This window comes from Vipera ursinii (assembly GCF_947247035.1).
Source record: "Vipera ursinii genome assembly, chromosome: 1".
Taxonomy (NCBI): domain Eukaryota; kingdom Metazoa; phylum Chordata; class Lepidosauria; order Squamata; family Viperidae; genus Vipera; species Vipera ursinii.
In genome coordinates, this window is record NC_139512.1 from 198134454 (window position 1) to 198206542 (window position 72089).

At 39.7% G+C, this 72089-nt stretch overlaps 1 long non-coding RNA gene across 1 annotated transcript; it reads left to right on the top strand.

Annotated features, from left to right (window-relative positions):
- The first annotated feature begins 28544 nt into the window (after nt 1-28544).
- On the top strand, nt 28545-54260 carry LOC310644771. The gene is made up of 3 exons (XR_014493380.1): nt 28545-28609; nt 52811-52966; nt 54205-54260. It is a non-coding gene; the product is annotated as an uncharacterized lncRNA (long non-coding RNA).
- The last annotated feature ends 17829 nt before the right edge of the window (nt 54261-72089 follow it).

The window sequence follows — 72089 nt, forward strand, 5'->3', positions numbered from 1 at the left end:
TTGCAGACAGAATAATTTAGTTCCTACTTAACAGGCGGTTGCCTTCCGTGTGATTTCATTGCCTAAAAGTGGACCTGGAGCAACCTCTGCCTTTGGCTGCATTCCTCCCCCTGCTTACTCATCAGCCACCTCGCTGGAGAGCTCAGAATCTTCCTTAAGGCCCTCTTGGGATGCCATTTCCAAGGCAGTCTGAGACATCCAACAGCCTCTCCGCCCCGATGCCATGTTCAGACCTCCCCAGCTATCTCGCTTCCTTTGTGATGCACATATTGCAATTACGTGAAGCACGCTGACCTTTCTGCAGCGGGGAAATATAAGCTTATAAATATTGCACACAGACCAATAAGACTAGAATGGAGCAATTAGAGGAAGCAGCACATCTCACATATGTTATCATGTGGCAAGGCCAGTGCTTATTAGCATAATAACGGTATGTTCAGCTAGCAATGGCATTCAAAGAAAGGAAAATGTGTTAACAGAGGCTAGCCAGCCAGACAACAGTTGGCTTTGGTAATTAGCAAAACCATGGCCACTTTGAGAGCTCTTTTTGGGGGGCCACAGGAGAATTCCAGGCTCCAGGCCAGCATTGCTGCAATGTGTACTAGTAGCAGCAGGTGAATGCTAATATGTGAAGGATAATTTCTAGCCCCCCCCCCACACACAAAAAACACAGAGAGTTAAACACCTCTGTTTTACAAGGAAGAGTTGCTCTAAGAGAAAATATCTAGACAGTTTACCAACTCAATATTTTTGAGCATAGCACATAATCTGCATCAGATACCAGACTTTACTTGTGCCTCTTTTATTTTTTCACACAAAGGGAAAAAAATTCTTAGGCACCTCCAGCCTGTTTGACTTTTATAATCCCACTTAATCACAGTCTTTTTTGCTTCAATTTGCAGACATATTAGACTTTCCCAAGGAATGCTCTTGGCTGTTGCGATATGCTTGAGTGAATGTTGCAGTTAGCTTAAGACAACATCTTGAAAAAGACTATCTTAGAGTTAATAGCCACAACAATTCCAAATGCTTCTATTGGGACCAGATATTTAGAGATCAACTACAAATTGGTCAAGATTGCAACGTAGTAATAAACCAAAATAAAACGGGATCTATCCTGGCTAGGTTGATGAAGCTGATTTTTTTTTATTCTTATTTAAAGTTGTTTGGATTAAAGCAAATATTTTTAAATGCAACATAGATCATTTTCCCACTAGCAGGTTGGGCTATGTTTCCTCTTGCTGAGTGTTTTCCTTGTGAAGATGACAGGCTGCAATGATAGCCACCTGATCTACAAACGCTTCACATTATATCAGTAGCAAAATCAGGTCATCAGCAATGGATGGGATCACAGTGATGGTTATTGGCCATTTCAGACTATGGCAAGAATACTCCCCACCACCACCTGGGCCCTGTTCATCCCTGTGAGTCAGCCCTGTTCTGTTATTGCCTCCCTAGAGAATGTAACATAAGACTCCTCAGCTGGCAGAGTTTTAACTCTATGCCCCTTATATGTTTAGCCTGGGGCTGAAATAGCATTGTTGTGGAATGAAGTGGTTAATGCTTCCATTACCATTGTGAAGAGCCCAGAAAATCTGAAAAGCTCAGAAAATCTGAAAATCTACATATGTTGCCTATATGAAGATAGGAATGGAAGAAGGGAGAAATCCTTGGTAGAAGTGCTAATTATGACTCGGCTTCCTTTGTAAAAACAATAGCACTTAGGTTTATATACCACTTTACAGCCCTCTCTAAGCAGTTTACAGAGTCAGCATATTGCCCCCAACAATCTGGGTCCTCATTTTACCTACCTCGGAAGGATGGAAGGCTGAGTCAATCTTGAGTCCTGTCAGGATCAAACTCCTAGCAGTCGGCAGAATTAGCCTGCAATACTGCATTCTAACCACTACACCATCATGGTCCTCTTGTAATTCCAGTTCATCCAACCATCCAGGCCTCTATCCATCTATCTGCTTTAGAAACAGCTCAAAGTAGTTGCATTCCCACAGGTGTCTGCCCCTTACTGACTGGCTGTAGGTGGGTTGTGACAAGGTTTTTATTCTGATGTGTGTTTAGTTTGTTTATTTAGTAGTACTTACATCCCATCCCAATCACAGATACACATTCTATATACTATGTTAAACAACAATTTTTGCTGCCAGTTTAAACAGTTAATAGTTTGGAGCTGGGTGGGATTGTCATCCGGTAATATGTTCTAGAATGTTCTAAGTCTCTCCAGATTGACTACAGAACACTGGGGTCAAAAGGCCCGTAACAGTAATGGAAAGGCATTATACCCATGATCCTGGTGAAGGAGAGGAAAAGAAGGTGGTGACCTTCATCCTGGTCTATCCTGGTTTGTAGAGGCAAACCCAGGGGTGAGAGGGAGCTTATCATAGCCAGTGAGATACATACATAGAGACAGACGCTCATTTTATAATTGTTGTTTTGCACACATACAGCTAATGGTGCTTATCCCTAAAGAAATGTGTTTTTAGCATCAGGTCAGCAAAAGCCAATTCCATTTTGACATGATTCGTATTGACATATTCCTATTTGACACAGTTTCAGTTTGAAACTGTTCGTGGACTGAAATAAAAAGTTGGCTAGCTCTCATACAAACGAAAAGTTGTTTTGCTTTCATGCCCCAGAAAACTAGAAACATTTCTATAATCAATGGATTGAGAGGAAATTAAAGAGTTCTTAAGGCTGTCTGAGGCATGAAAGCCAGCTGGGTGACTTTGGGGCCAGTCACCCAACTCACCCACAAGGGTTGTTTTTGTAGAAAAATAGGAAGCTTCCCCAAATAGACAAAATAATAGTAAATGAAGAAGCTAAAGTGTTCTGGGACTTCAGGGTTCAAACAGACAAGAATCTACCACACAACACCCCAGACTTAACAATTGTCATCTGGGAAAGTAAAAAAAAAAAGAGTCATAATAATTTGTGTGCTACACAACTCTAATATACGTAGCATAGCCATGAAGCCTCCAATCTAATCAAGTGAGTAAGTATTATCTAGTCCCATTGTTGTGCCAAAGGACAAGGAAAAACTATGCAAGTCTCTGCCCTTTGATGAACTAGTGTTCTCTCCCAAGCCCTTCTTCCCAATTTCTTTCTAAGGCTTCCAAAGATGTGATCATTTTGGCTCTACAAGAAGAAAGAGGATCATTCTGTTCTCATGGAAGCTGAGTTTCTTATATTTTAAAACTGGAAACCATATACACAACAGGCAAGAGTCCTCACATGCTAGCTTTTGGCAACAAGAGACCCTTCTGATTTCCTTCTGTTTCAACATTGTATTTCTTTATCTTTGTCCTCCCCATCATATTTGGCTCAGTTGCCAATTTTTAGATTTGCTGTCTAGACAGTCTTATCAGGGACAGAAGACTTCCCTCTTCCTGCGGCATCAGATACAAAACTATTTTGCAACCACTATTCAAGTTTGCATGTGGGGTTGACCGTACAGAACATTCCTAGCCTTGGCCTCCCAATTTAAAAGAGGCCACACTTCAAACAGTCTCTGTAGAGAAGCTCAGGGTGCCGTCTAATTCCACGTTATTAGGATGTTTAAAATGCTGTTTACGTGGCATAATGATTTGGCTTGGACCCCAAGAGTTTAATTAGAAGACAGGGGAGAGTTGTGTTCTTCCATGTAGCCCCATAAAGTACTGGTTGAATGGAGAAGCAGACAGAAAGGCATATCTGGAAGACAGTCTGAAAGAGGAATAACCTCTGTGGACTGCAGTATTTCACCCAGGGAGACAGAGGAATTGGTCAGTATGGGAAATTCTCATCACATGATAATCTGCAATGTGGCCAAAGACAGGGATAAATTAAGGGGATTAATTGCTCTGATCCTACTGCTCCTTTCGAAAAACAAAAAGACTAGACAAGGATGGGATTTTATTGTACAAATTGGTTGTAACTAACCGGGAGTAATGCAGAAATCCTATTTAAGAGAAAGATTTTTTTTTTCAGTTGTACAGTTCATGTTAGGATACTTGACCCTCCTTGTCAATTTTCCATCACAGGATTCAGCAGCCTACCAAGACATTTCTTCCCAAACCAAGCAAGCTGTGTAACTCAACAGCTCTCTTTCTGGGACACCAAAGTTTCACTACACAGCATAAGTTTCAAAAGTTCCAATTCAATGTGCCAGCAGCAGCAATGTTCACAAATAAAGCAGCGCTTGTTGAAGCATCCAAGAGTCACATGAAAAGGTATTCCTGAGTATGTAAACTGAATCTTCTCCTGTGTTCCACCTTCCTTCTCTCGCTCCAGCATCTCAAGAAGTTTCTTTCCAGTCCTTCTCCAACATTGAATGTGAGCCCAGTGGGAAGAAAGGTATCAAGTGGCCTGGAGTTTAAAATCAGACTTTGTCCCTTTTTATTATTGTTGCTGTTGCTATCATTGCCATCATTTGTATGGTTCTTTTTCTCCAGAGAGTACTCAATGATAATAACAGAGTAATCAATCATAGTAAATTACAACACTAAATTGATAGTATTCAATAGTTACTAAAATGAAATCCCTCCATAGCTATATGGCACAAAAAAGAACCAAGGCAAAAGCTTGGGTGGTGTGTCCTAAACAATTTATGAAACTGAATTACTGAAGGCATTAAATACATTTCAAAAGACAGGGAGCTCCAAGGCAGAACTAAGAAGCCCTCATTTTGATATTGGAAGCATTGCCCATCAGCATCCCATAAACAAACTATTGTGTAGTGGGTCCGACGCAAGAGAGACACCAGCCGGTGTGTGAGTTCAGCTCTTTATTGGAAGGGGAAGTGAACTGAGGAATGAGGGCTACCTGGCCTCCTTATATACCTGGCCAGGTAAGCTAACAGCCAATGGGGTTGGCCCTAGGTTTCCCGCCGAAACTGTCCAGGCCAACGCCCCCTGAGGGCTGTTGCTATGCAGATGCCTGCATACATAACACCCCTCCCCCCTTAGAGAAGACCCACATAACAACAACATGCAACTACTATAACTATGAGTATATATATAAAAAAACAGTGGTGTCCTTGTGTGAGGGTCACTTGCACACATAGTCCGACAGGTAGGCTGGTGTCCTGTGTGGACGGGTGGATCGTCTGGGTGTGCTTGGCCCCTGGGCTTGGACCGTGGGTTCCTGAGGCCTTTGTGCAGGGCTGCAAGGAGCCGGCATCAGGAAGTCCTCCTCCTCTGGTCCCTGCCCTGTGACGTCCTCAGCTGGGTTGACCCCTCCTGGACTGTGGTCCTCCTGTTGATTGTGTGCGTTGAGTTCAGGGACGTGTGTGACGCGCTCAGGGGTGTGTGTGACGTGCTCAGGGACTCTTCCTCTGAGCTGATCGATGTGTCGCCTTATGCGTCTGTCCCCCTCCACCCCTACAATGTACGAAAGGGGTCCTGTTTTCCCGACCACTGTCCCCAGAACCCAAGGATGTCCAGCCCCATAGTTCCTTGCCCAGACCAGGTCCCCCAGGTTGAGGACCCTGTGTGTGGATGATGATGGCAATGGTGATGGTAGTGATGCTGGTGGTGATGGTGATGATGGTGATGATGGTGATGTTGCCCTACCGGTTTCGGCTGCTACCCGGTCTGGGTGTAGGCGGTCCAGCTTGGTGATGAGGCGCCGTCCCCATCGCAGTTCTGCTGGGCTCTTGCCGGTAGCCACGCATGGTGTTGTGTGTTGGGCTAGTAAAAATTTGGCCAGTCTGTGGTACCAGTCCCCGCTGATGATGCGCCGGAGTGCGTCTTTGGTCGTCCTTACCATCCGTTCGGCCTGCCCGTTGGTAGATGGATGGAAAGGCGCGGAGGTGGCGTGCCTAATCCAGTTCGCCTTCAAGAATGCCTGGAAATCAGCAGCAGTAAACTGAGGCCCATTATCAGACACAATTATGTCGGGGAGGCCGTGTGTGGCAAAGAGAGCTCTGAGCACCTGGATTGTCCTCCCTGAGGTCATGTTGGGGACAGGGACTACCTCTAACCACTTGGAGTGACTGTCCACCACTACTAAAAATAGTTGACCCTGGAATGGCCCCGCATAGTCAATGTGAATGCGGGACCATGGCGTGTGTGTGGCCTCCCACCGGTGTACTGGTGCATGTGGCACTTCTGGCCTGGATCTCTGGCACGTATAACAGGCCTTGACCCGATTCTCCACCTCCTTGTCCAACCCGGGCCACCAGAGGTAGCTCCTAGCCAGTGCCTTCATCCTGACCACCCCCGGGTGCCCTTCGTGTAAGGAGTCCAATACCCTGGCACGTAGTGTGGGTGGAATGATGACCCTGCTACCCCAAAGGAGGCACCCTTTGTGTGTGGAGATTTCATCGCGTCTAATGAAATAGGCCTGAAACTCTGGTCCCGGGGATTTGTCCTGCCATCCTGTGCAAACCCATGAGTGCACCCTGCCCATGATGTTGTCTGTGGCTGTGTGGCTGGCAATGTCCTTGGCAAGAACTGGGCACTCGGGTAGTTCCTGCAGGGCTAGGATCTGTGTGGCTGGTGCTGGGTCTGGGTCGTGTGTGTCTAGGGGGAGCTTAGACCGTCTGCGTGACCCATCTCCTTCCCTGGCTTGTGTACCAGCTTGCAATTGTATGCTGCAAGGAAGATGGACCACCGGAGCATCCTGGGGGACAGAATCTGGGGGGGTTTGCCTGTCTGTGGTGAACAGGCACAGGAGTGGTTTGTGGTCCGTGAAGACAGTGAACTCCCTGCCATATAAGTAATCGTGGAATTTCTTGATTCCTGCCACGATTGCCAGGGCTTCTTTGTCTATTTGGGCGTAGTTTCTTTCTGCTCCAGACAGTGTCCTAGAATAGTATGCTATGGGGACTTGTGCCCCGTTGGGCTCAAGGTGGCTTAGGACAGCGCCCACACCATAAGGGGATGCATCGCAGGCGATACAAATGGGCTTGGACTCGATGAAATGGGTTACTGTGGACTTGTCCGACAGCAATGCCTTCAGGGCCTTGAAGCTCTGATCATGGGTGGCCGTCCAGGCCCATGTTGCCTGTTTGTCTAGCAGCCTATGGAGTGGTTCAGCGATGGCTGCCTTGTGTGGGAGGAATGTATGGTAGAAATTCAGCAGACCCAGGAATGCCTGAAGCTCTGCTTTGTTCTTGGGTGTGGGTGCTAGTTTGATGGCCCTCACCTTGGATTCTGTGGGGTGGATTCCCCTGGCATCTACTCTGAACCCCAAAAATTCTGTGGAAGGAACGCCTATGCTGCATTTTTCCTTTTTGAGTTTGAGGCCAGCTGTGCGCAGCCTTGCCAGCACTTCCCTAAGCCTCCCTGCCAGTTCCTCTGCTGATGCTCCTGCGATCAGGATGTCATCAAAATAGGGACAGACTCCTGGAATGCCCTTGAGTGTCTTTTCCATAACCTCCTGGAAAATTCCGGGAGCAACGCTGACTCCAAACTGCAGCCTGTTCACCCGGAACGCCCCCCTATGGGTTACTATGGTTTGGATGTCAGCTGTTTCCCTAGTGACCGTGAGTTGCTGGTACGCCTGTGCAAGATCAAGCCTTGCAAAAATGGCGCCGCCTTGGAGTGAAGCAAGAACGTGGCTGACCGCGGGAACCGGGTAAGCGTGCGGGTTTAGGGCGCGGTTCACCGGGCACTTATAGTCGGCGCAGATCCTTATTTCCCCATTGGATTTGAGGGGGGTCACGATGGGGGTTTCCCACTCCCCTCCATCTACAGGCTCTAAGATTCCCTGGGCCACCAACTTGTCTAGTTCGCGCTCGATTTTGTGTTTGAGCGCAAACGGGACTCGCCACGGCCGGACCCTAACAGGGGAGACGTTCGAGTTAAGCTTGAACGATATGGGGGCCCCGGTGTACTTGCCTAATGACCCGTCGAAGACGTCAGCGAACTCCCGGCAAACGGCCTCAACGGAGTCCCCCTGGATCCGATGGATCCCGGATACTGAGATTCCCAGGGCCTCAAACCAGTCCAGCCCGACCAGGCTGGCTCTGCGGCCCTCTACCACTACAACGTCCAGGTGCCCTTCGCGACCCTTAAACCCCACTGAAATGGTGACCTCCCCCTTCACCTTGACCGGCGAATTCTGAAAATCGGTCAGGGTTAATTTAGTAGGCCGTAATTTAATCCGTTGCTTGCTCCGGCTAATTATGTGGTTAAGGGTCTCGTCTGAAATAATCGAGACCGCTGATCCAGAGTCAAGCTCCATGCTGCAAGGGACACCTTGCAAATGGATTGTTAATCTAATTTTGGGTTTGAGCAGCCGGCGGCTACCCGTGTGGTTAATGGCCAGCCGGCTCTCGACATAGCCAATTTTTGTTTTGGTGGGGGCCCCAGTACCTTCGAACGGCGGTTCCTCCGGCTGCAGCTCGTGGATCTCCTCTCGGGGGCGGCGGCTACGGCAGACGGCGGCTATGTGGCCTGTTTTCTTGCAGGCCCGGCACGTGGCGGACCGGAACTTGCAGAGGCTGCGCATGTGGTTCCCACCACACCCTGCGCACCTCTGGGGAATGGCAGTGTTGCTGGGAGGCCTGGGCCTGTCTGGGCGTCTGGCTCGCTGGTCGGGGGTCGATTTCCGCTGGAGGAGGTCGATGCTCAGGTCGTCCTCCTCTGTGGCCCCTTGCCGGTGGACGCTGGTTGCCTGGTTGCCGGGCCGGGTTCCCTGGCAGGCTTGGACGGCCCCGCAGGCCGCTTCGTGGGCTAGGATGGCGTCCTCAGCTTCCTGGAGAGAGACCTCCTCTCTTTCGAACAGGCGCTCCTGCAACCGCCTGTCGCGTAGGCCGCAAATCAGCCGGTCCCGTAGTCGCTCCTCCAAATTTGTGAACCTGCAAGTGACGGCAGCTTCCCGTAGGGCGGCGAGGAAGTCGGCGCCAGTCTCGTCGGGGCGCTGGTCCCTTTTCTTGAATTGTGACCGTGCGGCCACCTTGGAGCGCCGGGGCCTGAAATGTGTGTTGAGCCTGGCCACGAGGTCTTGGTACGCGACGGTATTGATGGCCTCCTGGGGGAAAAGGTTCGTGGTGACTTCCAGCAGTGCTGGTCCCCCAAGGCAGAGCAGGGCGGCCGCCTTTGCACCGTCCTCCGATATCTGATTGAACCGCATGTACAGTTCAATGTGAGCCAGGTAACGGGTCCAGGTTTCGGGGCGGTGGGTCTCGAATTCGCAGGGTTGTCCGGCTCTAGCCATGGCGGCAGTTGGTCGTGGATGTGGCGCTTGGCGTTGCCGGTTTGGCTGGCGGTCGTGGGGGGAAGAAGGAAAAATGCCTTTCCCTTCAGCTCGCGGAGCGTTTCCCCAGTGACTTCAGCTCTTGGTCGGCAGCGATCCCACCTTCGTCGCCACTATTGTGTAGTGGGTCCGACGCAAGAGAGACGCCAGCCGGTGTGTGAGTTCAGCTCTTTATTGGAAGGGGAAGTGAACTGAGGAATGAGGGCTACCTGGCCTCCTTATATACCTGGCCAGGTAAGCTAACAGCCAATGGGGTTGGCCCTAGGTTTCCCGCCGAAACTGTCCAGGCCAACGCCCCCTGAGGGCTGTTGCTATGCAGATGCCTGCATACATAACACAAACCATCCTACTTGTGCTATTTGAGATGACCTTTATTGTCTTTTTTTTTTTACTGTAGGCACACTGAGACACATTAAAAACAAAATTCTGTTACTTGGTCTCAAAACTGTACACATTCATAATACACATATAAACATGCTATATTCATACATATGTATATACCTACACCTATACATATAAATATTAATCACTGTCCATCTTGAATACATAGCAGGAAGAGGAAGCTTGAGAAAGATCTCCTCACCATTCAGGAGCCCATTTATTCCATAATTCTCTAAGGGCATAACAGTCCCACAGCCTTACAGGCCTGGTTGGTCACAATCACTTCAAATTTGATTAGGGAATTGTCCTTCAGTGACAAATATAAATCCCTCCTGCTACTGGTTTGTTCCAAATCCAATTTATAACAAAAACAAGGTTGGCAATGTGATAGGTCTCATGTGGGGAATCCATAATATATCTGGGAGAGGCAGATATCCATGAATGCCAGAGCCATTTTTCTCAAGTCATCCTTAGCAGAACACCAAAGTATCTAGAATCATTCCATTTTGCTCTCAAGATTAATTCCTGCAGGTCCATCAGAGACAACATTCAGCCACTAGATTAGCAACATCCAAATACGATTCTTATTCTCTTTCTCCAGGCCCACCCCAGGAACAAATACGTACTTCTTGACAGGAATACAAAAGCTTTACACACAATTTCAATACACTCAACTCCCCTGTATAAGACCTACCCCAAATGCAAAACTGGTCCCTTATGTCTCCAAGGAACAAGCTAGTCTCACTCTCTTGCTAAGATTTTGGGTACATGTAATATCCAATGAAAGGCAAGGATTTTGAAAAGTCCACCAAAAAGGCCACTAATGTAAATCATTCAAGTCAGTCTTCCGAGGGTAATCAGGATGCAATCCTAAATTGACAGTTTTGTATTCAATAGTGACTTTAAGCTAGGTAAAAGAACTGTTCTCATAAAAAGTCCAGATACCCAGTTGTTGCTCAGTCCAGTTATTTGTTGTAGCTCTTTAGTCCATATTCTACAATGAATAGAATAGAATGGAATGGAATGGAATGGAATGGAATGGAATGGAATAGAATAGAATAGAATAGAATAGAATAGAATAGAATAGAATAGAATAGAATAGAATAGAATAGAATAGAATAGAATAGAATAGAATAGAATAGAATAGAATAGAATAGAATAGAATAAACAGAGTTGGAAGGGACCTTGGAGGTCTTCTAATCCAACCCCCTGCTTAGAAAGGAAACCCTATACCATTTCAGACAAATGGTTGTCCAATATCTTTTTAAAAACTTCCAATGTTGGAGCATTCAAAACTTCTGGAGGCAAGTTGTTCCACTGATTAATTGTTCTGTCAGGAATTTTGTCCTAAGATCTACAGTAGGTTGCATCTCTCCTTGATTAGTTTCCATCCGTTTCTTCTTGTCCTGACTTCAGGTGCTTTGGAGAATAGCTTGACTCCCTCTTCTTTGTGGCAACCCCTGAGATATTGGAAGGCTGCTATCATGTCCCCCCTCGTCCTTCTCTTCATTAAACTACACATACCCAATTCCAGCAACCATTCGTTATGTTTTAGCCTCCAGTCCCCTGATCATCTTTGTTGCTCTTCTCTTTACTCTTTCTAGAGTCTCAACATATTTTTTTACATCATGGTGACCAAAACTGGATGTAGTATTCCAAGTGTGGCCTTACCAAGGTGTTATAAAGTGGAATTAACACTTCACGTGATCTTGATTCTATCCCTCTCTTAATGCAGCCTAGCACTGTGTTGGCTTTCCAGAGGTCTCACATTATTCAAGAGCAAATATCCACTCTTCTGCTAGGGACATAATGCTGTAAGGCACACATAGAAATGGAAATCCAAAGAACAGCAAAAGTTTTTTGCCATTAAAAAATGGTCAAAACAAATTGTCCATAAAACTTAACTGGACTCAGTTTTCAATGTATTATTGCAGGCAACAATACAATGTGGAAATGTTATTTTTTATGTAAATTTTATTGAAGGGATAGGGTGTGGGGTTGGGATAGCGGGAAAGTTGGGGGAGGGGTTGGGTTTTCCCCCAATTACATTCAATATTTAGCAAATAGCATATTGTCTGGGTTGATATATATCAATAGAAGTAGTAAGAATTTGTTGTTGTTAGCTGCAAAGTCATGTCCGACTCATCGCGACCCTATGGACAACGTTCCTCCAGGCCTTCCTGTCCTCTACCATCTTCTGGAGTCCATTTAAGCTCACACCTACTGCTTCAGTGACTCCATCCAGCCACCTCATTCTCTGTCATCCCGTTCTTCTATTGCCCTCAATCTTTCCCAGCATTAGGCTCTTCTCCAGTAAGTCCTTACTTCTCATTAGGTGGCCAAAGTATTTGAGTTTCAACTTCAGGATCTGGCCTTCTAAAGAACACTCAGGGTTGATCTCCTCTAGGACTAACCAGTTTGATCGCCTTGCAGTCCAAGGGACTCGCAGGAGTCTTCTCCAGCACCATAGTTCAAAGGCCTCAATTCTTTGGTGCTCAGCCTTTTTTATGGTCCAGCTTTCACTGCCATACATTGCAACTGGGAAGACCATAGCTTGACTATACACACTTTTGTTGACAGGATGATGTCTCTGCTTTTTAGTGTGCTGTCTAGATTTGCCATTGCTTTCCTCTGTTAGGTCCCTGCCATTTTGGTCCTTTATCATGCCCATTTTTGCATTAAACGTTCCCTTCATCTCTCCAATTTTCTTGAAAAGATCTTTGGTCCTCCCTATTCTATTGTTTTCTTCTATTTCTCTGCACTTTTCATTTAAGAAGACATTCTTATCTCTTCTAGCTATTCTCTGGAATTCTGCATTCAATCTTTCTTTTTCTCCCTTGCCTTTCGCTTCCCTCCTTTCCTCAGCTATTTGCAAAGCTTCCTCAGACAGCCATTTTGCTTTCTTGCATTTCTTTTTCTTTGGGATGGTTTTGGTTTCTACCTCTTGTACAATGTTGCGAACCTCCGTCCATAGTTCTTCAGGCACTCTGTCTATCAGATCTAATTCCTTAAATCTATTTGTCACCTCTACTGTATATTCAACAGGGATATGATTTAATTCATACCTGAGTGGCCTAGTGCTTTTTCCTACTTTCTTCAGTTTAAGCCTAAACTTTGCAATGAGAAGCTCATGGTCTGAGCCACAGTCAGCTCCTGGTCTTTTTTTTACTGACTGTATAGAGCTTCTCCATCTTTGGCTGCAGAGCATATAGTCTATCTGATTTCTGTGTTGACCGTCTGGTGATGTCCATGTGTACAGCCGTCTCTTGGGTTGTTGGAAAAGAATAATGATTGATAACAATAATAGATATAGCAAATTACAGTAATCAATGTTAATTTTTCAATCTATAATATTTTTCTTAGTAGCATAAGATCAAAAATAAGTATCACATTCCTTTCTCTCTAATTCGTTTGTCTAGCCATTGTTAAAATTTATTCCAGGTTCTATAGTAGACTAAATGCTCTTTTTCTTTAATCTCTAAAGTTAATCTATCCATTTCTGCACAGTCTAATATTTTCTTGATTAGCATTTCTTCAGTTGGTAAACTCTCATTTCTCCAATATTGGGCATACAGAATTTTCACTGCTGTTAATATGGAAATGTTATTTTGACTATTTTGTTAAGTGTGTCTCTTCTAAGTAATATGCATCTTCTCCCAAATTAGTCACATATATGCAGGCTTTAAAACAGTTTCTTCTGACTCCGCATCCTGTCCAGCTTCTGCTACTTCTCTTTTAAAGACTTTCCAAGGTAATTGTGATATCCCATTCTTAAAAAGTGCTACTCACAGAGACTGGTGGGATGGCTAGCAGGAGAGTCAGATTTTCATTTGCCTTCTGAAGTTGGAGTCCATGTCTAACTTTAGAAGAGAGAAATCCTCTTATTCCATGAATTCTTGCTCCAGAGATCATAAAATTGCAACATAATAAAGAAACATGGATTTTAATTATCAACAATCTGAACAAGTTAAAGTAAATTAAAGCAGTTATTGTTTACCTAGCAGACTGTAAAAATTGTTTTTAAGTTAAATAGCTTGAAACATAAAGTATGTTATTGGATCAGTGATATAAGATTGTGCCCCTGTGAACAGGAATTATAATTTCAGTGTATTTTTCCTAAAGACTCTTGAAAGTGAGTACTAGAAGAACCAAAATTGAATTATCAAGTGAAAACAAATTATACAAAGTCAGGTATGTAGCTGTTTCTAGCCTGTTGCTGCCTTTTAGACACATTTGATTTGCATATCAAGGGGTATAGTTTATGTCCAAACTAGTTGAAAAGGGAAATTGAAAACAATCATTCATTTTTTATGAATATACACAATGGTACAGTAATCAGGATCATGCCAAATATGATATAAACAAGTTGCAAAATATGTGTGTAATGTACTAGTTAGCCCATTAAGTTCTAGAACTGTTGATATCCCATCTTTCCAATGTGTGTGAGAATGGATGTATTTGTGTGTATTCTACACAAGAAAAACAGACTTCTACTTAATAAAATAAACTATCTGCATAACCAACTACAAGGAAAAGATAATAGAATAAGGGAAAAGCAGAAATGTCATTGATGGTTTAACTTAATTCTGTTGCTTTCAGATATACTTTATTATTTTTTTAAAAAAAATATTTTCCAGTAATTCTGAATCAGACTTACCGGAAAGAATTTACGGCACTATAGATAATTATAATTACATTCATTTAGGTTTAACTTTAATCTGTATGCACATTTAGAGAGGAAAAGATTTTTTTTTTCATTTATTTGAGAGATAATATACAAGGTTATCTGAAGAACCAGAAGCACTAAACATACATGAACTTTTTTTCCCCTTATGTAATGCCTGGGAAAAAAGAAGCCTGCCATGAGGAACAGACTTCACATTTTCTTAAGAACTGCTTTCTTTGCAGATGAAATGTTTTATTATGTAGCCAAATCTACAGATAGATTATTAATGTTGCATGGAGGAATGGAAGATCCAGATACAGACACACTAGCAGATTAACAGAAGACACTGCCAGAAATTCATCAATGTCAGACATAATTAATTACAACTTTCCATTGACCGATATAGCTCTGTTTATCAGACGGGGTTCCTGGAATTACAAATGCTTGCTGAATATTCAAGCAAGGCTTTTGTTAATCCACTTGTTTGTCATTTGTCTCTTTCAATTATTTGTCTGCCCCCATATTAGGTTAATTTGCAAATAAATTAATGCTAAGTAATATTTGGAATTCTGTCTCTAATAAGACAAGTCTATTTTATACATAGAGGAACAGGAAAAATTTATTTTATGGATTATGAGGAACTGAACAAGTATTTGGAGCTATCTGCATAGGTCTTCTTTTCATTCATTCTGGTGCAGGCACAAGATCTGTCCTCTTGAAGGGTACATGTTTGTCAGAATAAATTGGTACCTACTAGAAAAGGAGGCAATATTGAATCCCAGAGTTCTTGCTCTCTTCTTTGAATGTGCATTCAATTAAAGATGTAAGAAAAAGAGTAGTATCTGCTACAGTATATCCTGTACTGTATGTTTTCTTTCTTGGGAATCATGATTAAGGAATGACAACTGTGATAAATCAGGCCACATAGGGATGAGGTCTTCAATTGTAGGAAGGCCTAATTCTAGGTGAAAGGTCGTGTGTGTGTGGGGGGGAGAGTAGCAATAGCAATAACAGACTTATATACTGGTCCATAGCACTTTACAAACCTCTCTAAGCAGTTTACAGAGTCAGCCTATTCCCCCACCCCCAACAATCTAGGTCCTCATTTTATCGACCTCAGAAGGCTGGAAGGTTAAGTCAATCTTGAGCCAGTCAGAATTGAACTCTTGGCTGTGGGTGGTGAGTTAACCTGCAGCAATGCATTCTAACCACTGCACCACCACAGCTGTAACAGAAAGATCAGCAATGGAACCAATCTCTCATTGAGGTAATAGGCATCCTTGTTTGGATGTGTTAAGGAATGACTACCTAGCCATCTGTCATGTTGCTTTAATATCAATGTCTGTACTAAAGGTCTTTCCCAATTTGCTGAATTAAAATGCTATCCAGCCAACTTTGAGTCAGTAGAATACTATATTGGCATGAAATTGACTGACCAGCAGGTTGCTTTTAAAAAATCTTTCACATGATGCTTTATGTAAGTTGTTAGGGAGACAACATCTGTATGATTGGGGATGAGAGAACAGGAAACATGCCCTCATCAGCCCAAGACAACCAATAGGGATGGCCATATGTTGATCCACTTTGGGTTACTTGACTTCTCCTCTGACATAACTTGTGATGAACAAATTTTACATACTTGTGGCTGTGTTGCCTGATGTTAGCTTACAGGGGAAAGTACAGCTAGAGATGACATAAGTCTGTCACTCTTACAAACATAAAAATGATTTGAGACATTTAGTTTGACTTGTTTGACTTCTCACTTCATTTTTCTTCAGGTTTTTTTTAATTTCTCCTTTTTTATGCATCATCATTATATATTTCAGACTCTGACCAACAAGGGCTGCATTTAAAACTCAACAGGTACCCAGGAAGATGCTTCTCCAAATTGTAGTTTAGACCAGAGGTCCCCAACCTCTTGGGCACCAGGGACCGGTTACGTGGAGAGACGTTTTTGTGCTACCTGCATCCCACATGCTTTGTTTTGCATGCTGGTTGCTGGTATGCCACAGACCAGTACTGGTCAATGGACTGGGGTTGGGGACCCCTCATTTAGACAAGATAGCCAAGTTGTCATATAGTCCTAGTTGAGCCTAGAAAGCAATTGCACTTGAGCTTTAATTGAAAACTGCTTAACTGAAGGAGATATTTGCTTGTTCCTCAAGCAAAATAATAGGCTTGGGTGGCTAATGCTGATCTCAGTGCATTCTGGAATATAATATTCAGATGAGTAGTTTGGCTTCGAAAGTCTTTAAAAACTATCCTGTAATATTTAGATATCTGAACCTGCTTCATCCAACATTTAGATTCTCTGTCTTGAATGTTTTGAGAAGGTAAAGATCTTGTGGCAAAGTTTATTATTAGTTCCTCTTCATTACCATGGCTGACAAGTGATCCCAAAGCTCTTTTAAGACAAACAGAGGTCAAGGACAGAATTACTGAATCATTTTCTTATCCTAATGCCAGCTTTATCATTTAAAAGAATGGTCTGCATGAAAACATGGGTGCGAAGATACATTTTAATTTGTAATTTCTCTAATTGTCTTGAAACTGTCGCATGTATGGTATATTTGTAAATTGCACTGCAACCTTAGAAAAATGTAATCTTCAAATGAGAGTTAGTCCATATGTTGATTTTAAAAAAAGGGAAATAGTCTTGTCCACATTAGCAACTACTCAGATTATAGTCGTTTTTATTTTAAATATGCATTTTTTCCTAAAGCATCTCACTATAATTTATACAGGGGATTTCCATTAATTGCCTAAATAGAATTTTCCTTGAGGACTTTAAACTTTCTTGTGGTGTTGTTTTTAAGCTAACTGTCATAAAAGGATTGCTTGTCTATTCTTAGTTATGTTTTCTCTCTTTATTACCTTACGGTTTCATTTTGTGTCCTCACTTCCTGCTTTGAAACAAGCCCCATGATAAGAGTGACTTCACAATGTCTTTCCTAGGAATATGATGATAACTTAGAAAGCCAGAAATGAAACAAACTGCTTGAGATAGACCTACATGCGAGTCTTGGACAGAATTCTGTTTTCTGCTTCCGCAATCCCATCTCCCATCACACATGAGAATTTCACCCAAATGTTTAACTGGTTTGAAAAAAAAATGTTTTTTATCAGGCTAAACAAGCATGACTAAGAAATATTTGGCATAACACTTATTAACATATAAGATATAGTCTTAAAAAAAGACTACTGTGTAGAAGAAAGGAATTCTGTTATTTTATGTGCGTATGTGCACACATGCGACTACATGCACATGCTCACCTTTTAATCAATGTTAATGCCAGGTGACTGTCTGGTGAAGTCCCTGCAGTTTTATTGCAAAGTTTTTTAATTTAATTTAATAATTTAATTTGTATACCGCCCTTCTCCCGAAGGACTCAGGGCGGTGAACAGGGCAATACACAATAAAAATAGAATACAAAAATTAAAAAGCCATTAAACAATTATGCCCATAAAATTAATGCATATTAAAATTAAAACTATTTATAAAAACCCAACCCCATCCCATCAGACCAGGCCAGCTTGTTCGAAAAAGAAAGTTTTGAGATCGCGCCGGAAGGAGCGAAGGTCGGGGGCCATCCGGAGCTCAACCAGTAAGTGGTTCCAAAGGTCTGGCGCACCCACAGAGAACGCTCTCCCCCTGGGGGTCACCAATCAGCATTCTTTGATCGGCGGCACCCTGAGGAGGCCCTCTCTGTGGGAGCGCACTGGACGGAGGGAAGTTGACGCCGGCCGCAGGTGTTGCCGTAGGTAACCCGGCCCCATGCCATGAAGGGCTTTGTAAGTCATCACTAACACCTTGAACCTCACCCGGAGAGCAACCGGTAGCCAATGCAATTCAAAAGTGGTTTGCCACTGCCTGATTTCTAGGGCTGAGAGAGAGTGATGGGCTCAAGGTCATCCAGCTGGCCTCATGCCTATGGCAGGATTAGATCTCACAATCTCCTGGGATTTAGCGTGGTGCCTTAACCATTACAGTACACAAAAACTGTCTCTGTCTTATTTTGCTATTAGACTATCATGTTTGTCTTTACCTACAAATTTTGCAATGCAAATAGTAGGTGCAAAACCTCGACAGTGCCACTGATTGCAGAAAACTTTGGGATACGTTGAATCCTTTCATGATGGCATTTATCTTCCCAAATGTTCAAATTTTGACCATGCAAACCACATTAAAGAATTATATCCTGTGCAAATTACCACAACATCCTCCACCTCAATGTATGCATACTTTGGAAGATGTTTTATCGCAGAGCATATGCAAAAATGAACTCGCTAAAAAGTATGGTTTTTATTATGTGAAAAGGCACATACAGAAAACAAGGGAAATTATTTTCTGGTAACAGGCCAGAGGAATAACATGAAGTCCAATTAGCAACCTTTGTCCTAGAGCAAATGATAACTGTACAGACCTTTTCCATCATTCTGCATTATATGCTTCAGTATGGAAGAGCACTTCATATTGCTACAATTCAGAGCTATTGTATTGCATACTAGAGCATTAAACTTCAATTTCCATATCAGCTGCAAATTATAGAGCACCGAAGTTCAATCCATTTGGAGGGCACCAGGATGTGGAAAATTAATTTTTTTAAGCAGGCTTTCTCTCTGATCACTTTTAGTAGAAACAAGAACAGAAGAACATTGAGATTCTTTTTCTAAGTCTGTGATACAGGATTGCTGTCCTCACTTTACGTATCATGAAGTGGGTTTCAGATTCAACATCTCCACTATTCTTTGGCTGCTCCCTCCTGTGACCCAGTGAATTGCTGTAATGTGTAAAGGTGAAAGTTGTGAGCTTCAGCTTCACCTATTTGGGAAGACACTGCTGGAAGTGAAAGAACTTTGGCTAGGAAAGGGACATAACTGTCCAATCCAATACTTTGGCAGTTCTCAAGGTTTATTTATACTTTGCCCTATGGGCTAAAAAAGAGCCACCTGATTCCTTGAATGAAACTTGAATCTCCAACTTGCTGAAGCAAAGTATGAAAGCTATGGTATAGCCATTAAGATACCTAAGATGCCCTTTAAAGCAACCATGGGCTCCATTTCTGTGACCTCTCCCATCCCTGGACCGATGTGACCTTGCTTTCAACAGATTGTAGCCATGATGACATGATGGCAGAGACACTTTTTCAGCAGTTTTTTCCAGGAGTTCTGAACCCTTATCATGCTATTCAGAGTGAAGGTATGATCTGCACCTATTTTTAAAGAGCTCTCAGTGAAAGGATTCAAGGGAAAGGTCTGTAGATCCAGGCTGCATGTAGACGAGGTATTTGGCTCAGATTTAATACAAACAGGATTAAACTTAAGGAAGCTGCAGCTGTTTGCAGCAACTACATCTGTCCTGCATCGCCAAATACATGCTACTTCAGGCCAGGTCAAGCATACATGCATGGGAGCATCACTTTAGTCTATGGATAGAATAAGTAGGGAATGACTGGGGAAATTGCTGTTTTCAGACATATCAAAAATTAAGTATATTTCAGAAAACATATGTCAGGTATATTTGGCTATCTGTGAAAATGAATGCCTTCACTCCATCAGTAAAGAATCAAATAAAAACAAGAGTGCCACAGAGTTTTCTTTTGCAGATTGATGACACTCCAGAGAAAGGAAATGTTGTTTTCCAAAATCCATTGTGTGTTTTTTAATTGAAAAGTTTTAAAATACATTTTTAAAACATACCGTATACCCCATCTACCCCACCCCTCTCCCCATCCCTCCCATCCCAACACACACACACCGACTTCCCAGAGCCGAATACAGGGTATTACATTATACAATCTTACTCTAAAATATTCTAATTACTATAATTACTCTTTAAACCCTATCGCACTAACTCTCCTTAACCATAGAAAAGAAAAATAATATAGCCTCTAATTACAATAACTAATAACTATTCAAATGCTAAATGATACTTTGTAGTCCCATATTTGTTCTGAATAAAATCAATCCATCTTCTCCATTCCACTATATATCTCTGTCGTAAGTGATCTTTCACGTATGCTGAGATTTTAGCCATTTCTGCCAAGTTCAAAACTTTAAAAGTCCATTCTTCAATAGTAGGCAGGTCCCAAAATCCATTGTGTTTTTACTGAATGAAGCAAGATATGAGACATTCAGTAAAAACACAATGGATTTTGGGACCTGCCTACTATTGAAGAATGGACTAACAGGTGCTCACTCTGTTACGCGGCACTCGGGATTCGACCCGCCAAACTGCTGACCTTCTGATCGACAAGCTCAGCGTCCTAACCCACTGAGCCACCGCGTCTCTAACCATACCCTTAGCATTATATGAATCCTAGTCTTTTTATCTCACAGTGCATTCGTTCCCATGAGCAGTCTTCAGAGGAAAACCATCATGTATTATCTTCTATGAGAAGGCATGTCAAGTTTCCGAGGTATGGGCTTTACAAGTGACTCTGAGGCATTGTTTACCTTAAAAGTCCTTTATTAGCCTAATACACTGGCAAATGCTTGCTTGAAGGAAGCTAGAATCTGAAATCTCCGCCCCTTGCACAATATAATTAAACAAAATTCTCCACCTTTCTAATTTAGTCATTAATCATATTCTCCAATTAATTTAAAGAATCAGTTTCCCAAGAACCGCCAAAGTCTTATCTTCTTTAGGCAGACAAATGGCCTTCAAAGTGCATTCCTACTCTTCCCTCCCACCAATTTTAAACTAAAACAACACACAAGTCTTAAAGCAATACACAAGTTTAACTTGCTCATGTGAACTGGCTTATTTTTCATTATATTTTGGGTCTCCTTTGCCTCAGTTTCACATATTCTACTGGCCACCTGGAAGAGAACATGGGAACCCACTCTATGAGAAGGAATAAATTACGAGATAAGTATTTCAAATCCTATCTAGAATATTGGTTGAGATTTCACTCACCAGAGAGAGGCCATTTTAGCAGTCTTCATAGCATGTGCTTCAGCAAAAGTCAAACATTATATGACTTTCAGCTTTATTTGTTAACTCATATGTTATTACCTAGATCAGTCTGTTTCAAACAAATACCGGATTACTTATAACTTCAAAAATGCTATTCTCCAGACTCTTTTTGCCAGACTTTCATGTGAGGCAAACATTTGATAGAAATATGGAAAGTGGCCTGAACTTTAAATGACAAACAGATGAGAAGTTCTGAAGGAAATCAAACATTTCTGAAAGACCGTGTATTTTCACTCAGATTAGAAAGGGTTCTTTTGATGATTTGAACTCATGAACACATATCTGGTTATCTCAATTAGCAAAGTCACAAAGAAAAATTGGTTGGGGGGAATCAATCTAGCTGTAGATTCCAAAGAAAGTTAATGTCTGCAAAGGAGAGAATTATTTCTATTTCAAAACACATTTTGTTATGAATTAGCTTTTTAAATATGTGATTGTAGGCAGATGGTTTGAGGATCTTTGAGAGTGCCAAGTATCATTTTTTGGATTGCCTTTTTTTCATTTTTACCCCATTTGATCTGATTAAAAAGTTAATTCTGTATATTTCTGTTCAAAGCACAATAAGTTGAAAAGAGAAGCCATTCATTATTTATTCCAACCTGATGCCTCCAAATATGTCACACCATTATTGCAAAATCTAGATCAGTCTGAGGATTCTTTTTTTAATTTTTACTTTTAGTTGGAATAAAATAAGTGATGGAAAGAATCAAAGCCAGAAGTGATCAAAATCCTCATTTTTCTGTCCTTCTGACACACTTTTGCAAAATTGGTTGAGAAGGAAAATAGTGTTAGATCTTGCTAAAAGACTACTCAAAATCTCTCAAAATGTGTTGTTGTTGCATGGACAATATCCGCACTTGATAGACAATGTATTTCATCCAATAATCTCTACAGCTGACATGTTATGTATTCTAGCACTTTTCTAGATATTACAGACTGGCATAAATTATTCAAAAAAATAGAATTCTGTGGAAAATTTAAGTGTTTCTTTCTCATTTTTTTAGACATAGTTGCATCACTCCAGGTCATAAAGAGATAATCACAATTAACTTTACATCATGGCCAATCTGTTTTTGGCTGCTTGTGAGGAGTCAGAAGCAGCAAGGGTTAAGTTCATACATTGAATGCTACCATAAATGTCATGAACTGACAAAAAATATAAATAGAAGACCAATTTAAAGAATGTATAAACTGGTGTTTCCTGTAGCTTCATCACCTGATGCATTATTCCGTGTATAACATACATCCTTAGAAGAATTCTAACAGCCTTGGTGGAGCAGTGGGCTAATGCCTCCTTAAGTAACACCAGCTGCCTGCAATTAGTGCAGGTTCGCATCCCACCAGGCTCAAGGTTGACTCAGCCTTCCATCCTTCCGAGGTAGGTAAAATGAGGACCCAGATTGTTGGGGGCAATTAAGCTGACTTTGTAATAATGCCGCTTCGGGGGTGTGTGAAAGCCCTAATAAGCAGGCATATACATAGAATGAAGGCTACTGCTACTGCTAAGCTTGTAAGCCGCCCTGAGTCTTCGGAGAAGGGCGGGATTTAAATGGAATTAAAATAAAAAATAAAAAAAATTCAAGGCAATCGATAATATACATTCCAACTGGGGTTCTTTAGTACTTGCATAGGGCAACCTAAGAACAGTCACAGTAATTATGAGGAAAGGCAACTAGTAAATATTTTGCATGTATATACATGCACATTCATGTGTGTTCTATATATTAGCCTCTGCAACACTCTCATGAGCTCAAAAATACGTTACTGAAATTACTACTGGTGATTGGGGGGGGGGGAAATCTCAACTCTAAAAACTCAAATGCTTATATTAGTCATGCTTTGAATTAAATTGAATCGAGTACTTTATTTGCCCAAGTATGATTATACACACAAGGAATTTGTCTCCAGTGCAGAAGCTCTCAGTGTACGTGCAAAGCAGCAATCTAATGATAATCGTGATAGTAATAATACCAATAAGAGGGGAAGGTAAGAAAGATAACAAGAAGGATAAATAGTAATAATACTGTTATATATTGGGCTTAAGTGTAACACCACGTAGTAAGCTGGAGCTAGTTAATGGCTCCCAGCAACTCAGACACCCTGTCTCCGGTGCTGCTATTGGCTGCCCCTAGGCGGCAATGGGTTGCTTTAAACCTATTGGCTGCCGCCTAGGGGCCAGGCTATAAATTGCTGCAGGCTGCAGCTCAGTTCCTCAGTTCAGATCCTGCAAGCAATTAAACATGACCATTGCTGAACTCACTCACCTCATCTTCATTCCTGCACATTGAACTCACTACACAACACTGGTGACGAAGGTGGGATCCTGCTTCTCCAAAGGAGCTAAAAGTCACTAGGGGAGAGGCAGCACATGCCTGGTGGGAAAAGGCATTCCCCCCCCCCATGGTCGGCTAGCCAGACATGCTAGTGACCACATGCTCAGTGGATCAGTCCCTGAGCATCAGAGAAGCAGGATCAGAAGACGCAGGAACCAGCCGAGAAGACCAGAAGAATGCCCAAGGTCGGAAGGCTGCGAGAGTTCAACATCAAGTGACCAGAAGGATGGCCAGTGTACCTGTCCCAGGTTGAAAACTACCTCTGGGCAAACCAGGTTGCAGAGGATGGACTGAAGGCCGCCACGCTGCTCTGTGTGTGCAGCCCAGCAACATTCGATCTGGCTGAAAACCTGTTCATACCAATGCCACTGGAATCGGTCTCCTACGCTGATCTAAAGAAGAAGCTCAGAGAACACTTCCAACTGAAGATGTGGGTGATTGCTTGGCGCTACGCCTTCAAACAACGAATGTAGCAGCCCGGTGAGACCGCATCAGAGTACATCGTGGCCTTGAGGCAGGCTGCACACCTGTGTAAATTTTCAAATGTTGAAGAGCAACTTCGAGACCGGCTTGTCTGCAGCCTACGAAATTGAGAACTGCAGCAAAAACTTTTTGCTAGAGCAAACCTGTCGTTCGCTGAAGCCCAGGACGAAGTCATGGCAGTCAAAGCCGCTGGAGGTGCTGTCCGAACAATCCGGCCCACCAAAACAACACATTGCGAAGAAGCCGTCCACCACGAGGACACCGAACACACAGAGGAATCAGAAGATGAAGATGCCAAAGTCGATAAGCTGCACAGACAGCCCGACACACAGTACCGCAGCAGCAAGCAACAAGAGACTCCTTACAAAGCAGATCTCTTACCTAGATGTAAAGGTTGTGGCGGCTGCCACCAATGTATAGACTGCAGATTCTTGTCAGCCATGTGCCGGGCCTGTGGCAAAACTGGCCACATCGCAGCAGTATGCAGAGCTCGCCAGAGGGACCGGCCATCGAAGCGCCAGTCGGAAGATCCGACCAGGAGGGGTACCAGGGCCCAGGGGCCATTTAGTGTGGGGTTTTGTGCAAGCCACTGAAGTGTATGCTGCACCGGGGCCCGAGGCCCCCTCAGACCCACTTACGAAGTGGGGCTGGAGGGAGGGCGAGTTGTCAGACGCCACTTTGATCAACTTAGAAAGCGATTTCTAGAATGGCCACTAAGTGAGGACTGCATCATAAGTCCCTCCCAAGGTCCCCAAACTGGCAACCAAGCCAGCCCTTGCATAGACTCAGAAGACTATCACAGCACAAGCAATGAGGAGTTGGCCATAGAGGAGGGGGGTCTGGAAGTGCAACATGGATCCCCTGACGGAGCAAGCCAACCTGATTTCCACAGCCGCTGTGCCAACTCTGCTGAACAGTCTGATTCTGGGGTGGGTCAGCTTGGAGAGGCCAGCCAGAGAGCACCAAATCCTTCTGGCTCAAGTGCATCAAAGGACACTGGTCTGCCCAGCCCGGTGGGTAAGCTGGTAGACCAGAAAGTGACTGAACCCCTGAGGCGTTCCACAAGGGCACGCAATCCTCCTGCTTATTTAGCAGATTATATAGTAAAAGAAAGAACTATAATGTTGTATGTACTTGTGTTAAATTATTGGCTTGATACTGTACTGAAACAATGATGGAGCTATAATGTTGTTAATTGTCTTATTGTACTGATAATGGGAGCACATTCATACTGGTGTTAAATCTTGTAAGTTGTATTGTTATGCTTATTGTTGCTATGATGTTGTTTGTTCTAAGAGGGGAGGGGTGTTATGTATTGGGCTTAAGTGTAACACCACGTGGTAAGCTGGAGCTAGCTAACGGCTTCCAGCAACTCAGACACCCAGTCTCCAGTGCTGCTATTGGCTGCCCCTAGGCGGCAATGGGTTGCTTTAAACCTATTGGATGCCACCTAGGGGCCAGGCTATAAATTGCTGCAGGCTGCAGCTCAGTTCCTCAGTATGAGCCTTGGTGGAGCAGTGGGCTAATGCCTCCTTAAGTAACACCAGCTGCCTGCAATTAGTGCAGGTTCGCGTCCCACCAGGCTCAAGGTTGACTCAGCCTTCCATCCTTCCCAGGTAGGTAAAATGAGGACCCAGATTGTTGGGGGCAATTAAGCTGACTTTGTAATAATGCCGCTTGGGGGGGTGTATGAAAGCCCTAATAAGCAGGCATATACATAGAATGAAGGCTACTGCTAAGCTTGTAAGCCGCCCTGAGTCTTCGGAGAAGGGCAGGATATAAATGGAATTAAAATAAAATAAAAAATAAGTTCAGATCTTGCAAGCAAATAAACATGAACATTGCTGAACTCACTCGCCTCGTCTTCATTCCTGTGTAACGTACTCACTACAGAACAAATACTACAGCCATACTACATGGTAAATATACATAGACATTAAATATATAGTAAATACACATAGACACTGTGAGTTTCAGAGATGAACCCTGATTAATGTGATCAGGCCTACTAGGCCCCAGATATTGAGGTGGTACAGACTACATAAGAACTCAGAAGCAGAATTGTATAGAATAACAAGCTTATTACAATGAGGCAACCTTCAGGAGGTTCAGGTGGAGGATTAAGATGGAGGGTAGTTCTAAAAACAAAAGCTTGCAAGTCAGAAAAAATAGCCGCCCTCTGTTGACCCTGTCCTCTCACCTTGTGATTTAACATCCTTTCCCCAATCTTATGAAAATCTTGTTCTAAAAGAATGGCAAACCGAGTTTCCATCTTCATTCATAAACTACACAGTCAGGTATAGTTTGATAGTTTGTTACGCAGGCCATATTTGATTTCCTCACAGATAATTATCAGTGCAAGCTGAGAAGCATCATCATTTAGAGGTAAAACATCAGGAAGAATGTGTCGCCTTCCGAATAGGCGCTGCATTTTCTGAGTCAGCCTTACCCAAAAACGAATATCAAAGCCAGGTGAAGCTTTGGCTGCATAAAGATAATTCACAAGGATAACTTGCAAAATGTAGGTTTTTACAGAATCTTCAGGTGCACATATCAGTATGTCAGGAAATCATAACACTTATTACTTATGAACAGCATAAAGTACAATTGGGCCAGTTAGATTTGCAGAAAATGCAGAAAGAAAAAAAAACAGCTTCAAAGGTTCTTTATTTTCTTCCTATCATTGTAGAATGGACATTACACTTTCTCCTGTTCAACCACAATGGTGAATAATTACACAGCAGCAAAAGTATTGCTCTTCCAAATCCCAGCTCACCTGGGAATACAAATGCCAGGCTTATTATTTATGTAATTAATGTCTTACTGAAGTGGAACATTGTTTTCTTTTTCTTTTCTTTTTTTTTAATCCTTCCCTCTACAATTTGAAGACTGGAAGATAGAATATCAACACACCAAAGCTTGTCATTTTGAAGTTATTTTTCTCATTAGCCTGTGTGCTACAGGATACAGTTTAGTTCCCTGGAGATTTATCATCTTTTGTTAGGCAATCAGGGGCCTTGAAAGGTATATAAGTATCGGTTCTGAATATGCATATGGTTTTTAGAACAAAGGGAATCAGATTGATCAAACAGAGAGGCTAGGATATATATAAAAAAGTTAAGAACACAAAATAATCTCTGAGGAGTGGCCCATTTTCATAAAAGAAAACATCTCAATGTGCGTGCCATATTGTCAATTAGACCTAGCAATTTTCAGAGGTAATGGGAAGTGGAATACAATACCTACAATCTGAACTGTGAAAACAATGGTGTGAGAATCAATACCAGATGGCAGGGACAATTTTTATTCAGTAGTATTGGATTGTACAAAAAAAAAGCTAAGCATAAACTCACAGTATTGTTCTTTGACTTTTTTTAATGTGTCTTTAGCAAGAGGGTTCTGAAAAAAAGTGATAAAAACAATTGGCAGTGTTAACTCTTGTTCATTGGCTTTTTAGGGACATTTGGGTGCCTTTTCAAGAAGCAAGACCGAACCAGGGTTTCCCACAGCAAACACCTAAAGGGAAGGTTGGATATGTAAATGAATGGATGTGAGTTTCATAGCCCGTGTACACATGGGGGAACCTGGATGTAATTAATCTTTCTGTTCTCAAACGTGGGTATTTTAAAGTTTGTTGTTTTTTTGACATCTCTAATTTGTGTTTCATTTTCCCAATGTATATATTTCTTCTGTGTTTTTCAAGTTTAAAAAAAAAATGAGTCTTTTGGAAGAGCAGCACAGTTTGGCCAGCCAGCTAGTTTTCCAGCTGTGAATCTCATATAGATCTATCTACCCTAAGTATGAATTGGGCAGCTTAATTGAGCCAATGTGTAAGAGACAATTTATCTTTTTCACTGAAACTATTTCCACAGCCACATGCTGGGACTGACAGCTCAACAATTAAACCAGTTCAAGTGGGTCAAAATACTAATTCCAAGATACTATCCAGTCTAAACTCAGTACTATTTCCTGTTGTTTCTTCCTTTGTTTTGCTTCACACTGGGTTCAGACCTTGGATTTCTCAGAGATCAAAGTTTGAATCACAAGACATTCTGAGCGTAATTCCCCCCTTCGCTTTCCTCATTCCTAAAAAATTCCCAACCTCATTTCCTTGCGCTGGGGGAAAAAAAGCTGCTTTGATTGCACATCGACCTACCCTTAGGTAGGTGGGAGTTGCCTGCCGTATGAGTTAACAAGCTCCTGAAAAGTTAGGTATAGTTTAGTTTTCTAATGATGTGTAAATCTCAGGGATGAAAGGAATGTGTCATCGTCAGAGAGATTTTTCTAGGCTGAGGATTCTGGGTTCTTCTTGCCTGCAATGCTTCCCCTGTACTCTGGCCAGGAGTCATGTGGACTTTGGCATTCTCACAAGCAGCCTTTTGGAGACCAAATGACACACAAAAATAGCATCTGCTCATCAAGACTGATTGGCTCGTTTCAGAGCAGATGGCTCTAAAATGCTGATAGAGCCCAGCATCTGAGGTGAACAAAGTGGGAAAAGTTTTGCTGGAAACAATGAAACGAAGGCTTGGACTAGAACCTTGTTGAAATATGCTTCCATTCAGCACCTAGGTAGGTTATTGGGTTAGACTTTAATGATAATAAAAATGGTCACAACTTTATACCGGTTGAGTCTTTGGGCCCCTACCAGATTGTTTGTTCGGATTTTATGTTTAGTCTAAATATGTAATTATTTTCTCTGCGCTCCTTATATTCAAGTGTCCCAAAGACCATTTAAACTGCAGGATTCTCAGGGGGGGGAAATAACCACTTAAACTGGGGAAAAGGGAATGTGATATTCTTCTGTCCATTGAAGAGAACCGCCCCTGCTGAAAGTTATTTTTTTTATAAACAGACAAGCAAATCTGAAACACCCAAATGAAGTCTGGATTTCCCAAACAATAATATCTGGATTTCTGAAGCAGTTCCTGGCTAAGGTGAAGCCAGCTCCTTCTACAATTTCAATTGTGTTCAGCTTCTTTGGAAATTGATCTGTCAGCGCATAAAATAAAAGAGGCAACCATTTTCCCCCAGAGCACCTTACCTGAGTTTTAAAATGGCAATCTAAAGGCACAGCCAGAGAGTTGCTTAAAGTGTTTTCCTCCAGTCCACAAGCCTGAAGAAAATAATTTTAAAGATGCTGAGCATTGGCCTTCTCACCAATCTCTACTGTGTGCCTCAGTAACAAGTGGAGCTGTCTTTCCTATTTAAAGACGAACAAGTGAAGAAACACAATTAATTCCCTTTGCTTTGCTTTCCCTCCCAAATGCTGATAAGAAAAATAATCACCAAGTGTTCTTTTTAATGGGAGAGCTGAGTGAGTGTAGGTGGGCTGTTTAGAATGGCTGGTTTACCTACCTGTCAAAAGTTGCCTGATTAGTAGATAGCAGGTACAGAGGTCTATTACATCTGTTACCTGTCAGGTGAACAATTTCTAAATATGTGTCCATCTAGTCGTTTTGGCATGAATTTATGGTTTTGAAGCTTAACCATATTTGATATACTGCAATCCAATTTCTGTTCCAAAACACTGAACCAGATCTAGAAAACTATGAACCAATCCTCAAATGGCTGCTTTGAGAGGTTCCAGGGAGAAAAATGGAATCTTCTGGAATGCCAGGCAGGTTCAGTCCCTAAATGATTAATTTTGTATGTAACTACTTCTGAATTAAAGAGACAATGTGGCAATCGTAATTAATTACCGCAAGGCTCAGTGATGAGGGATTCCAACCCAGACTTTTAAGAGCAAAAATTCAGAGTCTTCTGCCTACGTGGGTGAATCTATCAGGCTATTTTCTCTCACATTCAAAATCTCAACTTATTTCTGTCTCATTTATGATGACCTTTGCCGATTTTAATAAGCACTTACCAAAAAAAGGCAAACTAAGTCCTGATACATCTACACTTGAAACAAGGAAGGCAGCACTAAATTACATTATTATTATTATTATTATTATTATTATTATTATTATTATTATTAATAATAATAATAATAATAATAATAATAATAATATAATAAAAAAGTTGGAAGGGATCTTGGAGGTCATCTAGTCCAGGGCTTTTCAACCTTTTCACCCATTGTACCACTTTTAAGATATGGCAAAATCCGAGTAACACCAGTCACCTAGCAAGGTGTCAAAAACTTGACCAAAAAAAAAGGAAAAAAGTGATGAAGTACAGGTAGTCCTCAACTTACAACAGTTCACTTAGTGACTGTTCAAAGTTACAATGGCACTGAAAAAAGTGCCCCCAAAGCCACAGCCGAGCAAGACACCTGCCTGCCCGCCTGGTGGCACTCTTCCTCCTGCCCAAGGTTTTCATTGTTGTGAGCATTTCTGTTGAGGATTGGCAGTGGGGATGGGGGGTGTTTGGTTTTTATTCCCCCCCCCCCCGTCTGCTAGGTGGTTGCAGCAGGTTTTGGTCACTGCACATGACCCGGGGACACTGTGACCATCATAAATATGAATCAGTTGCCAAGCATCTGAATGTAAATCACAAGACCCTGGAGATGCTGCAACATTCCAGCTGATCGGCACTTCTTCTGGGCTCAGAAGTACCAGGATCAGCCCTGAGCTCCAGCTGGAGCCTGGCGCTGATCCTGGTGCTTCCACTGAGCCCTGACAGCCCTGCAGCTCCAGCCATCTCTCGCTCAGGCTTGTGCGGTGCCACCACCGGTTCAGCTCATTCCTCTCTCCCACTACCTCTTTTTCTAGGATGGTCACATACCACCTGCCAGGTGCCAATGTACCACAGGTGGTACCTGTACCACTGGTTGAAAAGCCCTGATCTAGTCCAACCCCCTGCTCAGGCAGGAAACCCTATACCATTTCAGACAAATGGCTGTCCAGTCTCTTCTTAAAAACTTCCAGTGTTGGAGCATTCACCACCTCTGGAGGCAGGTTGTTCCACTGGTTAATTGTTTTAACCGTCAGGAAGTTTCTCCTTAGTTCTAGGTTGCTTCTCTCTTTGACTAGTTTCCATCTGTTGCTTCTTGTCTTGCCTTCAGTTGCTCTGGAGAATAGCTTGACTCCCTCTTCTTTGTGGCAGCCCACAAAGAACTCATTTTAGAATATGTTATTTCAACCCCAGAACAACTGAGCAAACTGAGGTGAAAATGCAGCATGTACTAAATGGATAACCTACCAGCACATCAAGTTCATTGTAAATACAGTCTTGGATATATATATGGTTCGCATCCCACCAGGCTCAAGGTTGACTCAGCCTTCCATCCTTCCGAGGTAGGTAAAATGAGGACCCAGATTGTTGGGGGCAATAAGCTGACTTTGTAATAATGCCGCTTGGGGGGTGTATGAAAGCCCTAATAAGCAGTCATATACATAGAATGAAGGCTACTGCTAAGCTTGTAAGCTGCCCTGAGTCTTCGGAGAAGGGCGGGATATAAATGGATTTTTTTAAAAAAAAAAAAGAGAGAGAGAGCACAGTTCTAGGGGATGAAAAATGCCTCTCCGGTAGCCTCTCAGTTATAGCACAGATGCCTGTGAAATAATAATAATAATAATAATAATAATAATAATAATAATAATAATAATAATAATAATAATAATATAATTATAATAATTATAATAATTATAATAATTATAATAATTATAATTATAATAATTATAATAATTTTATTTGTATACCGCCCTTCTCCCGAAGGACTCAGGGCGGTGAACAGGGCAATACATGTTAAAAGACAAAATACAAAAATTAAGAGATTAAACAAAGTGCCCAAAACTATAACAATAGGTTAAAATACATAAAACCCGACCCCATCCCATCAGGCCAGGCCAGCTTGTTCGAACAGATAAGTCTTTAGATCCAGTTTCAAGCAATGCTTATCTTGAATGAGCCAGGGTAGTCCTTGACTTACAACAGTTTATTTAGTGACCGTTCAAAGTTACGACAGCACTGAAAAACATGACGTAGGACTGTTTTTCATATTTATGACCGTTGCAGCATCCCCGTGATCGTGTGATCAAAATTCAGCCTCTTGGAAAATGACTCATATTTAATATGGTTGCAGTATCCTGAGGTCACGTGATCCCCTTTTGGACCTTCTGACAAGCAAAGTCACTGGGAGAAGCCAGATTCACTTAACAGCTGTGTTACTAGCTTAACAACTGCAGGGATTTACTTAACAAATGTGGCAAGAAAGGCAATAAAATGGGGCAAAATTCACTTAATGACGGTCTTACTTAGCAACTGAAATTTTGGGCTCAGTTGGGGGTCATAGATCAAGGACTACCTGTATTGGTATTTTGGCCCAAATGAGGAAATCAAGCATGTATTTAATTCAGTCCTAACTTCATCCAATCTATTCACCGACTGAACAAGCATGCCTTCACACAACCCGTTATCACTTGTGGAAGAAGCTACTATAAGAATGCTGAGGATCAGAAGCTAAGAAAACTTAGAGGAAAACTCTGGGGCTTAGACTTAGGTCAGGGGTAGGCAACCTTGGCTCAGGAATTCTGGGAGTTGAAGTCCACGAGTCCTAAAAGAGCCAAGGTTGCCTACCCCTGACTTAGGGTCAGTTGCTTCCTAGTTCCACGCCATGAATGTCCATGCAATGAATATTGATAAAACATTAGCAAGTATCAAAAGCAATCTGAATTCTCATGTCTAATATCAAGGCCTTGGTGGAGCAGTGGGCTAATGCCTCCTTAAGTAACACCAGCTGCCTGCAATTAGTGCAGGTTCGAGTTCCACCAGGCTCAAGGTTGACTCAGCCTTCCATCCTTTCGAGGTAGGTAAAATGAGGACCCAGATTGTTGGGGGCAATTAAGCTGACTTTGTAATAATGCCGCTTGGGGTGTGTGTGAAAGCCCTAATAAGCAGGCATATACATAGAATGAAGGCTATTGCTAAGCTTGTAAGCTGCCCTGAGTCTTCGGAGAAGGGCGGGATATAAATGGGATTAAAATAAATAAAAAAATAAAGGCCGACTCACTTTGCACTTTCGCTGGTAGCCAGACAACAGAAACCAGGGAGAGGGGGAGGGGAGGGATGATTGGAGTGTATGGGTGGCTGGGCGGGAATTAAAGGTTTCATGTGCACCATTTGTGGCCTGGGAGAATTTCGACACCCTCAAGGTCAGACGATGAAAGCCTTCTGAGCCGAGCAGACTGTTTCCCAAAGCAAAGAGATTGCACTGCATTGGTGGACACTGGGCAGTGGGTGGCCCGGGGGTGGGGGAGGGGATTTTAACTATGCAACGTTTTGCGCCAAAAGGTAGAACTGCATTTGCTTTCTACTGTGCTTATATGGATCTATCAGTAAAGTTGCACTCTTTGTAAAATAATGTCCCAGGAGTTTCTTTTGCTGCATATGCCAATGGGACGGTTGACATCTAATGTTTAGCATGACACAAGGTAATATTTGTTATATGCCCATTATTTTATTATTGGATTTTTTTAAAATTGATTTTCCACCTATCTTGATATATTATATAAAAGTACTTTAGTTAGACCTGATTTTTTTTCACCATTCACTATTACTACTATTTACAAGTTAGAGTTTATCATTCAAAACACATTGTTTTTATATTAATGATATCATTACAATAAATTTCTTTTGATATATTTTGGGTTCTGGCCCTCACCCTATTTTATCAATTACATATGAATCATGTTTAGGAAAGTGAAGTAACTTAAGGATGCGACAGGTTTCATTGATAATAGATATTGGCAGCAGTTGCATATTTATTACATTTATTTTATAATTGATTTTAATATAATTGTATTTTATAATTGATTAATTGTAAAGGAGTTTGTAGTAAACATTAATTCAGTTTTCATGCTTTTTAATGATTTACAATGTTAGTACCTGAAGTCTAACCCATTTCTGGATAGATGGTGTACTAAGAAGATTAAATTTCATTAGAAATTTCATGGTGGTCATAATTTTGGGGGGGTTTAAAATCTGAAGTATACACTTTTGATACATTCCTTTAGATGTTGTGAATTTTTGCATACTTTTTGTACAGTGTTACCAAAGTTTTGTGTGGTCCTACTGATATATAATGAGACCCCATTTCAATAAATAATAACTGAGTTTGATGCTTGCTAGAAAAGTCATTAAAGTCATTAAAAAGTCATCCAACAGTTGATGTGTCAATGTGAAAAAGTAATTACCCTCTTAGACTCAATAAGCAGTTGCACTACTTTAAGCTGCAGGAATTGGTCATCAGTCTCTTAGATCAATGTGTAGGGATTCTGGCCATTCCACCATGGCAATTTTTTTCAATTCAGTCATATTTCTAGGTTTTTCTGGCATGAATTGTTCGTTTCATGTCCTTCTATAATAGTTGTGTGGATTTAGACCTGGAGTTTTACAAAGAATTGGTTCTTTTTCATTCATTCTCTTGAAAACTTGTTTATATGTTTTAAGTCATGGTCTTGTACATGACCATATTGTGTGTTAGCTGATGGACAGATGGTCTCAAATTCTACTACAAAATTGTCTGATACAAAGCAGAAATCACACTACTGTTAATTATAGCAAATTATCCAGGTCTTCAGGCAACAAATTTGCCATCTCTATGCTTTAGAGTTGGCGTGAATTTCTTGTGGAATGTTGTGTTCATATCCACCACACATAACGTGATGCAGCCCCAAAGTTCCACTTTTGATTCATCTGTCAATAGAATATTTATCCAGAAACATGCAAGATATGCTGGTGCTTTTCAGCAAATTTGATATTAGCATTAAATTTCTGCCTTTCTACTCCTGTGAATCCCCTTTTTATAGAGTGCTTTTTTTAATGATGGAGTGATGCTCAGTGAATTAAACCAAGGTGGGAGTTGCCTACAAATCCCTGGATATTGCTTGAAGTTATTTATGGTTTTGGGGCCAATTTTATGCTATACTTCTGCAGTAATTTTGGAAAGATGCAGTTGTCCCAATTTTTTTTAAAGTGCTGGATCCCTAGAATTATAGAAATTGTTCTGGAACATTTTGATAGGCACCAATGACTTTAATGGAGGTCTTTGGAGATTTCTTTCAGGAGTCATGTCTCCAAACATCCCATCTGAGGCACGCCATCAAAATATGAATGGGGGAAAACTTCACTGTAATGTGTGGTGAGAGAGTAGGAGGGAATTGGGGAGATTTATGAAAGAGGAGAACTGGCTCAAATTAGTCCTGATTCTTTTATGAAGTACCCACACAACTGGTCTTACTTATCCCTGGTTAAATTAGGCATATGATTACTTTTTCACCCTGGCACAGTACATGTTGAATGACTGTTCATGAAGTACGGTAAATGAAGCAAGCACTAAACTTGGATGCTACTCATTCTAGTTCCCTTTATATACCAGAAGGACTCATGCAAAGATGAGATAATATTGAGCAGCTAAAACATCTGAATGTGGGTGAATATAATTTCACAGAATTGTATTTACAATTTTGATGAGAAAGGATTGGAGACCATTTTTTTCGTATGCACTGGCATTCATGGATTTGTTCGGTAACCCTATCAATGACTATGAGTCAAGTTCAGTGTTGGCTACATGAACATCCAGGTTCCACAACAGCATATTATTTCATGCTGGTTGCTGGTTGCTCAGTTACTGGAGAAGATCTTGCCTTCAGATCCTCTTTGTAAGCATCTAACTGGCCGCTTGCTAAAACAGAATGGGGCATTGCCTAGTTTTTGTCAGACATTTACAATGTTCAACTAATTATTAAAAGTAGAGAAAGAACAAAGGGTTCATTGGCTCCTATGCACACCTGCATTATCCACTGCAAACTGTGTCTGGATTTATGTAGTGCCCTAAGCCCAGATTTGGCTTATAAAGTATTGTGTGAACCCAGGCATTGTTTAGTAGTAGATACCATATCAGTTGTCAAAGGAAAGCAGGATTGAGGGAAGAAGAGATGGCTGAGGCTGGATCAAAAAGCAGCTGGACCTGATATTCTCTCCTTCTCTTTTATTTCAACATCTCCCTCTTCTTCCTCCCCCAATAAGCTGGTCGAGAAGGGGAAGATCACTTCTGCTATCATTGATGGCTTGGCTAAGACTTTGATTGAAATGAAGTCTTAACCCACAGGTGGCCATTTATATGGCTGAAATGAGAGAGAGAGAGGGGGGGGAGAGAGAGAGATTTTAAGAGATTGCCTTAGCAGAATATAGCAGTTCACTATATTTACTTCTGCTTTGAGGTGCAGTGATGACACAGACATCATGAGATCAACATTTTTACGATAACGTAGTAGCATTGTGCCAGTGTTTATTTAAATAATCAATTCACCCACTACCACCACAGCAGCCACCAGGCTGAAGGACCCATTGCTGAGCACCTCCAGGATTCATCGCCATTGCCACCTCTAGCCCTATCACCACTTCTTCAGCCACAGCTGATCAGCACCCAAGGTATTCTATTTGACCCAGAAGGATTTTTATTTTATCAGAGTGGCCCTTTTCCCCTTTAACAAGCTGATACAGAAAATTCACAACATTTCACATTCATTAACATTCTATTGTTTCATGCAGGATTAGTGTTAGATTGCTTCTTAATATTATGCCCAGTGTTTAGTGAATGTACATGTACAATTTACCTCCCTTTCTAACCCATCTTGTGCAGGGACCCCCAAACACTATTGAAACATATATAGAACACACACAATACACACCACACATAATACACACAGAGGTTTTCAATAAGTATAGGGAATCAGTTGAAGAATTAGTAGTAAGGAGTAACAGTGAACAACTATTTTATCATATTTTATACATACATACACATACACACACAATAGAAGAAACACTGAAAGATAAGCAAGATAACAAGATAACAAAGCCAAATAGTAAGTCAAAATATCCAGGTGATTTAGAAGGATTTGGGCCACCAGCAGCAATTTTTGAGAAAGTGACTTGTAATGTTGGGTTGGTCATTTGTGAGGTACAACTGTTTCTTCAGTGACCCCTGGACAAAATTTGCAGCTCTACAGAAACCTGAAAAGCCCATTTAGCTGAACAAAATGGAAATAAATGTGATCAAGGGAAGAATGCCTCTCTCATATTACTTCCATCTTTCTCTGAAATTGGAGTTTTATCTTATTGCAGACAGAACCTTAGTGTGATTATAAATGTGAAGCCAAATTTACCTTTTCCTGAAGAAGATGTTAAGAGTCTCAGATCAATATTATGTAAATATTTGTAACTCAGCTGATGTGGATCTCTAGGCCACATCTATTATATGGGATAGGAACTTTCTCAGTATTATACACAGCCATGGGATAATGGCAGTACACTGAACCTATTCTGCTAAAACTAGAATTCCCATTTGTACTTATAGATTTGGAAAGTACTGAAGTGAGAGAATCTTATCGGTGGGAAAGAAGGGCTATGATTGAGTCAATTTATGAAACTAGACAACTTCGTGCAGCTTTTCCAGCATCCCCAGGACATGCTAAGAATAGTACTCCACACCTGAATGCAATTCTTCAGATTGCTGCTGATCCATTTTTGTGCCAGGTGTAATTTGACACAGCCCCAGCTGCCCAGACTGGCTGCTCAACAAACAGAAACATTCCATCTTGCCGTGTATATCTACACACATCTGTGAAGATAAAGGAAGCTGCTGTAATGGGCTTTGCAACTATGGCATATTTAAAGAATAAAAAGCAGAAGGAATCTGCTGCAGTCACGACGACATGGGGGAAACAAAAATCCATCAACAAGATGAAGCACTAAGGAAATATTGCTTGCACATATTGCATGGTTGTGCCAGACTGAATTAATGCTGAGACATTGGGAGTTCAAATACATTCAACTCCACCTGGCATAGATCCAAATCTGGAGAGTTGAGATGGTAAATGGGAATGGGTGCTTTCAGCCTGGCAGTGTATTTTCATCCTTGCATAATGTGATTTATCATTAGGAGAGAAGGAACAACATGTATAAAGGATGGCACTGGATGCATTCCTATGATCATAAGGGATGCAGGGCTGTTGCTGTCTTTTTGCTGGATTTTTAACTCCACCTGGACAGATTTGCAGATGGTAAAGTTTCACAATAGTTATATGGCCTGTACAAATGGGCCCTTCAGCACCTGGATGTGCAGATAGGAACAGACAAGAATAGTTCAGCAGATTTCCTCCACTTACCTACCTCAGATTAAGAAGATGTGGGTATCAGTTAGGAATCTTTCCTTAAACCACCATAATCAAATAGCTGCTTTACTTCTGCCTTAAGTCTTCCAGCCATGGAGAATCCTCCCACCACTCTAGATTATGGAAATATGTTGCTGAACTGCTCTTACCATAAATACATTTCACCTAAATTTTACCCCAGCTTAAGTTAAGTTTATTACATGGGGTCTTCTCTGTGTTCCCACACAAGAGAAGAGGATTGGAGTTTTAGACTACCTCAAAATGTATGTTCTCTATGGGCACATTATGACGGTTCAAGTATCAGTTAGCAGTATGTGGAATGGGTTTCTCCAGCATTGTCTCTAGGCTAAAGATGTTGATGGTTAAAATCTTCCGGCTATATTGCCAAACTTCATTTACCAAGACTAGCAGCCAATCGGGAAGTTCTCTTGGCCTGAGGACTCCTTTGGCAGAACTTTTTTTGCAGACCTCCCTGTCGTCCCAAAGAGATGTTTTTCATTGCCTTTGAACACAACACACTGGCTGACTGAAAAACCTTTGGCCGAGTTTCAAAGTTTTGAAAAAGACACAAAGCCTTTTCTTGAGATTTTGAAGCAATTTTTCACCACCTCAGCAAGGGTAGAATATCACCTTGCGGGGGGGGGGGATAAAGAAGACACCCACACCCTTTTCCATCAAGATCTTTTGTGGCAGGGTTTCGTGACTCAAACTTTTTAGGAAAGAACCAGTGTCAAATTCTGGCATCCACTTAGAGAGTTCTGATATTTCAGAAACAAATTAACTGGCCTGCTGGAATTTACACTAAGCTGAATGTGCTAGGGGAGTGTTTATTTTAACAGAGGTTGCCTTGGCTGGATGATGATTGAGCTGATAGCATAGAAAAGAAACTGGTATGAAGACAATGCAAACATGACTTTTAGCAGGCAAAAATCCAATTGCCTGACTCTCCAAGCACATGCCAGGAGAACGGCTTGAAGAGATCAGAACTACAGATAGCTTTCATTCACAGCTTCACGGCGTGCAAGTTAGAACAACGCTTCTTTCCAAGTTTCAGTCAGTATGAAAAGGGAAATTTTGACTCTGCTGACATCTGTGGCAACATTCTTGTGGATTGTAATAGAATTTGCTTTTACACATCTATTTTACACTCTTAAGAATCATTAAGAATCATTTACGGTATTGTTGCTCAAGGCTTCAAGCAAAGTGCAGAGAAAGAGGACTGCTGCCACATTTATTATATTTTTTGTATCATGGCAACAAAAAATTTTTTTCCTTTTAATATACCCTTACAAGTACTCTTTCTGGTTATAAGAGATTAAAAAAATATCACAAAATGTTTAGAAATAAATAAGGAATCATCCTATATAGTCAAATTGCGTGCATGAGATAATAAACAGTGCAATCCATTTGGAATTAAGATTAAAGATCGGCATTCAAAATTTGACTGATATGCATAACCCAGTTGAATAGGGAATGAAATTTTCTTACTGCTTAATGCAAGTAGTAGCCTATAATGTGGGAAGCATCAACAGCTGGCTTTTCATAGTAGTACACGGGAATGTATCACATTGGAAACTACTTCTCTTCCTGCCCCCAGCTCTATGTGAGTCTCGAGGTGCTATATTGCATGCTGACACACTCACCCGAACGTTTGAAAATGAAACGATAGCAGAGTAAATGTCAATGCATTCAACATGACACGGTGAGCACCAGATGTTGAACAGTTTCATCACTGTGGCATTTACTGTATCTTGAAATAATATTAATCCCACTGTTGTCCTTCTTGATGGAATCAACCATGAATATGCTTTATGGGACTGGCCAAAGTGCTAATAGGTTAAAGGAGCAACCCATCCGGTGTTCCACTAAATTAAGGTCGCTTCATGGGATTTAATGAAACGAAGTGCCGGATGGGATTTTCAAAGGACGTTCTTGTAATTCATGTCTATTTAGGGCTCCTGATAACCAGAAATCTAATTTCTTCTAGTAAAATAGCTTTTTCTGAAGGCCGGCCATGTGAAAAAGAGACGTTAAAGGGCAACGATCAGAGGATCTTGACTTTGTTATTTCACAAATCACATTTTGGGCAGAGGGGAATTGAGGAATAGAATTTGAAGTCTCAAAATTAATCAGAGTCTGTTTAATACTCTTATTTGTACTGCAGAAGAGCAGACATTTTCTAGCAGATACTGGATTCTATTATGAAAAAGAGATACTGTACAATCTTTACCATTTATCAGGAGCTGAAGAGGAGATTCTTATTTCTCACAACCTTGAACACATACTTTTGTTTTTCGGGGTCTCATACTAACACACTGTGATTAAGTCATATCTAAAATATATACATAACATAAAGTGAAGGGTGGGAAACCTGTTATTGGTTACATTCAGACATACTAAGCTAGATTTTTAATCACAATTTGATGAAGAAATAATATAAAGCCACTATGGATATGTTTACACATGACAATAAACTATATTATGACATTGTTATGCAGGAATGAGATTATTGAGTTTATAGGCAATAGAAAGATATGGATTCTCTAAGTACAGCATTCTTATTATTATTCTAGTGGATGGCTGATTCTCTGAAGTTTTTATTTTATACTTGTAAAATATGAAAAGAAATTATCCAGAGATAGAAAAATGTGATCTGTCAAATGAATTCTTCAATTATTCCTTTTTAAATAATTCAATCCTCCAAACTCTATAACACCTTTTTCAGAATAATCACCTCTGCAAAGATACAAAGAAACTATGGTTGTTTTGAAAAATAAAGCTTATAATGAATTCAAGTAGCTGTAACAGGAATATTTCAGATTTTTCAAAATAACTATTTGAAGGAAGTCAACATGTCAAAAAGAGCAGAGTCAACGGACTCATCTTTAAAAATCACAACTTCTGTATGTTAAAAAAAAAGGAACAAAGAAATGAGGAAAACCAGCTTCCAGGCAGCTAATGTGGATGATATATACTGTATACATGTGGCAGAAATGAACATGTAAAGCTCTTTCTTTAGATTCATTTACAAGTCTATAATATGAGCATCCTAAGCACACCTGTAATTTTGACTGACTTGATAAGGGAGAGAGAGAGAGAGAGAAGGAGGGATGAATTTTAACAGAGTATGTGGTGGTTGTAAATACTATAGTAGTTGATGTTTTTAATATTGCCCTCTGGCATGAACCTGCAGGTGTTCAGAAAGGCAGTTAAGACCTGGCTTTTGTCCCAGGCACTTGGGTCAGAATGAGTAGAGTTCCCAGAGGTAAGCTACAACAAATTTCAGTTCTGATTACCATTTAATTGTTTTACTATGTTTTGGAGGCATATATTGTTTCTTTTTTCTTTCCTTTTTCTTTTTTTTTTTGTTTAATGATTTTGTATGCTACCCAGAGTCAAATTCTTTCAGTTGGGTGGCCATATAAATGTTATAAATAAATAAATGGAAGCTCTTTTATATATTTTTTTCATGAAGTACATGCAAATACATCGACCATGTTTAAATTTTCAAAAGTACTTCATTCTAGAAGGATTTTGCCCAGAGATTGTTAACTATAATACTATAGAGCAAGTCTACTACTCTAGCAATTTTGATTGAGTACATAGTTCAAATATCCAAGCACAGTAAAGAAGTCAAGTTGGGTTAGGTAAATTATTCTCTTTTTTTTTGTTTCTGCATCTTAGCATCTGATCTGTAAAATGGGACTATTAATCAAAGCCTGTCATATGTAATTTCTGTAATTAATGATGTCCCATCTCCCCCTTCCACCATTTCTCAGCCGTCTTCTTTTTTCGGTTTCCAACATGCTTTAGAATTTATTTCTAAACATTTTATTGCTGTGAGGAAGTGGAAGGTGTTATTGTTGGTTTTCTTTTCTGGTCTATATTTTTCCATTGCTTTGCACCTTCTCTGGCTGGTCATAGATCCTGTTCTAAAAGAAACTCAGTGAAAGAAATCCCTTTGAGATTTAATACAAGACTATCAGAGAACTGACAATACAATGAAAAGAAAGGACATCATGCAATCATTTTGGATATCTGAGGTAAAGGGAAGAATGTCACAACCTATAAAGGAATTTAGAGATGACTTTAGAGAATGTATGAAAGAACTGTTAAGGAAAGATTTGAAGAAGTGATTAAACAGTCCACATATGGAAGCAAGAGAGAAACTCAAAATAGTTCTGCTTGATTTTGTTTAGTATAAGTTAGAACTCAGAGAAATTTGGACAGACTTTCAAAATTCTACTGTTATACAACCATAAAGTAAACTTTCCTTGCCATGTATGTTTCTTGATCTGGCCTATCTAGAAGAGCTGATACTTCACAACCTTTCAGGCTTTCCATTTTGACAAACCTCATTTTGAAAACATACATAAATACAAAAATTCAAACTCATTTCATTCTCATTGAATGGAAAATATGGTCAGGGAAAAAAATACAGTGGACTTTTTTCAGTGCAACTCCTGTTTCAGTAGCTACAAAAATAATTTATTCTAGGCACTTGATGTTCATATGCAAATATGCTTCACATCTGTGAATCATGAGTCATTCCAGCATTATTTTAAACTTTTCAGCTTTTTGGAGCATAGCATTTTAACTGGAAGTCCAAATTTGTTCTGTTTCTGGTCTTGCTCCCACTACTGTGTTTATGGTCTGTGACTACATATCCTGTGGACATTGGTTGGAAAAAAAAACAAGAACCTTGTTCAAAGAAAGAAGCTTTGGGCATATAGAAATGATGTCAGTGCCAGTGAAGCAGAGGGAACTGGGGAAGATTTATTTAAACAATACTTCACTAATAATAAACACCATCAAGCCAAGCCATTAAGCTGACCCTTCAACGGCCCATCTGTCATACAGTTAAGACCTTTAGAAGTTGTTCAAGAAAATGTTAAAGAAGATGACATTCAGCAGCACAAAATGCTTGAGTGGTTAATGCAACATGAAAAGGAACTAGCCTGCTGGAGCACTTGATATACAGATGGAAGGCTCTAGAGCAGGGGTAGGCAACCTCGGCTCTTTTATGACTCATGGACTTCAAATCCCAGAATTCCTGAGCCAGCTTGGCTCAGCTTGGAAACCTCTCTCTTTCCCCTCAGCTTGGCTGACTGAGGAATTCTGGGAGTTGAAGTCCATGAGTCATAAAAGAGCCGAGGTTGCCTATCCCTGCTCTAGAGTGTGAGAGGCCCCCTACCCAGTGCTTTCAATCTGAGCAAAGTGTGGGGAACGACAAAGAAAAATCACCTTCAGCTAATGGCTTAACAGCAATCTGCTTATGAGCTACTACCAATAGGAATGTTGACAAACCAGCAGGGGAAGAGAACAAGGATGATAGCAAGGAAAAGATGGTTAATAGTAAGAAAGAAAATGACTCCTACTGCTACTGGGCCTTATCTCTTAATCCTACACCACAATGGATTAGATTCAAGCTGTTAGTTGAATTGAAAAAGCCATCCTAAAACTATTTGCTCAGTTAGGTCCCCTTTCAGTCTAAATTTCAGGTGACTTAATTTAGGTGAACATTAACTTGTTCTGCTCAATTATAGTAGCTATATTCAGTGTATCTAATTGACATTCAATATTAGATTTGCATTGCCACAATGCCTGCCTGATAGTCTGTGGGAAGATTAACATCCTCTCTAAATCTAACACACAGTACACTTTTTTTAAAGGAAGATATACCTAAAATTGTAAAGTGTGAACATGACAAACACCATATGCCACATTCCGGTTCTGTGTGCTTATGCTAAGCAGAAAGAGTCTGGCTAAATGCACATTCATGTCCAGATACGTTTCTTAGTATCTCATTAGGGAAAGATGAAGCTTGTTATGATTGCACACTTAGAATACAACACACATAACACTATAATAATTAAAAAGAAAACAAAATGATGTGAATGTGACAATATCTAGGGATAACATAATCAAGGAAAAAGAATTGGGAAAAATGCAAAATATAGAGATATAATTATTAAAAGGGGTACAGTATTGGGGGAAAAAAGTCATCCCTATTTGTGCTTTAGATAAAGGGTGTCAAACTGCCGGCCTACAGGCCGGTTGCATCATATGGAGGCCACACCCACCCCAGCTCCGGCAATACAAAAACAGTCGTGATACGTCGCAACATGTCACGTGACGTGGCGAGTTTCACACCCGTTCTTTAGATGAAATAACAAACAGATGATACTATTTTTTATAAGAACTAAGTATTTCTGTGGATTTAAAACAGGGGTCTTCAAACTTTGCCCTTTTATGACTTGTGGACTTCAAGTCCCAGAATTCCTCAGCCAGCGTGTCTGGCTGAGGAATTCTGGGAGTTGAAGTCCACAAGTCATAAAAGGGCCAAGTTTGAAGACCCCTGATTTAAAACAACAACAACTATTCCTACAGCTCTGCTTGGGCATATGTTTTACCTTACAACAATATTTGGATAATTCCCAGATTCCTGCCTGGAATTCAAATTTCCATGGTCAAGATGTGATTCTTTGTGTTGATTTTTATCCTATATTATATTTTGGCAAATAAAAACATGGTGCTGATTATATTATGGTTCGTTGCACTGTTACTCAGATGTTTAGACTGGATTTGGTATTGTTATCCACCTATTAAGTCCTTTCCAAGGACCTAGGATAGGTAGATGTTGTTGTTTACTAAGTCCCAGAACACTTTAACCTCCTCATATTCTATTACACTGTCTAATTTTTGGTTCCACCAGTTCTTTTTTGAAGACAAATAATATTTCTTCCAAATCTTCCAATGCACCATTGTTGCTACTTTATCATGCTGTTGTTTGTAGTCAGTCTGCATGATCTTCTTGCAACAGCTAATTAGATGACTTATTATTATTATTATTATTATTATTATTATTATTATTATTATTGTTATTGTTATTGTTGTTGTTATTGTTGTTGTTGTTGTTATTGTTGTTGTTGTTGTTGTTATTGTTGTTGTTGTTATTATTATTATTATTATTATTATTATTATTATTATTATTATTATTATTATCAGTGCTTTTTTTGTAAAAGAAAAAGGTGCCGGAACTCACACATGTCATACAACCTGCCTTGCCTACCCTACAAGGTTCCATCCAAAAAAGGTGCCGGAACTCCGTTCTGAGCATTCTATGAGAAAAAAAGCCCTGATTATTATTATTATTATTATTAAATAGGTGAATATAAGTGTTCTTGAGGCTCAGTTTGAATCCTTCAGTTACTGTAAAGAGGACCCTTTGAACTGTCCTTGCTAGTCAAACACAAACTATGTTTGCTTGAAATAGCACTCAGGGCTTGCAGAGGATAATCTGTGATGACATCAAACATTATTGTTATTGGATGTATTAGTAACAATAAATATTTCTGCATTTTCCTCCTTCAGCATATAATGCATTGAACAATGTCTTTTTCTTCAAAAAATACATTGTGGTATAATAGTAGAGTTTGCATGTAGGATTCACATTTTGACAGTGCTAATCTGACCCCAGTTACTCAGTGAGATGCCTTGCTTACAGGATCATTAGAAGAAGCAGTTGACAACCTTCTGCAATGCACAGCAAAAGGCAAAAAGATCAATTACAAAAACGCTTAGTATGCAAACTGTATCTACAACTGCATGATGACATTTTTAAAGACAAACAACTCTATTGCTTGTAATGTAGACAGAAGTTTCTGAGTGGAGAAACAAAGTTTCAGGCAGTGAGAGAAGTGGGTCATGGAGTAGGAAAGAACTTGTACTCCACAGAAAGAGTACAACTTAGAGAAAATGGCGAGTCCTTAGTTCATATTTCAGTTCAGAAACAAAGCTATTTGAGAAGATAGTGGAGAGCAGCATCTGCTAATAAGCAATTGGATTTTATTTCATTCAACAACTTAAATCTTCAATAGTTGAAGAAATGGCTTGAATTATGAGACAACTGACATCATAATGGACCATTGTATATAAACCCTGAAATAGGCAATCCACAGTACAAAGCAGGACTGGAGACCTGTAACACTCAAAATATTGCTCAGCTCCAGTTCCTACCAACACAATCTGCATGACCAAAATGACATTAATAACCCCCCCAAAAAAACCAAGCATCACCCCACTCCACAACAATATAAATAACTGAATGTATTAAAAGTAATTATAATAGCAAATGAAATCTTAACTACTGTTTTTAGAATTTTCAGAAGAAGCCTTCAAAGGAACAAGCCTCTTTCTTTTCTTTACTGTAGTTCTTGATCAATTGCTTAGTGACCAATCAAAGTTATGACAGAAGCCCCCTCCCAAAGGTACTTACAACCCAGTTCTGAAGACCCAATGGCTGCCCACTCCACCCATGATCAAATGACCTATTTTGGGTGCTTGGATACTTGGCATTTATGGTTGTTTGCAAAATCCCACAGTCATGTGATTACAATTTATGATGGTTTTGCCAAAAACTGCCCTTTACTTTCAATATTCAGCAAAAACACTCCATAGCAAACAATGGGATCACGTAACAACCACAGTGATTCACATAAACAATTGCTGCAAAGAAGGTCATTAAATCAGGTTGGGCATGTGGATGGCCTGCTTTACAACTGTCTTAAGTTACAACTGTAATTGGCAGGCTCCATTACAGTGGTAACTTGACAATTCCCTGTATATATTTTATAGCTACATTCATGAACATCTCAAGGCAGGAATAATTTTTGTTGGGAGTGGGTTTCAAAGCTCACATGGAAATGAAAAGGCCAGACTTCATGTTGCTACTAGCTCAGTAAGATGTGTGGATTTCAGCTCCAAGAATTTTCTAGTCAAGTATGCTGGATGTGGAATCTGGGAGTTGAAGTCCACATATCTTAACTTGTTAAGGTTGAGAAACACTGTACTAGGGTAACCATGATTATAGCTGATAGTTCTCTCCACATGGCCTTCATAAAAGGTGGAAATCATATAGAAAAAGATGCTAAAACTACAGGGACTTGTCCAAGCAAATGCTAGCAGTCAACACTGTGTCAAAGACACACACACACAACACTGAGTCAAAGACACACAAACACACACAGAGAGAGAGAGAGAGTTAACATTCACATAAACTTTCAATAAACTGATACTACCTAGTTGTCAAATAATTTAATGATGTAGTGACATTCTTTTTCTTTTTACCACCCTATAATCCCTTACTTCAGGGTGGGGTTGGGGGGACTGAATGGAGCTGAGCATTTACTGGCTGAATGCCCTTCCTGACACCTTTGTGGAGGATGCAGTAGATATTTTCTCTTTGCACACTGATAGAGAAACATCTGCCACTTCCTAGGATTGAACTCTCAAAACTTCAGAGTGGGAGGACAGTATCTTCACCTCTAGGTCATCTCACTGCTCTGCTGTAGTAACATTCTATAATACAGCTTCAAGCAAAATGGCAAAATTCTAAATACTGAAACCACTAAATGAATCAGGATTGAATAATTTGTAAATTATCAAAAAACAATAATATCTGGGAACTCTGGGCTTGTGGTCCTAATATATCGCTTGAAGCATCAGGTTTGACAAATGTGTTTTCTAAAACTCCATACACATATGATAAATAGAACAAGAATAGTTGTGAATGACCTTCGATGCCTATTTATATAAATATTTAGTTGTAAAAATATGTATGTAAATATTTAGCTGCACCTGCATTGTTTCCACAAAAACTTCAGTGTTCAGTGATGTGACATGAATGATTACAAAAAATGCAACTGATATAACAGCATTTTCATTTTTTTACCAGATTTGATTACCAGACTCTATAACACACTAAACTGCTATGATATAGAATGAATTCTAGTTATCTGTTTGTATTCGTAAAATCTTATTCAAAGCTATCAGCATTCTTGCTTCCATTAACATTTTATTCCAAAGTAAGATTTTTTAAAATTTTATTAAAGTTTATAGGGTTTGCTGCTACAGCTGCTGCGGATGTTCAGAAGGCGAGCTCCATCTTCCATGCCTGATTTTGCACCACTGGGGCACTCTGGAAAGGGTCGAAAGTCACCCTGTAGGAGCAACCAGCAAGGAGGGGATCGCTGCTTGATCGTGGGAGGGTGGTAGCCCTTCCTCTTCATCCAGGGCAGCCTTCCAAACTGGCAGATGAAAGACTGGCCATAGCAATATAGCTTATCACTAGGCTGCAGACAGCCAAAGTCAAACTTACTACCAGGCACCTACAAAGCAGCACGGATGAGTCTGGGTGAGATCTACCTCTCTTCAATCCTAACTATTTTTTCCACCTCTATAAGCTGCCCAAAGTATTTTTCCACTGTGAGAGAGGGAAGGGAGATTCTATCCCACCCTCTAAAAACAGTGGCAACTGACTATTCAGGGGAGCTTAAAACATTGTAAGAATAACCTGATTCTGACTGGATCTTTATCTTTTTAAAATTTGTGGACTAAAAGAATTTTTTATTCTTATTGAAGATTTGGGTTTTTACTACAAAAAGAAGGAAAATTGGACAAAGGATTATAAAAATTTTGGACTAAAAAAAACTCTAAATGGTATGGGTGACATCTTGTGGCTAAATCTGATATTACAATCTGTTATTGCCTAAAAGAGACTTGGCTTGCAGCCCAGACTATAGATAAGACTGCAACCTTGACAAATATCATTTGTGAAAAGCCCAGCTGTGTTCTGTACTTAGTGACAAAACTATTTTCATTCTCTGACTGTAAAGCTTTCAACTTAACACTCTACTAAGAGAACATGGATGAAGATCAGGAACAGATTCTCTTTATGTTGAAAGCAATTCATGAGACTATTCTTAAAGCTACTGATGAAATAAGAAGCTACAGAAAAAAACAAGATGCCAGTCTGGATATACGAACCCAAACTTTGATTACAACTAAAGAATTAACTACACAGAATGTAATAGAAGAAGTGGAACAATTAAATACTATGATAGAAGATTCAACTGACCAACAGATACAGTTAATAGAAAACCCAGAAAAGAGATTGACAACATGGAAAAGTGAGAAGACTTTCTATATAAATCAGAAGAAACCTGAGGATCAAGAGGAAGAACAGACTGAAGGGAAGATAAACATTTCAGGACAACTACGTCGAGATGGAAAAATAGAGAGACATTTTGTTAGTCCTTCCAAAAAATGGTGATCGGATGGCCTTTTCTACTTCAAACAATATATATCATAATACAGGGAGATCTATTTGATGACTTAAAAGCAGGGATATGGAAGGCGAGTTGGCAAAGAAAGCAAGCTAGAATAAGTCTTAAGAAAATTGGTAAATTATTAGTGAGAATCAAAATAGAACATACTCAAATAGACAAATGTGTATTTTGAGTACTAGATTTTGTTATGAGCTGGGATAAAGAAAACTTTGGTCATTTAAAACTTGGAAGTATAAATATTAAAAGTTAAATATGAATATTGATTTGCTTATAAGGCTTGAATGCAAAAGTAATTAAGATATATATATATAAGCTAAAAATCTATTAATAAATATAATAAATATGTTTTTACTTAGCTGCTATAATAAAAATTACTAGCTTAAATATGAGATAGTAAACACCCAGAGAAAAAGAGAGGAAGTATTTAATGTTGAAATAAGAAAAATTTTGGTTACTAAATTTAAGACATTTGGAAATTAATAGAAAATAAGAATGTTATACTGTATTATTAATTAGTTGATATAAGATGGTGAGAAATAGAATATATTCAAATAGATAAGATGTATATCTTGAATATTAGATTTGGTGATGAATTGGGATAAAGGGAACTGTGGTTATTTAAAACTTGGAAATTATAAATATTAAATATTAAACTTAAACATTAAAGGGAAACTAATAATTGGGAAAAACTTAGGACATTGATAGTCTATAAAGATTGATTGTTAAAATAACCAGGATATGTATAAACTAAAAATTATTGATAATGTAAGAAAATTATTTTTATTTAATTGATATAATAAGAATGGTATTCATTTAAACATGAGACATTAAACACTAAGGAGAAAAGAGAGGAAGTATTTAATGTAATAGTTTGAGATTTGTACTAAATATATTGGTATGTGATTGAATGATCGATTAACTCATCTGCCACGTTGCTTTTTAAATATTTAAATGTAAAACTAGAAAAGCAATAAAAAATTTTTTTAAATAAAGTTTATAAAACTTTTTTTGCTAAAGATTGAAGGAGACTCACTTTTATAATAGGAGGGGACTTTAATACCCATCCATTCAAAACTCAGATTGGAATGTATAAAAGGCCCTCTCTGAGAGAAATGGGCATACAAAAATGTAAAGTATAAATGAAAATAAAGAGACTTCAACATTTAATGCATAGTCTTAGGTTCATAGACATTTAATAACCACAGATTTTTTTGTGTTATTTAGCATTCATAAATAGTAAATGTATAATAACAGATCACAATTATTATTGCAGGATTTTGACAATAGTACAAATTTTAACTTGATGCAGGAAATCTGAAAAAAAAAGTTTTAGATAGCCATACATAGTCTATCCTAGATATAGATTTATATCTACCTGAATAAAATATAGATGATTTTGTTGCAGGGTTCATAATTGTCCATGTGTCTATGAATCCAAGATTAAGCATTAAATTTTGAAATTTCTTTATTTTCATTTATACTTTTCATTTTTGAATGCCCTTCTCCCTCAGAGAGGGGCTCTTATACATTCCAATTTGAGTTTTTAATGGATAGGTATTAAAGTCCCCTCCTATTATAAAAGTGAGCCTCCTTCAATCTTTAGCAAAAAAAAGTTTTATAAAGTTCAATAAAAATTTTAAAAAATCTTATTTTGGAATAAATAGCAAAAGAGTAATAAAAATGTTGACTGTGGAAAGTTATAAGTAGATTAAAGGGCCAGATGGATTGAGATAAGATTTTGAAATTCATTACAAGAAGCCTTCCAGTCGAGTAGAATTCTATAAAAATAGATGGAGAATTTTAAATTAAGTATAAGAAACCCTCCTGTGGGTAAAATGTTGTTAATTAGGGGAAAATCATGATAAGATGGGACTCTGAAAATAGGACAGTAGAGGGAACCAAGAAGGATTAATGGTTATAATTAAAGGAGCAGAAACACACTAATATAGAATGGAGGAAAATATTCTAACTTTGGAAGGATTCAAGAATATTTACAAACAACACACTCAGAAATTACTCTTAAGATTGTTGGTTATCAAAAATTAGATTTAAAAATGGCCAGAAATGAAGAACAATTTTCACTGGACTGAACAACTGACTGAAGTTTATTTGAATGTTGACTTAAAAATGACACATTATAAGAAAGAATTGTCTTATTTTGGATTTACAAAAGAAATATGTTAAAGTTCGGAAAGAGTTTTTGAGAAGAGACAAAGAAAAAATGAAAGGAAATCGAGTTCTGGGACACTATTTAAAGGGATTAAAGATGAAGAATGTTGAAAGCAAAGGTAAGGTATATAAGGTTGGTTTATTTGATTAAAAGCAAAATATACAGTACATGTTGCTATTTCTGGATTAGGACCAAATGATGAAGGCTTAAAATGGACAGTGATTAATATTTATATGTATTTATAAGTAAGGGTGTAGGTGTATAACTATACTGTATGTAATGTATTTATATGTCTGTTATGTATATGTACACTTTTGAGAGCAGGCAACAGAATTTAATTTTTCATGTGTGCCAGTGTGCCCACAGTAAAAAAAAATGACGATAAAGGTATCTTGTCTTGTCTTGTCTTACCTTGCCTTGCCTCACCTCGCCTCACCTCATCTCAAGAATATGTTTATAGATAAGAGATAAGATGTTAGAAGAAGAGATTATTCAATTACTGAAACTGTACTTGTGATGGAGGAACTCATTTCTTTCTTTATACAGTTTTTTTAACTATATTTTTTAATTTTTCATTTTTTCTCAATACTTTTTTCTTTTTACTCTTATGGTTTTCTTAATTTGTATTAGTTTTTAATCTCTGTAACTGTAAACTTTAATTTAAAAAATTATTGTAAAAAAATTTAAATGAGTTGTTTGTATCTTTACAATATTTAGAGTGCTATTTTAATGATTCTAAAAGACCTTCTCCAGTCTGGGCACCATCGACAGTAGATGTGTGGCCTTCAAATCCTAGAATTCCCCAAGAACATGGCCAGCAATGGTGGAATCAAACTTTACATATTGATCAGCATTCTGATGGGGAAAGATGAGTACAGAGGAAAATAAATAAATGGGATGCCCTGGGCATTAGAGGATTGCTGCCTTGTTTCCTTCTTTTAAAGGTTCATTTCTAGGCAGGCATACATATTCAATTCAGTGTTGGCTTCTGGTGATTGCCTGGACCGGCACCTGAAGTTTTCTTGGCAAGATTTTTGAAACTGATTTGCCATTCCCTACTTCCTGGAGCTGAAAGAGAGGGACTGATCCAAGATCACCCAGATGGACTTGAGTCTAACATGGGACCTGAACTCACAGTCTCCTGGTTTTTTAGCCTAATGCCCTAAATCACTACCCAACACTGTCACACTCTCCTCTCCCCCCCCTCTCTCTCCTCTAATAAAATATATTGCATCTAATATTATTTATGCTTTTCTTATCAAATTTCTTTAACAGTTTTTTCAGATGATTCTTGAACATTATTCTTCTCAAGCTGGTCCTATTTCAATAAGAGTTTTTCTTTTTCCCTAAAATGAAGATGCAGAGAACTGATGGTACATTCAAAATCCCTTGAGGGTTAGGGTTAGGGTTAAGAGGACTTTAAGAGGAAACACAGAGCAGGAGTTCCCCTTCTTTTTCAGGCTGAGGGTTGCCCTCCGCCTTTGAGATGCATGCCAAGGCGGCACTCCAAAATGTAAGCAAAGGAATAGATGAGGCTACGACAAAAACTAATTTTGATTTCCTTTGAAAGCAGAAGCAGTTTACAAAATGCAGTCAAGAGGATTTCTCTTCATGTATTTAATTATTCTCCTTTCTTTGAGAAGAACAGTCACCATTCAATGAGTTTGGGAGGCCCTCTGGACATTGTGCCCAAGGCTTTAGCGAATCTGTGTGTTTTCTTAATTGAATTTCTCTTTAACGTGCAAACAGTGATTGTCACTTATGGCCTCTTTTTTTTTAATCAAACTTAAACGCTTCCTAAAAAATGGATGGACTCAATTATAGCAGCAGTGGATGAAAACTTAGGAGAATGAAGGACCAGGCTGGGGACAGACGATCCTGGATAAACAAATGCATAATTTCACCTGTTCCTTTTCATTCTAGTTGTATTATTATTGATCCAAAAATATCCAAGCAGTTGTGCTGTTTCATGAGCTCTTAAGCAAAAGCTGGCAAAAGATATCATGGGTGTGATTTTGTAAAAGAGGTTGTGCCTTAATCTGACTTTTATGTCATTTTCTTTGTTTCCTGATTTTGTATTTACTGAACAATAAGTCTTTCTGGGGGGAAAAATGGGAATTTGCATAATTTGTAAAACAAGTCTGATTTGTTTAACTTACACAAAATTACTCATTATTATTTGGAATGATAAATTTTAAAACAGTCAGATCCATCAGATGTCTTTTGTTTTCCCACGTCCAAGTCCTAAATTATTGTCCTTCCTTGTTACATATACGCTGGATGTGTCTGGTTTATTTTTAAAAAAAATTCTTCTAATATAGAAGGAGTATGCAACTCATGAAAGGTTTTCTCTGATTCCAAGTAAATTCAAACTCTCTTGAAATGAGGCTGTGTTTTGCAAAATAAGAAAAAGTTGGACATCATCAATGAGGTTACCAAGTTTGGGTAATGAAACATCTGCAAGAGAACAACCTAGCTCAGAGAACACCTGGGACCCCTCATTTCAACCCTGAACTGCAAATATTCTCCTTTATTAGAAAGAAATCACATTTTCCCTCTTTCACTTCCACTTATTCAATTAAATTATACTTAATGAAAAGTATGTAGGTTTTTTTATTTACAATTATTTATCAAACACAGGCCCCACATGTGCATTATTAAACACCATTCCAAATTAAATAGAATGCAATGTAATGACTTTCCAGTGAGGTTGGTCATGTATGCATTCATTTCCTTTTTCTTTTCTGCCAGGTTAGGGCACGGGGGAGTCACAATTTGGTTACAACTTCCAGAGGTCTTTGGTGGCCAGCCCCAAGTCCTGAGGAAGTTGTTTACAGCCCCAGGGTGTCTGATTGTGCACCTACCCTTTAGATCAGTGGATAAGCCTGGAAGTAGGAGATGTGGCCGAGAAGGGGATCAGGTAAGATTATGTAAACAACCACTCTGCCTTGAAAATGGGTTTCTGACATCTCTCCGGTTGTTGTTGTCGAAGGACAATTGGCACTTCTCACATTTCAGACCTCATGCTTGGATGCTTTCATCTGAAACTCTTTAGGTAATAGTAGCCTTTCAATGTTATGATATCTCTGGATGAGATTCAATAAAAGAAACTCCCTTTTTTGCTTAAGCCCTGGACTCTGTCCAGGCAGCCTTGACAAACGTGAACTGACTTCCAAAGAAAACAATAACAGTGCAGCATGGGGGGGGGGATTTCTCTTTTTTTTTTCTTCTTTCGTTTCCCACTTCTAATCTCGCACCCGAGTTGTTGGGTTGCCTTTCCTGTTTTATTTTCTCGGTCAATAATCTTGGAAGCCAGGAACCTTTTTTAAAAAAAAAAAAGAGAGAGAGAGAGAGAGAGAGAAAGAAAGAAAAGAAAAGAAACCTCCTTGGTTTAAATGGTAGCCCAGCAACGAGAACGAGTGTGAATTCAAGCAGCAAAAGTCTCGCTTGCTTGCTCACTGACCTTTGCCATGCAAGGGAGCTGCAGAATGAAACCATTGCTCTAGGTGAGCTTAAGCATTACATTATAGCCACCAGTTTTCCATTACACATTCAATAGAATTGCTTTACTGTCATTAACAACAACAACAACAACAACAAAGCTAAGGAAAGCAAACACTCAGAAAGTCAAGCTAAGGGCCAGGGTTTTTCTTCCTTTTTTCTCTGAGTTTTATTTGGTATCTTTCAGTTTACTAAGCTTTTTTTTTTTCCTCTTCCATTTCTGGCTTTGACTGAGACACTAATTATATTTCCCTGGTTTCATCCAAGTGAATGAATACAGAAATTTTTAATGGGGTAGAAACAGGATCATCATCATCATCATCATCATCCTCACAATCCATTTATGTCTCTGTCCTATGCTGAATGCTTAAAAGTGAAGGAAACACAGCTTGGAGATGAAATTCCGCCATCTACTATCCAGGTAACATATGTGGCTCTCTTTACCATCCTGCTTCAATCCACGCCCTTCTACAATTTCATTTTGTCACCTGGAAAATGTCACCACTGTAGATAAAACAGGTCAGAACGTTTTTCCTCCTTCTCAAAGGAGGAAAAATAGGACAGGAAGCAAAAGACACGCACACCCCCATCTAGCAAAGATTAGCAAAGCCAAACACTTATTTAAAAAAGTGATTCCCTGCTCTTCAGTTCTCTGGTGCAACTCATAGGTCTACCTTACCCGCATATTTATTTCACTTGCTGGGGTGTGTGGAGTACTAACAAGGCTGGCAAAATTTATAAGGGATAACTTCCAGGATGACTTATGCTGAAAGGTAAGAATTTTTAATTAAATTACTCCAGATTATGTTATGTTACAGCAATAGCACTTAGAGCCAGCATATTGCCCTTAACAATCTGGGTCCTCATTTTACTGACCTCAGTAGGATGTAATGTAATGTAATGTAATGTAATGTAATGTAATGTAATGTTATGTTATGTAATGTTATGTTATGTTATGTTATGTTATGTTATGTTATGTTATGTTGTTATGTTATGAGAATACCTGTATTTGTTAATATACTGATGAAATAAAATATCCCATATTCTCTGGCACCTGTTTAAACTTTTTAAAAAAAATTTAATACAGCAACTTCTCCAAATAGCATGGACAGGCAATTTAGGGAGCCAATGGGCCCAGTGGTGGGATTCAGCCGGTTTGCACTACTTCAGCAAAACTAGTAGCTAAGTTTTTGTTGCCCAGGCCCAGAATGGATTTCCGGAAGCGGCATCCACACAGAGAACCGGTTGTTCACATATCTGAGTCTCACCACTGAATGGACCTGATTACAATTTGGAGATCAGCTTTTTCTAAACAACTGTCATGGGCCAGGCTGGACTAGCCTAGGTGTGGCTTACACCAAACACCAATTGTTGAGAATGCTTCTTATCATTCTAACTTCTCAATTCCTGTCATTTTAGTTTATTTTTACCTTTTTGAAAAACTAGTGTCTACACTTACAAATAAAATTCTGGATTACAGAGAGCCATCAATTTATATGTTAAAATTGGAAATTAGTCCTATGTGTTATATAGAACAATTCCTGTAAGATGACCTTTCATTTGTCTTTGCAGCTATTTGAACATAAATCATGGTTATTCTCCTGTGGCCTGCAACATGGGACAAATTATCCTGTAGATCTGCTGTAGGCATCATGCCAAACTGGTTTCGAATTATGCAAGTCTTCACTCCAATTATGAACAAAGTATGCTCTTCCCAGAACATTCTGTCCCAGGCATTCAAGATGCATTCTGCTTCTGTGGGTATTCCCTTGTTCCCTTTTTAGGGGATTTTCTTTGAAAAGAGAAGGACAAGTTTGACTGAACTTTTTATAACATTCAATAAATGAATCAGAGCGATTAAAAGTGTACTTGTGCTTTTCCTATGCTATTATATGAAAAATGTCAAATGTCAAATGGACAGTTTCCTCTGATAAAATTTTGAGGACTTCTGAAATGTACTGGTTTTCCATCTTTATTGCATTTTCAACTATGTCCAGCTTTAGGCAACATGTTAAGCCTAACTATATTATGTCATATCAATATGTGCAACTGTGCTCATACACACATATGGGAACATACACACTTGTGGGAGTGAAGAATCTGCATGTGAAATATGACTATAAGCAATAAACTTAAGTATAACTATAAGATTTGAAACTCAACATTAAGAAAACCAAGATCATGGCATCCGGCCCTCTCAATTCCTGGCAAATAGATGGGGAAGAAAAGGAGGTAGTGACAGATTTTATTTTCCTGGGCTCCAAGATCACCACAGACAGGGACTGAAGCCAAGAAAGTAAAAGACACTTGCTCCTGGGAAGGAAAGCCATGGCAAATCTAGACAGCACACTAAAAAGCAGAGACATCACCCTGCCAACAAAAGTGCATATAGTCAAGGCTATGGTCTTCCCAGTTGCAATGTATGGCTGTGAAAGTTGGACCATAAGAAAGGCTGAATGCCAAAGAATTGAGGCCTTGGACTGCAAGGCAATCAAACTGGTCAGTCCTAGAGGAAATCAACTCTGACTGCTCTTTAGAAGGCCAGATCCTAAAGTTGAAACTCATATACTTTGGCCACCTAATGAGAAGGAAGGACTCACTGGAGAGCCAAAGAATTGAAGCCTTTGAAGTATGGTGCTGGAGAAGACTCCTGCGAGTCCCTTGGACTGCAAGGCGATCAAACCGGTCAGTCCTAGAGAAGATCAACCCTGACTGCTCTTTAGAAGGCCAGATCCTAAAGCTAAAACTCAAATACTTTGGCCACCTAATGAGAAGGAAGGACTCACTGGAGAAGAGCCTAATGCTGGGAAAGATTGAGGGCAAGAGAAGAAGGGGACGACAGAGAATGAGGTGGCTGGACGGAGTCACTGAAGCAGTAGGCATGAACTTAAATGGACTCAAGAAGATGGTAGAGGTCAGGAAGGCCTGGAGTTGTCCATAGGGTTGTGATGGGTCAGACACGACTTTGCAACCAACAACAACAACAACAAAATAACTATAAGATATTCTTAAGCAAGTGGGTCCAAAGATACTTGTTTTTATTGCTTAAGAATATCAGTGGACTGTTCATTACATGAAAAAATTAATGCAAAATTTAACTCAGACTGTGTTCCTTATTCAGAGAAGATAGAAGGAACAAAAAATGATGACATAGATACCCAAGGCTGTACTAACCTTGGGCCATTAAACCTCATACAGACATTGTCTGGCCAAAAAAGATTGAAAAGTCTTTATTAACTTGGATGAAAAGGAACAGCATCAATTTACTTTTTTAGCAACAGCTCAAATATCAAAATATATAATATTTAAACTAAATTACAATACAAAATAAAACACTTCAAGTTCTCACAATCAAATTACAAAATATTAGTCGAGATTTTGTTTTATAAATAATAAGTGAAGAAAATCACACAATATAATGAGCGGCAAACAGTAGCAAAAGAAAAAGGGTAGTACCAAGAGTCATAGGCACCTTGGGTGCAATTCCAAAGTATCTGGATCATCACATGAACATCATCGGCACTGACCAAAGTACCATCAGTCAATTGCAAAAGGCAGCTTGACTTGGAACAGCGATGATACCTTTAACATCATCAAACAACAACATCTGCCTATCCCATCCTTGGGAAGGACTCTGTGTGTCTGCCAAGAATCCAAAATCTTCCATTTCCCTCTGTTGTCTCTGTATCTTTTCCTAAACCAGAGAAAGTTTGCTTTTTCCCCAGAAAGACAGAAAACCCTTGCAACCTTTAAAAGTATAGAGGTCCCTCTGCATCCAACCTAGAAGAATGGTTTTAATACGGACAGAAACATTTGGGTAACTGAATCCTTTCACCATGCCTCACTTCCCTGACACACTTTTCCCTTCAATGCTTCTTCAATGCTATTTTAACTTTTTTCTTTAAAAAAACAACAACCAAGGGTAATAAGATCACATGAAGAGAACAGCGGAGATCAATTAAGTATCTAATTTCTCCACAAGCTATCTCTGTCACAAAACCCAAATGGTTGGCACTATACAGAGACTGCTGCTGGGTGTGTAACAGGTTGTAAGCTCCTAGCAGGGCTGAACTTGACTCACCACTGCTAGCAACAGCAGCAAATAATGGTTCCTTTAAGGAAAAATAACAATATTGCAGAAGTTTCCCTTTTCTCATAATAATCCACCTGGTTTATTCTCTTATCTTGATTCTCTACAGAAGTATGAGATACAAGGCTTTGAAAACAAGCTGCTTCCCACCCACCCCATCCCACCCTCAATCTTTTCCCATCCAGATAAGTTGAAATTGGAACACCTGACATTTCAAGTCTAGGCAGCTTATTCAGATCCACCGCTTGATCCAGCTAAAGCTTAATCTAGTCCAAGATTTGGTTTCCAAAAGAGGCCAGACAGGTGCTCTTGGCAACTCAGGAGGTGAGAAAAATGGCAACCAGTTTTTTTGTTTGTTTGCTTGTTTGTTTTCTGTTACCTGCAGCTAGTCTCAATGTTACCATGTCTCTTCTAATACAGATTTCCCTTAGTTCTTATGGCTGATCATAGCTCAAATCCTTGTGTTAATTTTTTAAAATGCAAAGTGACACAGAAAGAGATGGAACCAATTTAGGGCATGAACATGCCAAATTGTACAGAAGAAAATTGTACAGACTCATCCATCACTATTGTTACAGTTATCTTGGCTCTGTGTTCAGCAAATCATCCTGTATTTGAAATGACACTCTCTGAAGGAATGAGTTCTCTTGCAACATGTGTGACCTACCAGAATGTAAAGTGGATAGCTAAGCGACTGATATGTTTGTGTACGTAGGTTTTTTACTTGCAATATTTTTTGTTTGCCATGTTTGCATTATCATAAATTATAGCTGTGAGCTAATACTAGATTGGTGTATGATAGCTAGGAATCTTAAGGATTTTATTTCATCTACATTTCAACATGAAACAACCAGATTTGTATAATCTGAATTAATTTGTTGAGGAGAATGCAGTTGTACGTAAAATTGTATACTTCTCCAACATCTGCAATACAGTACTGAAATATATCCCCTTCATGGATTACTTTCTTGTCATGGCGAAGGGGCTTGCGTAATTCAATGAAGCTATGAGCTATGCCATGCAGGGCCACCCAAGATGGGAAGGTCATAGCAGAGAGTTCTGACAAAACATGATCGACTGGAGAAGGAAATGGCAACCCACTCCAGTATCTTTGCCATGAAAACCCTATGGACAGTACCAAAAGGCAATACAATATGACACTGGAAGATGAGCCCCTGAGGTCGGAAGGCATCCAATATGCTACTGGGGAAGAGCAGAGGGCTAGTACTAGTAGCGCCAGAAAGAATGAAGTGACTGGGCCAAAGCCAAAAGGACGCTCAGCTGTGGATGTGTCTGGTGGTGAAAGGAAAGTCCGATGCTGTAAAGATTGTTTCTCCATAGGAACCTGGAATGTAAGATCCATGAATCAAGGAAAGCTGAACGTAGTCAAAAAAGAGATGACAAGACTGAACATCGACATCTTAGGTATCAGCGAACTAAAATGGACAGGAATGGGTGAATTTAATTCAGATGACCCTCAGAAGAAATGGAGTAGCCTTCATAGTCAATAAAAGAGTAGGAAAAGCAATACTGGGATACAATCCTCAAAATGACAGTTCGAATCCAAGGCAAACCATTCAATATCACAGTAGTCCAAGTCTATGCCCCAACCACCAGTGCTGAAGAGGATGAAATTGACTGATTCTACAAAGCCCTACAGCACCTTATAGAACTAACACCAAAAAATAATGTCCTTATCATCATGGGGGATTGGAATGCTAAAGTAGGAAGGCAAAAGTTAACCGGAATAACAGCAAACACTCTTTTCCAACAACCCAAGAGACGGCTCTACACATGGACATCACCAGATGGTCAACAAAGAAATCAGATTGACTATATGCTCTGCAGCCAAAGATGGAGAAGCTCTATACAGTCAGTAAAAACAAGACCAGGAGCTGACTGTGGCTCAGACCATGAGCTTCTCGTTGCAAAGTTTAGGCTTAAACTGAAGAAAGTAGGGAAAAGCACTAGGCCACTCAGGTATGAATTAAATCATATCCCTGTTGAATATACAGTAGAGGTGACAAATAGATTTAAGGAATTAGATCTGATAGACAGAGTGCCTGAAGAACTATGGACAGAGGTTCGCAACATTGTACAACAGGTAGCAACCAAAACCATCTCAAAGAAAAAGAAATGCAAGAAAGCAAAATGGTTGTCTGAGGAAGCTTTGCAAATAGCTGAGGGAAGGAGGGAAGCGAAAGGCAAGGGAGAAAAAGAAAGATACGCCCAATTGAATGCAGAATTCCAGAAAATAGCTAGAAGAGATAAGAATGCCTTCTTAAATGAACAGTGCAAAGAAATAGAAGAAAACAATAGAATAGGGAGGACCAGAGATCTTAAGAAAATTGGAGAGATGAAGGTAACGTTTAATGCAAAAATGGGCATGATAAAGGACCAAAATGGCAGGGACCTAACAGAGGCAGAAGAGATTAAGAAGAGGTGGCAAAATTATACAGAAGAACTATACAAGAATGAGATTAATGTCCCAGATAATCACAATGAGGTGGTCACTGACCTCGAGCCAGACATCCTAGAATGTGAAGTGAAGTGGGCCTTAGAAGAGCTGAGCAACAACAAAGCTAGTGGAGGTGACAGTATTCCAGCTGAGCTTTTCAAAATCTTAAAAGACAATGCAGTAAAAGTGCTACACTCAATTTGCCAGCACATTTGGAAAACTCAACAGTGGCTACAGGATTGGAAAAGATCAGTTTACATTCCAATTCCAAAGAAAGGCAGTGCCAAAGAATGTTCAAACTATCGCACCATTGCACTCATTTCTCATGCTAGTAAAGTTATGCTTAAAATCCTACAAGCTAGACTCCAGCAGTATGTGGATCGAGAACTACCAGAAGTACAGGCAGGATTTCGAAGAGGCAGAGGAACTAGAGATCAAATTGCCAACATACGCTGGATCATGGAGAAAGCTAGAGAGTTCCAGAAAAACATCTACTTCTGCTTCATTGACTATGCTAAAGCCTTTGATTGTGTGGATCATAACAAACTGTGGCAAGTTCTTAAAGAGATGGGCGTACCAGACCATCTTATTTGTGTCTTGAGAAACCTATATGTGGGCCAAGAAGCAACAGTGAGAACTGGACACGGAACCACCGATTGGTTCAAAATTTGGAAAGGAGTCCGGCAAGGCTGTATACTGTCGCCCTGCCTATTTAACTTATATGCAGAGCACATCATAAGAAAGGCAGGGATAGATGAATCAAAAGTTGGAATTAAGATTGCCGGAAGAAATATCAACAACCTAAGATATGCAGATGATACCACTCTAATAGCAGAAAGTGAAGAGGAACTAAAGAGCTCTTGTTGCGGGTGAAGAAGGAGAGTGCAAAACTTGGGTTGAAACTTAACATTAAAAAAACCAAGATCATGGCATCCGGCCCTCTCAATTCCTGGCAAATAGATGGGGAAGAAATGGAGGTAGTGACAGATTTTATTTTCCTGGGCTCCAAGATCACTGCATTTGGGGACTGTAGCCAAGAAATTAAAAGACGCTTGCTCCTCGGGAGGAAAGCCATGGCAATTCTAGACAGCACACTAAAAAGCAGAGACATCACCCTGTCAACAAAAGTGCGTATAGTCAAGGCTATGGTCTTCCCAGTTGTAATGTATGGCAGTGAAAGTTTGACCATAAAAAAGGCTGAGCGCCAAAGAATTGAGGCCTTTGAACTATGGTGCTGGAGAAGACTCCTGCGAGTCCCTTGGACTGCAAGGCGATCAAATCGGTCAGTCCTACAACCCTGACTGCTCTTTAGAAGGCCAGGTCCTGAAGCTAAAACTCAAATACTTTGGCCACCTAATGAGAAGGAAGGACTCACTGGAGAAGAGCCTAATGCTGGGAAAGGTTGAAGGCAAGAGAAGAACGGGACAACAGAGAATGAGGTGGCTGGATGGAGTCACTGAAGCAGTAGGTGTGAGCTTAAATGGACTCCAGAAGATGGTAGAGGACAGGAAGGCCTGGAGGAACATTGTCCATAGGGTTGCGATGGGCCGGACACGACTTCGCAGCTAACAACAACACAGAAATATATGTACATTTGCTTATTGCATTTATGTCTTCCTGGTCTTTTCTCTGAACAATGAAGCATCTTACATGAGTAACTCCCCTCATCACATATCAAAGAACATTCCTTAGCTTTTTGTCCCATTTACTGTTGGCACTTGTTCTTTTTCTAAAAATGAATTTTCACTGCGTTTTTCATTGGGTTCTTAATTAATTTGGTTTGTTTAAATTTCATGTTTTCCTACAAGCTGATTTAAATGCCCTCTTTCGGTGAAAGGAAAAAAGAATGCATAGATCTGCACATCATGTTTGCAATATTTGGTGGAGCAATGTGTTAATTTTTTAGAGCATGAGCGTGCCAAAACTGTACAGAAGAAATATAGACCCATCCATCACCATTGTTACAGTTATCTTGGCTCTGTGCTCAGCAAATCATTCTGTATTTGAAATGACCCTCTGAAGGAGCTGTGTTCTTACAACATGTGTGACCTCCATCAGCTTCCTATGAATGTCCCCAAATACTCATGGCCCCTTGTCATTATGCCTGCCACCCTTCCACAGCCCTATCTCAAGAATGAGCTTTTAAAAATCTTCTGATTATATATGTTCAGATGCATAATGAAAATTAATTAGGCCAGGCATAAAAATCTAACAGCCCAGCCTACATCATGAAGATTAGGATAATGAGAATACACAATGACAGCCATAAGTAAACTTAATTGCCCAAGGCAAAAGTGCGAATAAAATATCCCAGCCTTTTACTTGCAGATAAGGTGTTTCTCAGCTACTATTGTAATGTTCAGCTGTGGAGGAAGTAGCAATCGGATTGTTCTTATAATTTAAAAGGTGGGACACTGTTGGAGAAACATCAGAATAGCATCATTAGAGCAGCAGAGTGCCCTTTGCCTAAAGCATATTTTATGGGCAGTGGAGGTTAATATCAGCAATTCTATGAGATAAAAAATGCTGCAGTCTCCTCTCCCCTTCAGATAGTCTTTAGAAGGGCCTCTTAGAAGTCATGTGACCCCATTCAAGCATCTTTCCGATCAGTGCTGAAAGATTAATGAAGAAGAGACGGCATCAATGGATGCTCTTCTCCTTACGCTTCTCTGCCAAGTCTGAACAGCAATATCAAGGGCATTTTCATCCATCCAGCCAGAACAGGGCATGACATATATACAGTAATGACTTTTTTGTTGAACTATAAGGCGGTTTTCGCAGAATCTCAGTCTGGTCATCAGAAGAAAAAAAATCTGGCTTATAAAGGCAATCCTAAAGCCAAACTGAAATAGTCCCATTTCAGAATAGCTCAGTCAATTCAAACCCACTTGGGTCTGGAGGTACATTTTAAATCACATCCAGTCCATAAAATTACTGTAGCTATAGATCTGTCCTAAGAGCTAGTCTGGCGTAGAGTTAAGGCGCCAGGATAGTAACTGGGAGACTGTAAATTCTAGTGTCACTTTAAGCACAGAACCAGATGGGTGAACTTGGGCCAGTCACTTACTCTCAACTCTCGGAAGAAGGAAATGGCAAGCCACTTCCAAACATCTTGTCAAGAAAACTACAGGGATCAGTCCTGGCAGTCACCAGGTGTCAACAGTGACTTGAAACCCCCTCCTCACAGATACAAATACCAATAAAATAAATATGATTTATTTCTTGTCTTGGCCAGTTTGTGGCCTATCCATTCAAGGCTGGAACCTAGGAGATAAAAAACAAGCAATGTTTGGTCACAGAGACAAAGTCCTGTGGAATTTACTTTAGTTAGGGAAACAGGGGTGCTGTGGGAATTGAACCTCTTCAAATGTTGATGCCCAATGGAGCTCCTATTTCTCCAAAAGTTGTGATCATGTACTTGGCTAAAAAAGAAGAAATAAAAATACCTTTTTGAGATTGGACTTGTTTAGAAGTAATCCTTTGACAGAAAGGATATTTAAATACATATTTGGATGCAAGGTTTCATGTAAATTAAGGAAATATCAGCTGTCACGTACAAGCAATAGATTACAACTGCAAATCACAAAGAGCAAATTACAACTAGATCAAATATGAAAGTCAAATGAAGTGTATACAGATTGATCCAGAATTTGTCTTGTCATATGAGTTTGCTCTGTCTAGTTGTAATTTGGTCTTTGTAATACATATATTATAAAATATTTTTTATTTTACCTGTGTCAGTCTTGATGCCTAATAACTACCTGGGTGAATCTATGGATTGTCTAGGCAATATTTTCACAGTTTTTTCCTGAGAGAAAGTAACAGGCCCTGAATCACTGTTAGCTTTGTGCCTAAAGCAGGCCTATAATTCAGGCGTCCCCATTCCTAGTCTAGCATCTTAACCTCTAGACCAAAGTGGTTCATCTATCTCTATTTTTAGCTATCGTTCTACCTATCAGGTACCTTTCTGTAAAAGCAAGATTGAAAGGCCAGCAATAGTTCTTGTATTTCAACCCTGTGATTTTTCTTCAGCCTGATTTTCTCTCTTAAAAGATTACTGACTCCACATCAATTTCTCCCTCCCCACCACATGCACACACACACACACACAGACACACACACACACACAGAGAGAGAGAGAGAGAGAGAGAGAGAGAGAGAGAGAGAGAGAGAGAGAGAGAGAGAGAGAGAATGAATTATGGTTTCACTTTGCACGACTCCTTTTGAGTTTGCAATTATGTAGGCGAAAAATGGCAGGAAACCTGCAAATGACTGGCACCTAATAAGTACAATTAAAGTTCAAAAAAAAAAATGATGCTCTCTTGTACTCCAAGCATTTCCAAGGGTATGTGGGAGGGTTTGTTTTCTTTCTAGCCCTGCTGCTGGGGTCATTCACTTCTGCTAAACATGACTCCATGACCCATTTGATTTCACATTCCCACACTCCAGGTTTCCTCTCTCCCTTTTTAAATAGTAGGTCTCTTTGTACTTGCGCTTTGATTTCAGGCCTTTGTGCCGCTCGCCAGGCAGCGAAGACAAATGAGAGCACAGGCCAAGCACACACTGCCTGTTCTTTGGTAGGTGTGATGAAGCAGCAGTGCTGGCCGTACCTTCAAAAGAGGCCATTTATAATATAAACGCAAACTGGTCTTAGCCCTGTTTAATGCTCGGGTTTTTCTATTGAAAAATCTTTGGAGTCTGCTTTTGATCAGAACGTTGAGAATTCCTTCTTAGGGTGGAATTACATGTTACATGTTAATCATCTCTGTGTTGCTTCGTGCTTAAGCTGGCCTCTCACATTATAAAGAATAAGCGCAGTTGAAGACCTGCAAAAAGGAACATGTTTTCCAATGAACACCAGGGTTCAGATCTACTTCCTGTTGAAAGTCTTTAGAAAAGAAATGAAAGAGGGGCAACAACGACACCTCCATCACCAGCTCTAGGAGAAAAGAAATGGGCAGTTACAGCATGTTATCTATAACTCCCAGCCATGCGTGTCCAGGCTCAGTTTCGTAGACTAATCTACAAAAGGAACCATTGGGTTCTGGTTGCTCAATACAGGTTTCCTATCCACATGAACTAACTGCAATGCGATGCATATTCCATGTCAAATTTATAGGGAGTGTTTCCTCTGTGTGCGTCTTTGTGCATGCGAAGCAAAACAAGCAAGGAGTATGTCTTGTCTAATTAATTACTCCACAGCTGTGGCTAGAAACAATGAATGGAATACCCTGACAGAATGCAATTTGTTATAAAGTATCACTGCAAATCAAATTTGAAGAAGTATAAAGGTACAACACAGAAATTACTAGACCGCAACTATTTACCAAAGTCTTTTAAATTCCAGCCTGAATTAGGGAAAATAATAGTTCAGTACAGTACATTTGAAGTTTAAGTTAGCATCCTATTGGTTACATTTTTACCTGATAACAGGCAATGGAAGGCAATAGATAGATAGATAGATAGATAGATAGATAGATAGATAGATAGATAGATAGATAGATAGATAGATGATGGATGGATATGGATATATATATATATATATATATATATATATATATATATATATATATATATATATATATATATAATATTTTTATATTTTATATCTATATAGATATAGATATAGATGAAATGATCCATTCTGTAGCAGCAGCAATAGGAACAATTTGTTGCCTAGATTATTTTAAAATTTCTCTACAAATGTCAGTAGAGTTGCATAACTGGCAAGATATATTGGGAAATAGTTACACTCAGGCCCTAATGGGTTCAGAATGTGACTCTCTCCTGAAGAGCTATCCCTTTTCTTTTCATTGGTAGCTGTTGTGTTCTTTTGAGGGTTCAGCTTTCCACAATTCTTGGCCGGAAAACTCCTGGAGCTTACTTCCAATGAATTCACAACACTAGGCCATGGGAAGGATTTCATAGTTGGTCAGCCTTAATTGTTGCAACCAAGGATGATAAATGAAAGGAAATTCCATTCTTGACTTGCCTGATTATGGTGAAGTACTGTAGAGTAGGTATTAAGTAACATCATATGTTGTTTCCAGGCCCATGGAAGAAAGAAACATAAGAGGCTCACTGGCCGTGCTCATCATTTTGAAGAGTTCTTCATCATTATGGCTCTTAAAAGCTCTTTTCATTTGGTCTTGGATTGTTGCAAAGAGTAATTACCTGAATTTAAGAAATTAGGCAGCTGATGGGTATTTCTTTTGCAATCCAGAAAACTGAAGGTGCAAAATAGCAGTTCATGTTCAAAAGATAGGCAAGCGTCCTGATTGAAGCTCAGGGAATCCAGCTACAGACAGCTTTGATTGATATTCCAATCACTTCTATAGAGAATAAAGAAAATAACCATGATATAGCCTACTTCTCCTGGACCACCCTTCTTCCATTCTTCTTGATGCAGGAGGGAAAAGCGTTCTCTCTGGGTGCCAGATGTATGGAGATTTTTTATATATATGTACAAATGTTTCTTCAACACTCTGCAATGAACATTTGGCAACGATTTCACCAATACATTATGTTGAGCTAGAAACTGATGGGCATTTTCATAAGATAAAAGATGGAAACTATAACAAGAAACTGCCTGAGTAAGAATGTTGAGAATTGATGGCTTGCCAGACAAACCCATTTGATACTCTCCTTTCTTGCTAGTTTGAAAGACATTTAAAAACACAACTGTTGAGAAGAGCTTTTAAAGCTATGTCTTATTTTGGGGGGGGGGAGATTCCTATGTGTAGCATAATTCTGGTATTTTAGCTATTGTTGAAATGTTATGTAATTTTTACTTCATATTTTTTCTAAGTGTGGTTTTATTGTACACTACTAGGGGTCTGTTGTGAGTGTGGCAGCATAAAATTAAAACAAATAAATAAACGTAAATAAAATGAAATATAAATAATAAAGCGATCGGATGTCTATCAATTCCTTTTTAAAACACCAATTCAGTGTTTATTTCTTCTCTTTTTTTTAAGGCAGTTGCTATAGCCAGAATTCCCTGTTGTTTCTTTATAACCTTAGAAGACATGGAATCAGCTGTAAACCTTAGATAGGAGACATCTGGGATTAAACAAGCAACAGAAAGCAAACCACAGAGAAAGTACAAATACAGATACATAGAAATGCTATTATTTAGACAAATTCATCCATTCTACACTGTTGACACCATCAAGATAGACTCTGGATGTAAGAATTTTGGCGGCCAAGGGCACTGACCAGATCATAAATATTGGTTAATGAATCATAATTTACTTGCTCCATATGACTTCATTGTTTTCAGATTCATTTAATAAAAAGCATTTGGGAACCAATGGACTATCCTCAACTTTATTTCTAAGAATGTCACTTTAGATCCCACCTTGGCCAGAGTAAAGCTTTAAAAATGTACTGTTAATTTTAAAAAGTGTTGTGCCTGAAGTTCTGTACTTTAGAAGCATGCCTTCCTGTCAAGAGAAAAGATGGAGACAAACTGGAGTAATGCAAAACATACTGAGTGTATAGAAAGTGTGGCAACATGCAAGTCCATCAATTCCCCTTCTGGGGAATGGACATTTTATGCTTGGCATGTCCACTATGACAGTTTTTGTTCATCATTGATTTCCTTCCAAATGGCTGCCATCTTGTGAAGGAGCCTGTGATGTATTCTGACATACACCTCCTCCACCACCATCTCAATCACTGCTTTTCTCATCCCCAAAACCAGATTTCAACCATGTTTCCAATCTGTGTCAGTTTTAAAGAATGTGAAACTGATGCTTACAAATTCCTGCTTTAAAATGCAAGTGCAGAACAGTTCACAACCCAGAGTTTAAAGACCAAATATAACATTCCTTTCAGGTGAATGCAATATTTTTCTTGAAGTTCCTGCAGAAGGAGAAAGCCCTCCACCCCCCCCCCCCAAAGGAGTAATCAAAATCAGAGAGATGTTGGAGAAAGAAGGAGTTTAACGTTTCTCGGTCTGCTGTTTCCATGCTCAAGTCATTCATGATTTTGCCCTTTTGGGATTCCAAATACCAATTAGCCCTTTAGCCCAGGAAAGAAGATGGGCAGAGGATGAGTAATGAACATCCCTCTTCATCATTTCCCCAGTTACATCTTCCTTCTAAAAGTAGCTTGTGTTACCTAAAATGGGTCACAGAATAATCATTGATAGAATGCTGAGATTTTTGGAACAGGTCTAAAGATGACCTGGCTTACATACCCAATCAGGCCTGAAAGTGGCTAGGTGAGACAGTCCTTCCCTTTTGCATCCCAAACTCTCTGCAGGGTTATTGTAAGGGCAAAATAGAAGGGAATCATGCACGCTGGTTATACAAATCCATTCTCTAGCAGCATCAGGGATGATCAAGTCCATGCATCTTTATATAACTTTTATTTTCATTCTAGTAAATATTTCAATCCCCAACATCCATCCTGTCAAGTGAACAAACCGAGTCTATAAAATTCGAGAAAAGAGGAGGCTGCCGTGTTTTCAGGCTCAGATGTTGGCTGAATGAGCACAGCTGAAAAACTCCCACTGCAACAAGAAAACGGGAGAGGAACACAATATCTTCTTTGCTTTGTGCCTTGCAACTGACCTTAAGGGCAGGCAGCAATTGTCTGGGAATGGCTTCATCACCAGGTCCCGAAAGCCAGCTTTTGATAAGAGGGTTTGGAAGGAGCTTGCCTTAAAATATGGACAGCCGTGTTTCTGCTCCAGTGCTTTGCCGCCAGGTTCTGAATAGCTACAAAGGGAGAACGGGCAAAGGCAGCTGGGAAAGCTCCAAAAATAGTTTTAATTACTATACAGTAAGATCCTTTGTCCAGCAAATAGATTAGATAATATCACCGATAACCTTTGTGGCATTAGTTCTAACATTACACAGTGCCATTCTCCTGAGCTAAGGACATTTTCTGAGGTGAGTCATGCCATTTTGCAATGAAATAATAATGGTATGAGGCTTATACAGCAGCTCAGGTGAGATTCTTCTGTTTGACTACCTCCTCACAACCCTGGATCTGATCCAATAGGGCTCATCTGCAGAGCTGGAGAGGGATGAGTTAAACCAGTCTTGTCTTCTGCCAGGTCTAGCTCATGGTTTCTGTTTCCCAGGCTTTGCAGAGTTGGGATGCTACTTCAGCACCTCTTAAGAGCCAGATTGGGAATATCTTGCCCAATGCCCTTTGTACAGTCATAGTTAAGAATGACAGTCTGAGGAAGTATAAAAACTGGCTATGAAATCAATTCGGCAATAAAAATAATAGCAACAACAGCTCACTGTCTTTATGGACTCTGTCCTTCTTTCTTCTTCTTCTCCCTCAAAAAAGGGCATGAACTAGAAGATGTGGACCAATGCAGAATATAGTTTTAAAAAATATGCAATATGTAATTTTAGGTGGTCCTAAAGGACTGTGCCTCTATCAAGTTGGTTTTTTTAAAAAAAAATGTTTAAAGAAAGCCAATGAGATTTATTTTCTACTTTGTTAAATAAGATCTATGGTCAGTGGTGGGAACTATGGGGAAATAAAGCCCTGTTCTGTTTTGTTTTTTTTCATCATAGGATTTATTTCACAACTTGGCCAAATTGATAAAGGTTGACATGGACTAGTAATTCACTCAAAGTCAGTGGGAAATTGATCCAGTTCTAGTGTCGTAGAACACTTTGTTGTCTGCCTTTAAAATGTGAGCAGCAAATTTTAGTCAAAGTGTACGGCTTAACCGAGTTTTACACTTTGAGTGCAGGTTGCTCTTAGAAAACTTTTTCTTTCAACAACAGAAGATTTATTTCAAACTGTGGCCCAACACAGAGCCATAAGGTTAGATTGCAACACTCTAGTTGAAAGACTTTGTGGCAAGATTTCAATACAGCTGACTTTCTTCATTGGCTAAATGGGGAACAGGTCGGTCAACAGAAAGATTACATAAAGATTAGGAAAAAGGGAAATGGTGCTTGGCTGCAGGTGGAGGAAAGAAATGATTTTTTTTAAACTTACTTTTATCCACTTTTGCAGTAGCAAGAAAACCTGAATGCAATCCCCTGACATTAATTGGGAGGGAGGAATTCTCCCTAGGAGTCTGCCATTGTTCATGAAATGAAGTTCTATTCCTCACATGAACTAGGTTTCACCACCTCAAATGGCAGACTGGGATTCATCCACATAGAGAACCTGAATGTCAAAAGAAATGTCCTCATTAGAAGTCTCTTGTCCAATATTTAATCTTCTGGAAATAAATATCTCTATAGAGTAGCACTAACAACAGATAAGTTGTGAACCCTAACAGATAACCCTAACAAAATGAAATTCAATGGTGAAAAAAGTAAGGTTCTACTTTTAGCCAAGAAAAACCAAATGCACAGGTATAGTATAGGTGGTACCTTGCTCAATAGTAGTAACTGTGAGAGGGATCTTGGAGTCCTAGTGGACAGTCACTTAAATACGAGGCAGCAGTATGCTGCAGCTGCCAAAAAAGCCAACACAGTGCTAGGCTGCATTAACAGAAGGATGGAATCAAGCTCTCGTGAAGTATTAATACCACTTTACAATGCCTTGGTAAGGCCACACTTGGAATACTGCATCCGGTTTTGGTCACCACAATGTAAAAAA